Source organism: Podarcis muralis, chromosome Z, assembly GCF_964188315.1.
Source record: "Podarcis muralis chromosome Z, rPodMur119.hap1.1, whole genome shotgun sequence".
NCBI lineage: Eukaryota > Metazoa > Chordata > Lepidosauria > Squamata > Lacertidae > Podarcis > Podarcis muralis.
The window spans coordinates 39,315,373-39,387,461 of NC_135673.1; positions in this window are offsets into that span (position 1 = coordinate 39,315,373).

Consider the following 72,089-nt stretch of genomic DNA (forward strand, 5'->3'; position numbering starts at 1 on the left):
ATGCCTAAGGGAAGCCCCCAAGCTCACAGGGTGATTAAAGCAGGAATGAAAGAGGTCTATAGAATACTGAACAATGCTAGAACCATGAAAACACCAAAAATATTTTTGTACTCGGATCCATCCAATAAAACTAATTGGCAACAGGTTTAGAACAAACAAAAGGATATAACATGAAATTATCAACATGTTGAATTTGTTGCTAAACAAGCTGTAGCGATTCTCACAATGTCTTTAAAAAAGGATTAGAGAAATTCATGGAGGGTAAGTCTAGTGATAGCTCTTAGCCATGACAGCTGAAAATGGAGACTTAATGTCCAGAGGCAGCAGGGGCAATAGACTTTCTCCCATTATGTTCCTTTATAGTCGCTCTGCATCATTCTGCCATTGTCCCAGTTGACCTGAATTCTGGTTTAATGCAAATAAATGTTAACATTAATTCCAGAATCAAAGCATGCACAGTTGGGCTTAGCTTTCATTACTCTAGTTTATTTGTGACTCCCCCACCCCATTCTTAAAATACGGATATGGCAGAAATGAAACACTGGCCATATTCAATATTCATGTGAATGTTCATATGATTGCATCAAGGCTCTTTCTGTGCATTGTTTTACAAATGTGCAGATGTGGTCTTGCACATTGGTGAAACACCAGTGTGTGAGAGAGGTGGCTGCTCCTCTTGCAGCCTGACCCGATGCAAACACAGGCTGGGAGAGGGATGCCACAGCACTGGCTAATCAGAGGACAGTTCATGTACACACCAAGGCTGCAAAAGAGGCAGCTACCAGGAACAGAGGAGCAGAGTGGATTAGAGCACTGCAGCGCAATGCGCTGCTTAGAATGCTACAAGGAAATGAGGGTGGGAGAGGAATACAAGTACAGACCCCAGGAAGGATTACATGTCAGGCAGTAGCCTTAGGGGGCAATAGGGTCATTGGAGTAAGGAGCTGAAAAGGAAGACTGGGTGGATATAACAGTTGCAAAAATCCAAAGGTGAGCAGGGCACTGGAGGATGAGAAATTTAAGAGCCAGTTATAGATCCTATGATGAGAAGGGTCTCAATTCCTAGACCCACAAGAACGACTATGGTGTATGAGAAGGCTCTGAAGGTTCACATAGAGAAAATTCTGTCAGCCACATAAAAGCACTCTTGAAGCACCCATCCATACAATCATCTTCAGTGGCCTTTGGAAAGGGGAGGTGTTTTATCAAGGCACACAGGGAATCAGGCTGATCAGTAAAAACATCACACACAAAAGAATCTTGAGGCAACAGTGTCTATAATAACAGCAAGATTGGAGTCTCCTTTTAGTGACAGTATTTTATCAAATGCACACATGCATACGGGTATTACAGAGGGTACACGTGAGCTAATGGAACTGACAAGTAGGGCACCAAGCCAAACGTGTAGTGCAATATGTACAAAATTTGGAAATGAAAACAACAGCAATGAATAATGGAGAATTCCCATAGCATCAGTCCTGCTTTAGAAACAAGGCTTGTTAATTCAAAACTCCAAAAGCCAAAGAGAAAGTACAGGTGGTAATTTTTGAAGCATCCCCATGAGAGAGTATACTTCCTGTGACAAGATCCTGGAAAACAGATCCTGGTCTGATTCAGCAAGACTCTTCTTTTGTTCTTCTGTTTAATTCTCAGAGCAGATCCCCAACCCTTTCTTTCCTGACATTGGGTTGTTTTTACCTCCCAGTCAAAAATATAGCCCCCAGCTAGCATGGAATTAAAAGAAGATGTTTAGACATTGATTCTTATTATAGAATTTTGCATTTGTCTTCGGGTTGTAGTGAGAAGTTTTGGTTTCAGTTTCAGAAATCTATGTAAGCTTATATACCCTGTGGACACTGGAGCCATAGCAATAAGCAGACGTGGCATTGATTTAATTCAGCACCGAGTTCTCACTGATGCTGAAGCAACATCGAAGAAGGCCTGAGAATATAGAATTAAAACCATCCATCATGTGTTTATTGCACTGCACTGGCTACAGAGTTCTCTGGGAACCGGTGAAAATTTTAACTATCAGAAGAGGAAAGGAATCCTGGGTTGAAAAATTGCAGTTTAATTTTGATCAGTTGAATGAGCAAATGAATGGGGAAGTGGTGGGGAGGAGGCTAGCTATAGAAACAACTTTCGTGGTCTTTGATTCCTTTGCAACATACAAAACAACCTCATTTATTTAGGGATGGAGAAATCTGTCCATTTTGTTGTTGTTTAGTCGTTTAGTCATGTCCGACTCTTCGTGACCCCATGGACCAGAGCACGCCAGGCACTCCTGTCCATTTCAGATTTTCTCAATTCTTCTGTCTTAAGCTTGGTCCCACCCTGCCCCCACTTTTCTTCATATATTTGCATCTTTTTCTTTTTAAGAAAAGTCTAAATGAATATTTGAATGTATTTTCCTGGAGGCTATAAATGACTACTCATTATTATGTTTATGCTCTGCCTCCAGTATTGGAGACAGTGATGCTTCCTAACACCACTTTCTGGAAACCACAGGAGAGGAGAGGGCTCTTGTGCTCAGGTCTTGCTTGCAGGCTTCCATTAGACATCTGGTTGGCCACTATGAGAAGAGGATGACAACAGGATGCATATTTCTCTAAGTATATACATTTTTTTTGTATTCAGCTTCGCCTGGCTACATGCATTTTTGCCCCCAAAATGCAATTTGATACATCATTTTCACTAATGAATGCATTATTCAGTTGGATAACTGCATTACAAAATTTGGAAAGTGCAGATTTTGAAGGAGAGCCATGTTTTGTTTATATATTGGTTTGGAAAGTTCAAATTTGATCACCAGTCAGGAGGATTATTAATATCCCACCAGAGATGGTTGGGCATTTTCTTTTTAAAAAAAAACACCAAATAAATGGTGGAATTTATTAAAATGAATGTGCTAAGTGAATCAGAGTTAACTATAGTTGGAGACCAATGACCTAATTTACCATATGATTGCTGTGTCACTTATTCCTCAAAGTCCTCTGTCCTGGAATGTTTAGTTGGTAGGGTCGGGTGGTTGATCTTGAACAGTAATTCATACACACTATAACCAATTAATCCATTGGCTGAATCAGACCAATGTGGTCAGATTAGCAGGAATGGATGAATCCTGTAATTTTTAGTTTCTCTCAATTTTCCAATCTTAAAATCAGTTCCCTGTATTGCTGGTTGAATGTTGCTGGATCTTCCTTAAATCTTCTGAATGGGATAAAGGCAGGCCTTCCGCATCCCATTTTTAGAATGAATTTAGATTACTAAGGAGGATTATTTGTCCCATTACTTTCATTCAAGGGCCACCATGTCCCCCCCCCCCCTCGGAATTGCCTGGATCTTCATAGCTGTCAAGTGTCCCTTATTTGAAGGGACAGTCCCTTATTCCAGCGTCATGTCCCACTTCTGTCCCTTATTGATAGATGTCCCTTAAATGTCCCTTAAATGATGTCCCTTAAATTTCAACAACTGGGGGGTGGAGCTTGCATGCCTTGTGTGTGGCTAGTTAATGCAAACTGAGGGGTTTTTTGAATGCTGGACGCCATTTTGTTGCACGTGCTGCTGCAAACTTTGCAGTGCAAAGCCAGGCCGGGGAGCCATCTTAAGTTGAGGCTGCATAGGCCTTGTGGTGCATGTGATTCAGATTCTATTTAGTTGAACCTCATGAGTTTGACCAGACTGCAGGAGGACAGGAAGACTGGAGTGCCTGGAACAGGTGAGGCTACAGGTCCCTTATTTTCAAGGCTGCTGGTCCCTTATTTTCAAGGCTGCTGGTCCCTTATTTTCAAATCTGTAAGTTGACAGCTATGGATCTTGGGGATTAAAGACAAAGTCATGGCTAAAACAAGGAGTCCTGGAGGGTGCTTCTTGATTAAATAAAAAGACCACAAACCTTTCCCTCCATCATCTGAGCACTGTACATAAAAAATACCCATGCATATACTAAACCATGGATCAGGATAGAAAGCTGTAGCCTCTCTCTCTCTCTCTCTCTCACACACACACACACACACACACACACACGTGTGTGTGCATGGTCAGGAGGCAAGATATTGTAACGAAAATACATTTGAAGCATTTTGGAAAGCTGTTAGTGGTCTCTATGGAAATCTGACACAGTGCAGTGAATCTGGCGGGCTGACAGGCTGGGGTGCTTGAAGCAGTTCCTCGCCCATGTTCAACCTGCATGCTTGTAAATGAGAGCAACTATGACAAATGCTTTGAATCTCCAGTCACCTCCTTCCAGGAGAAACAAAGCCTCCATAAGTTCCACACCCCTGAAAGTTCATTTCACTGCTCAAAAAAAGCAAGGTGAGCATGAGAATGTTTTTGACTTTTAGAAGAAGGAAAAGAAGAAATATGTCACTGTGATCCCAATATCTGAATATATATTTATTTATTACTAATCACAATTTATTTGTACCCACCTCTTTAACTGAAACTACCCGGAGCAGCAACAATATATGTCACTATCTGCCTGCCTGTATTTATTAATTATTTCATGGCATGGAAAATGGATATGTATGGTGGGGGGTGGGGGGGTGGGGGGAGAAAAGCATTTAACTAACTCTGAAATCACAGCACTAACACTTGGAGTCGCATTATAGATACAGATTTCCCTCCATAAATATGACATACAAGGCAATCTGCAACTGTGAAAGTCATTCAAATACATATTTATAGCAATCAGGAACAGAGAGACTGGAATGCATTTTTTATTCTCCTTCAAAATCAACTGAAGGTTTTATTGCTAATGCTTCCCATTACGAGCAATCTGGAGATTGTGATGGGCCTTTTGTAACATGACCTCCCGAGGTTGCCGTAGAGCTTAGCTATCAGAAAACGCTGCTCCTGGTGAACCTATAGAGTAGCCTAGTTCAGCATTCTAACAGTGCAAACTTGTTCACAGGTGCAGTCCAAGTTGACTGCAGGAGCAGCTCTATGCACAAATGGCAGGAATGGTGTAAATGAAGCTGGCATAAAGTTATACCAGAGCTTCCATCAGCAAGGTTGCTGCTGATCTGCCTCAGCCTTGCTTTTAAATAAGCATTTAAAGGAGTGTTATACACTGGGTTGGCAGATCACATGACCAAGCAGATAGGCTTAGTATCCACCCTACATTCCACACTATTGGTCCCACCTTCTCCACACCCCTTTTGGGGGACTTACACTGGCCTCAGCTCAGCCAGCTGAGCTGGGATGAACAAGCTGCACTGGTGCATCTTTGGCTGAGCTAGGATTGGGGACTTACGTCCAGCTGAGCCCAGCTGTGGCAGGAATCAGCTGTCTGAGCCACTGCATCCAAAGCTGTTCATCCCAGTGGATCTTGCTCTAGGATTGCCTCCTACATAGCCATTTTGCAAGAAGCCCTTCAAAGGTTTGTGGAATTAAAAGGGTAAGGTTGCACACCTTATTGCACTCTGTACTTTACAATCTGTGCAGGCCAGTGCAGATGCCATTCTGCACACTGAGGCAATCGTCTCAGATAGTAGATAAGGGAATGGCAAACCATGCTCACCCCACAGGCTCAGCACTTCCCCCCTCCAGCCTGGCAAGGTTGGACCTGCCTCTCCACCTCTTATCTCCCTGTGTGTTTCCTTTTATGTTTATACAATGTGTGGGAGACATTTCTCTAATTCTGTCTTTTGCATTGCCTGCCACTTGGATACAGCGCAACGTTTTTAAAGCAGAGTTCCCCTTTCCCTACTGTAGACCACACTCTCCACTTTCGAGGGCATAGAACAGCATACCCACCAACATTTCTCCGATGAAAATAGGGACGTCCCATTCCATAATGATAATTTCACTATTTATACCCCACACGTCTTACTGGCTTGCCTCAGCCACTCTAGGCAGCTTCCAACATATATAAAAACAGAATAAAACATGAAACATTAAAAAAAACCCTTCCCTATACAGGATTGCTTGGGGGGGGTTGGATAACTCCATACCCTCCAACATTTCTCCAATGAAAATACGGACATCCTAAGGAAATGTGGAATATTGTGGGATCAAAGCAGAAACTGAGATGGCATCTCTAAATCAGGGATGTCCCTGGAAAATAGGGTCACTTGGAGAATCTGGAAAAGTTGTAACACTGCAGTGTTTTCTTCTCTTCTTTCAGTAGGAAGTCAGTAGGAGTCAGAATCCTGAAAATTGTACAGCCAGCTTTGCTATGGGAAATAGCCACATTTTACAGCCGCTGTAATAATGCAAATCATATCGGGAAACGAGCAGTCATATCCATGGACATGACAAATCACACCTTGCTTCCCCTGTGTGTCTGTGTCCCTGGGGGCAGGTATGGGCCCTCTTGTTTCAAGCAGAATATTTGAAAATAATTATGAATTTTGGAAGTGGCCCTGCTCTCTCATCCCACATTATAGTGCTACTTTGGGACATTTGTTTGGCCTGTATGGCTTCACTGTCATTTTCGTGTGTGTGTGTGTGTGTGTGTGTGTGTGTGTGTGTGTGTGTGTTTCCTTTTAGGCTCATCCATGATTTAGTAGTTAGCTCCCAAAACGTCCTCCTGAGTCACAGGGTACCAGCTTTCCCTGCAGTCTGGAGATATACAGCTATTACTCCAGTCAGCCTTGCTCTTGGGTTTATAGTGGTTCTTTTAAAAGCTTCATATTTTATTCCTTCAGGGACTGCTGAGATTTTTATGGAGAAGGGGCAGGCAGCCCAGCCCACTCTTCTATGCTTGCACAGATGTTTGAAAGCTGTTGCTGATGTTGCCCTTCAAGTAACAAAAGGTATTTGGAGTCTGTTCAGGGACCAGTTCCAAGATTTTGGGGATGGGTCTCTGATATGTGTTATAAATGAGGAAGGTGAAACATGCCCATTGTCTGAGTGCAAATCATTGTCCTCTTACAAATTACCAAAAGAGAGGAAGCACATCATCAACAACAAAGATGGCACAGATTTGCATAAAATCTGCATATCCTAATTTATTCATTTACATTATTTGTAAATATTTCTTACCAGGCCTCCATTATAAGCTCCCTCAACAGGTTACAATGCTAGCGTTACTCTCTGCACTTCTAGTCTTTAACTGAATTTCCCACACAACAACTGCTGCTTAATGGAGCAGAACCAGATACATGGAATGCAATCATGCATTTTACATGTCATCTGTTTTGGAAAAATGAGAAATGGGGGACACTGAAATTGACGTGTTCACCTAGTCCTAGGAGGTGCCAAACAAAACCTGCTCCCAGCCAGGCTAATGGAGGAAGCCTCCCTGTCTCACTTCACCCTTTGATGTAAGCTGGTAGAATGGCTGCTGATAGAGGCTGTTCGGGTCCCCTTTATGTAGCTTGCCATGTCCTCTCTCAACATCAGCCCTCTTTAGTTCTTATTGCACACTCACACACAAGTTCATTTTATTAAAAATACAAGTAACTCCGTGCTCCTAGCATGTTATGTTACTTCTCAGTCTTCTCAAGCAACCTTAACAACTGTTGCCAAAAGAAATGTAACAGTTGTTTGGGGATTTGAGTTTTATTTTTGTGCAATGGTTTTGTGATACATGGTTGTTTTTTCTGGTGTGCGTTTTTTTGGGGTTTTTTTACACATACTTGATGGATTTGTCAAAATAGCTCTGTAATTAAAATTGAATGTAAGTATAAGAATACATTACTGCCATAATTGCATGGTGCTATTTTGGCTTGTAATTGAACTCAGAAAGCTGACAAAATTAAAAGAGAAAAGACCTCCCCTGCCCCAATTTCCATGGAAACAAGGGAAAAAAAGCTATATCCTGATATTGTTGCTTGATTCGAATGAACCCAGCTTTCTGCAAACCCACAGCTAGACCTACATAGAGTTTGTTTCTGGTGACAAAATCAGAGGCCCTGGACCCAATCTATGCCTTCCCAAGGCCACAGAGGCTCATGTGGAGAGGGAAGCTTCATAGGTAGATCTGACACTAACACGAGGCAGGCATTCCTGGATGACTCTTGGAGTTTAAGCACCCTGAACAGAGTCAGCCCTGACTGACTGTTGTAGAAGACGTTATTAGATGTTTCAAAACTGTGCATGAAGATAGGGCTGGCATCTGGGGCCTGTGTCGATGTCTCAGTTATGTGGCCTATTGTTTCGGGTGAGTAGCTGTTTTAGGTTGGGAAGGAGATGTCTGCGAACAAGTACAGGCCAGTACCCAAGGCTTGTGAGAGAGAAGTCCACTAAGGGCTGTTAGTAACTTGTGACAAATTTGAGTGGTTTCAGCTGGGAGCTGTTAAGTGACGAGAAGTAGAGTTCTGTCATTTTCACATATTGAGTTGTCCTGTAGTGGATTATTCTTTGACACCAGCCTGACCTTGATTATCTGCTTCCCCAACCTCTCACATCATTGGGTAGGTGTCAAAGTCTGAGGAATGCCTGGTGCAAATTCCTGAGTTGTGAGTCTCTGTATGATGAACCTGAACAGATGTGATGGTATTGTAGGGCTTGTATGAAGACAATGCTTTTTGTGTCCCCCTAGGTGAAAGCTGAAAGTGGAGTGAAGCATGTAAGTGGGTTTGCAGTATCAGGTGGTGCTTAGATCAGGATGGCTGGAGAGGAAGGTTGGTAAGGCTTGTGGACTCTTGTCAGTAGTATCAGCGCATTTGCCAAGAGGGGAAAGTGGTCGGAAAGTAAGCATGTACTAACCTCTCCTCTCCTTCCAGTATTAGCACAGCAATGCCACTTATAGGAGGCCAGGCACGCACTGCTGCACCTCTCCATTGGCTACCCCTGGCTTACATATCCATTAGGGAGTAGCAGAGCAGCATGCAGAAATGGAACCTCTTGTGTGGATTGGTCTAGGCTGAGGTCAAAGGTGATGTTAAGGTTATTAGAGCCCTGATGGAACTGTACTAGCCCAATGGGAGATGCATTGCTTAAAAGATTGGCCAGTAATACTTCTTTCAAAAAACCAAGTTTGCACTGGTGCTGGTGCCTGTCAAAGCTCAACTGGGAAGTCATTCAATGGGGCGAGCACCACTGCAGAATGAGCCCTATTCCCACCTGCCATAATTCATAGGGGAAGGGGATCTGGAGGTCATGAGGTTCTCTCGTCAGAATGGTGAAGCTGCTTCATCAATTCTCCTAGCTTCAACCACCCTAGGATCATTTGAAACTTAAAATGATCTCTCCCCTCCACTACTTCAACACTGTAAACTGTTGCCTACAATTACAGAACAACTCCATTTGATGCCTTCCTGACACACTGCTGAGGCGCTCTATATTATTATTTTCAAATCAATGCTTAAATGGATAATTTGTATGCGCCAGTGAGCTAGTCAAAAAATTCACAATGTGCCTAAAAATATCTATTGTGCCAATGGGTAAATCCTGGCAAGTCACTGAATCAAAAGGAGCATGACAGAGGTGATTGGAGGATGTAATGGGAATAATTAAGCTGTTTTCTGTTTTCATTGTAGGGGTAAAGTATGTGTTTTTTGCCGAAATCTAAAAACTTGATGAAAAACCCGAATCTTGTTCTGATGGTGGCAGCTCTCATTTCCTCAATAACTAATTAATTCCGACACCCCAAGCAACAAATCAGAAAGCTCTGAATATTCAGTGTGTGATTTGTACCTGATTTGCAACAGCCTCCAGTTTTGCTGTTATTTAAAATTCAGCATTCAGGAAAGCCTGGAATATAAAGGCAGATTGCAATGCCTCAAAGCCACCCTGATGAATTGGCACAATAGGTGGGAGGTACAGTACTGATCGTCAGAGCCCTGATGACAGCAGACAGCATTGTCCACTGCAGTTTGGAACAGGGGAATCAAGAGCCACACAACCAGAGCCGTGATTCCACTGGGATCTACCATTCCAGAATGCAGGAGGGTCACCCTTTGGAATGCTGCATTATTTGAATGCTACAAAGGCTCATACATTTTGGCACATGAGGCAAATCAGAAATTGGTGGCCCTCTGTGAATTGTAGTTTGTTAAGGGTGCTTATGAGAGCAATGGATCACCTCACTGGCCAGTTTTCTTTCTTTCTTTCTTTCTTTCTTTCTTTCTTTCTTTCTTTTTATAAATATTTTATTAAATTTCCTCTTTTATAACAAATTACAAATAACAATTGTCCAATTTTACATTTTTCATTGTCTCCCCCCCCTCCCCGCCCCCGGTGACTTCCCTCATTTCTCCCTTTCTGGTTTCTTACAAAAATTGTTATCTTCTGCATGTTAATATACATAAAATGTCATTACATTATCTTCCACCGTGTTTTAATAACCGTATTTTTCGCTCTATAACACGCACCAGACCATAACACGCACATAGTTTTTAGAGGAGGAAAACAAGGGAAAAAATATTCTAAACGAAATAGTGGATATATGATTTTTGTGGTTCATGCTGTGGCCACAGACATGTGATCTGACAGTGAGTTTGGAGTAGCCCAATGCAAAAATCCTGAGGATCCATGTGGATCCATGCTTTGTAACCATGGAGGAGGAAAGGAAGGGGAACCATGGATCCTCTGGTCACGACTGCAGCAGATCTCCCCTGCCACCCGCAGGCATTCGTTCCATAACACGCACAGACATTTCCCCTTATTTTCTAGGAGGAAAAAAGTGAATGTTATGGTGCAAAAAATACGGTAAATAAAATTGTGGGTGTTTATTCAAAACCTGCCAGTGAGTCCAATTCTTTAAGTCGTTTTTGTAAATAAATTGTAAAGATTCCCATTGCATGTCCTTTTCATGCAATTTATCTGTTACTGGCCAATTTTCTTTAAAAAAAATTAAGCTACTGGAATGAAATGGTTGGAGATAAGATCCCCTCTACAACTTATTTTCAACTATATGACTCTGCACTATACACAGACAGACAGAGAGTGTGTGTGTGTTTCCCCCCCCCCCTCTCTTTTCTCCTTTCCTTCATTCTCTTTCCCTCTCATTTTTCTTTCGTTCTGTGGTGTCCTCTATTTTATGCACCCTAGCTTGGTTATTACTGTTGCTACTATTATTGGTTTTGTTTCATTGCACTTCTCTCTACTAGTTTCTCTTTCTCTGTGTGTGTGTCTTTTGTATTTAATTATGCTAGTTTAGTTTCTAATGGATAGGATACGGTGGCTGAGTATGGGGACACATCTGATGAAATGTGTTGTTGTTTTTCTTCCCATTTGCTTTCAACCTTCTACTGTTTGGGCACCTCCCAGAAAAGAGAGAGAGAGAGAGAGAGAAAGAGAGAGAGAGAGCTATGATGAGACAGCACTAAGAAGTCCGAAGTACATGGCAATGCAAAAGTGTTCATCTGAGCTTTATTTAAAAAAGAAAACGGGGGAGAATGGGGGGATAGAAGAGCAAGAAGCAGACAAATGCCCTTCTACATAAAAGGCCCAACTCCACTCTAGGTGGAGAAAAGGAGGGATGGGGTGAAAGGAGAGAGGAAGGGAGGGAAGAGAGAAAAGGGTAGGCATGACTATTCAACATTATTTATTATTGTTAAATTTGTATACCACCCTTCATCTGAAGATCTCAGGGAGGTTCACAAAGGAACATCAGAAGAGCATCTTCGCAGGGTCCATATCCCAGGCATGACGTCAGCGCTCCATCAGGAGGCTGAAAATTGAAATATACCCAGTGTCTGAGCAAAAGCCTACCTACATCGTAATCAATAAAGCTGTGGCCAGTTTTAAATCCTGTAACATTATATTATCAAGTTTGTTTACATCTGGGGCTGCTCTTGGGAGTTTGCCCCCTGGGGTTGGGGTGCTGCAAGTGGGTCTGCAATTCCCTACCCTTGATTTCAGCCTTCTTTAAAACAGCAAAAAGCCATCTGTGCCCGTCACCACATCTCCTGCTAATGAAGCCTGTGATTTAATTTTGCGTTGTGTAGAGCAGCACTTCCTCATGTCTAGCCTGAACCTACTGCCAGTTAATTTCTCTGGGTAGCCCGTTTCATAGAATTATGAGAAAATGAATAGGTTTCCTCTGCCACAGCCTTTTCCATTTTCTAGTAGTTGTTTTTCTGCCGAAAGCGATGATCTACTCCCTCTTTATGTTTTCAGAATTCTCAGTATGCATTGCCTTTTCCTCATTTTTGGAAGTCAGGGAGGGGGAGTGTGCAATCTTGTATCTTTTCACATGGCAGAGGGGATTTGTAAGTCAACCCTGTGTGATGTGCATTCATCAGTGCTATGGAAACCCCACACTTATTTTCTCCGAATATCGAATTAAGATGCAGCGGTGACCTTTCTCTCTTTCGTGTGCAATTGCATGTAAACTATACGATTATTTCAGACTGCCTTATCATTCCTTCTGGGCTCTGTTGGTACACATAGAGATGAGCCAAATCCATTTTTTAAAAGAAATAAAACCAAACAAAATTTTTTTTCCAGAATGCAAAGGTCAGACCTAAAAAAACAGTTAAGGTATAAGAATAATGAGGCTGCCAGGGTTGCCTACAAGGCAGCTTGTGTTCTACGTTGACACGGTGCATAAAGTAAGTGGATGCTTTTCCAGTTAATTTATCTTAATTAAATGTGGTTGTCGGTGCCCATTGGGACTGTTAGGGCAGAAGACAGGGAGCCCTACAGTAGGTGGCAACAGAGTCGTCCTCCTCCCTGCAGAGGGCAACATAGAGACTAAACTGAAAAAGCCAACTGACAGTGCCAGTCTCTGAACTGATTTGCCCCAATGAACCTGCCTTTACTGTTAATAAATTTTAGCCAGTATGCCAGCAGCAGGTAGGAATGCTGATATGCTGCACACAAGAGCAGATAGGTTGCTGCCCAGTCAAGTAATTGTGGCTGACCTTATAACCCAGCCAGTTCAGGAGAAAGCAAGAGGCTGACTTTGCAGAGTGGTGGAACCACGTTGCAGCCAGAATGAACTATGCTGTCTATGTTTCCTCCTCTCCTCATGCAGACTTAAGCGGCTTCTTATTAGGGGTGCCTGCACAATGACCTCAAAGATCTCAGGCTGAATCATGGTACATCACAAACCTGAACTTCCTTGCCTATGAAGCAGGTTCATAATCTCTTTCCAGCATTCCTAAAGCACAAAGAACAACATAATTTATAATCTGAACTTGCTGCAAAAACATTTCAGCATGCAAAAATACTCCTGCCATGCCCCCTTCTCTGTACCACCCACTCCCAGAACAGGAACTACTGCCCTGCGTCTAGTACCTCCCAAAGCCCAGTGCTCCAAGAGATGGGTTAATCTCAGAGGCCAGCATTTCCCCTGTTATGCCTGAAGAGATCTCTGGGGCCTTGGTGCACACAGTCCAGGGCTGATCACCAGGCTAGGTTCCAAGCACTAAGCTTCAGGCTCCCCACTGAACCTTTAGAGATGGGCTCCCTAATATTAGTTTGCTGCCTGCCAGTGCAATACAGGATTGAGCTCCGAGCTGAACTGCAATCCCTTGAACTCTGTTGAATTGTGAGCATGGGTTATTTGAGGGGGGATGCATATTGGTCAATCAGACATTTGAAGCAACTCTAACTAATTTTTTTTAAACACAGATTCTCAGAGCTAATTAGCTTCTGAACTAAATGCAAAGTGTTTGAAGATGGCACTTGCATCTCTTCACATATAATACACATGCATAATAAATACATCAAAGTGCAAATCAGCCCTGGGGGGTGGCATGGCACATGCAGCTTCCCCTGTTGTACATGTGTGCTGGGAACAGAAAGGAACTGGCTGAGCTTGTTTTTTGTCTTCATAAACTGAAATTAGTTTCTGTGACCTCAGATATTTATTAGTGATCGACCTTTCCCTATTTCTTTTACATGAGAAAACACCCCATCACACACACACACACACACACACACACACACACACACACACACAGCATTATGCAAGGATTTGAAGCATATGGGTTGAATCATTATACTCAGTAAGGTCAGCATGATTGCAGCAGAAGGGTATAGCCAGCTTTAATGCAATCTCCTTGACACCAGTTCAAGTCCATCACGCGTCGTACCCCTGCAAATAATTCCCTTGTAAAGTATTTGTCAGAAGTGAAATGAGTTGGGAGTCAAAGCCCCACAGCTCCGCTGAATATATGACTAGCATACTCTGAGCTGGTGACTGGCAATTGCCATCCAAGAATGTCACTTTTAAAGTTGTCCTTGGAAAGGGATGTCACCCTCAATCAAAGCTTCAGCTCAGTGACAGGAAAATTAGGATGGCGCCTGCAAGAGACTCAACTCGACCCAACAGGGACGCTGAATGTTTTCAAATAAGATCATATGGGGAGTTAAATTCACTCTGTCCCAGAAGCGATATTGGTTGCAATCACCCTGCGCAAAGACTCCACACGTATTTAAAAAAAACCAAACAACATTTATTTCCAATTGACTAGTTTGCAAATAGGCAATCCTTGACTATACAGTAAGACTGTCCATCAATCAAAGAATTTAGCTGGTCAATTGCATTTAAATACATCTGTATAGTAATGAAAGATCCCTACAGGTGCCTCTTCCAGATGATGAAAGAAGGGAAAGAGCATAAAAGTTGATAAACAAAAGCTACCTCTCATCATATGATGGAAAGCTCTCTCTTTAAAAAAAAAAATCCCAGTTGAGATAACATATCAGAACCCAAACTAAGTAAACAAACATGCCCTTAATTCTCAGACACACTGATTAAAAAATATTCCCTACTGACTAACTCAACAGAGGGGGGGAAATTAATTGGCTTAATCTAGCTATTAAACTTCACAATCATCAAGCTGAACATTTTGATTGAGGGTGACATCCCTTGCATGGTCATATTTAAAAGTGGCATTCTTGGTTGGTGAGTATGCTCTGAGTGTACTAGTCATATATTTCTTGTTTTGACTTCCAACTCATGTCAGTTCTGACAAGGGTCTCTTCACAGGACTGGGAACCTAGGAAACTGCCAGCTGCCTACACTCACTGGTAGCAACTCATCATGTTTTCCCGTTTCAGGCAGGGTTCTTTCCCTGCCTTATTTCAAGATGCTGTGGATCAAACTTGGGACCTTCTGCAGGCAAACCACCTGTCCTACCACTAAATCAAGGTTCTCCTCATGACTATCTGGATGCAAACTAGGTGCAGGGGAGAAGGGCCAGACCCAGTAGCCTTCTGCATTCACTGGATCCAGCTTCCAGTGCACACTGAGGAAACTTGTGACCAGAGAGATGCTATCCTGTGCTCTACTGTCCAGCTCTGGCCCAAGAAGAGGGCTAAAAATAAGTACCGTATTTTTTGCACCACAACACTCACTTTTTTCCTCCTAGAAAGTAAGGGGAAATGTCTGTGTGTGTTATGGAGGGAATGCCTACGGGTGGCATGCCTACGGATTTTCCTCCTCTAAAAACTACGTGCGTGTTATGGTCGGGTGCGTGTTATAGAGCGAAAAATACGGTAAGTTAGGGTGTTTTGTTCCACCAATAGACCAGTTCATAGGAGCACAGGAAGCTGCCTTATACTGGTCCATTTAGTTCAGAATTGTCTACAGGGACTGGTTGTAGTTCTGCAGATGCAGGCACCAACTGCAGATGCCAGGGATTGAACCTGGGACCTTCTGCAGGCAAGAAAGACGCTCTGTCACTGAGCTGCAGCCCTTCAGCCCCAAAGAAAAGGTCACATAACATTCCATGACATTTATAGAAGCTTCTGATCAAGTGTGCTTCTTGCCTTGGGCAACAGGGAGACCTGCTTTTGCCCCAGACACTCTGGGCAGCTTCTAGCATATACAAAAACAGAATAATGTATTAAAAATTAAAAAAAATTCCTATACATAAACTGCAATTGCCTAGCCTGCATTTCCATAAGAGTCATAAGACACAAAGCTTGATTTCAACCTTAGCTTAATTTCCAGAAGTTAAGGTTCATCAGACCTTGGCAGAGGTCAGGGTCCAGGAAAGACAAGTGGGTCAGAAGCAGGTGTTTGATGTAAAGCAGTCCAAGGTCTAGGCATCAATCCTTGATACCAAGGAAGCAATCAGAGGGACTAGAAGCAACAGCTGTACTTGAATGATCACATCTCTGCTTAGTAAGTCAAGATATGAATGAGCTTCATGCATCTGCATACAGCCACTTCTTCCTTTGTGTGTGCTGCAAACCACCCAGGAAGCCACCGCTGATAGCTTCTTGTCACATCTGAACCAGGAAATGACGAATAAGCTAGGATATAAAGCATAGCTGTCAACTTTTCCCTTTTCTTGCGAGGAATCCTATTCAGAATAAGGGAATTTCCCTTTTAAAAAAGGGAAACGTTTACAGCTATGATATAAAGTTGACCTAACATCTTTGCCTTTCTGTCTTATTTTGCCATAGTTTCCAGGTGTAATGGGGAGGCATAGTTTACTGGAGCTACTTGGCTTGTTTCCCCATTTGCACCAGGTAAGGAAGGGACGCGGGTGGCGCTGTAGGTAAAACCTCAGCGCCTAGGACTTGCTGATCGCATGGTCGGCGGTATGAATCCCCGCGGCGGGGTGAGCTCCCGTCGTTCGGTCCCAGCTCCTGCCCACCTAGCAGTTCGAAAGCACCCCCAAGTGCAAGTAGATAAATAGGGACCGCTTACTAGCGGGAAGGTAAACGGCGTTTCCGTGTGCTGCTCTGGTGCCGGTTCGCCAGAGCAGCTTCGTCACGCTGTCCACGTGACCCGGAAGTGTCTCCGGACAGCGCTGGCCCCCGGCCTCTAGAGTGAGATGGGCATACAACCCTAGAGTCTCTCAAGACTGGCCCGTAAGGGCAGGGGTACCTTTACCTTTACCTTTACCAACCAGGTGAGGAGCAAAGTAGCTGGGTGCAGATGCAGGAGGCTCATTCATATCTTGGCTGAAAAAGCTGAGATGTGATGGTTCTAAAGCAATCGTTCAATGTACTCACACCAGAATCAACTTACCCAGAGAAGCAAGCTCCAAAAGCTGAGCTTTATAGGGCCTGAAGTCAGCAAAAAATGGTCCTCAATAGCTGGCTGACAATTACACAGGTAGGCTAGTACTCCAGTGCAGGGAGTTGCCCTCAAAGGCCAAAACTCTGCGAGTGAATCAGGGCGCTAATTGTGCAGGATGTCAGAGTCTGACTGCAAGGGCCCTCACTGCAGTGAAGGGAACTGCTGGCCAGTGGCACCAGTGGGTCCATCTTGCAAGCTTCCCTGCTCACATCAGGGAAGAGCATGAGGCTCTTAATCTCAGGGCCATGGGTTCGAGCCCCATGTTGGGTAAAAAGATCCCTACATTACAGAGGGTTGGACTAGAGGACCTTCGGGACCCTCTTCCAACTCTACAATTCTATGATGGTTCTATGATTGCTGCATTGCTGTGTGGGGGTTATCTAGCAGGGAAATGGGGAAAGAGAAATAAGGGGAGAAGTCACATGAAAGAGAAAAGTAGGGAAGAGAGGGAGGAAGGGGGGGATGATACAAGAGGAAAGTGGGAGAGAAGGGGATAAAGAATGCTCTCTCCAAGGAAGTTCCTTTTTAACCAGGCCTTTGGTTGACCTGATCAACATCCCATACTCTTTTAAAATGTGGCTCTTTGAGGGGGGGGCGGTATTATTGGGTTATTACTTTTATTTTTATTTTATATACTGTGATCCTTTTATGTGAACTGCACTGAGACCTCCGGGTATAGGGTGGTATATAAATTCAATGAAGGAGAAGAAGAGAAGGGGGGGGGGGGAGAGAGAAACTGGTAAGCAAAGTTTGTGAGAAAAAGAGAATAGCTTAAAGAAAATGGGTGGTGCACTGTCAGCTCGGGTCTCATCTACAGCCCCAACCCACCCTCCTATGCATCCCTGAGAGATTCCCCCTGAAGGAATGCAGCTTAGTCATGCTGGCCACATGTACGCCAGCTCCCTCGGCCAGTAAAGCGAGATGAGTGCGGCCACCCCAGAGTCAGTCAGGACTGGACCTAATGGTCAGGGGTCCCTTTACCTTTACCTTTATACCTCATATTTTGATCAAAATTGCTGTACTGGATTATCTCACATGTCAAAGTCACTGGTGTGAATAAATATTTCCTATGCCCTATATTTTCCAAGTTATGAAGGGGAGTGAAAATTAAGGAAATGCTATACAGTGGTACGTCTGGTTATGAACTTAATCCGTTCTGGAGGTCTGTTCTTAAGCCGAAACTGTTCATAACCCGACGCATGCTTTTGCTAATGGCGCCTTCCGCCGGGGCGCGAATTCCGCTCGCATCCCAGAGCAAAGTTCACAACAAGGGGCATCTACTTCCGGGTTAGCGGAGCTTGTAACCCACAGTGTTCACAAGGAGGAGGGTACGTAACACCAGTTTCCACTGTATACGTGCATGAATAAATTCACTTCTGGGCCCCTCTGGGATTAAGAGTCCTGAAGCTTTTTTAGTTTCCTAGTAGATCTGCCTCTGAGCCCTTATAATAAAAAAGTATCCCACCCACTCCCTTACAAAGTCAGACAAGTCAAGGTTAGCTTACAAGATTGGCAAAAGGAAAAAAGAAAAGAAAAAGAAAAAAGGTCCCACTTTCGCACCTACAATGATCAAGCTTAATATGAGAATGTAACAGGCAATAAACATGGAATTAACACTAAGAGACTAGAATTGAATCCTACTTAACACAATTAATTTGAATCTAAATGTGCACCAGAAATAAAAAAGCACAAATCTACATATAAAAAGGGACAAACTCCAATATAATCTAATCAAGTAATAAAAGGAGCTATTTTCCACTTTCTCTTTAATTTGCAGATATTTCCAGTTCACTCACTCCTGTAATTTATTTTCTTGTGCATTAGGGAACTAACTAATTTTTTAAAAAAATGAAATATAGAAACACATTTTCCATAAAATTGCATATAACCTTCTGCTAGGTGTAAAACTAACTTGACAAAGCAATAAACAAAACAGAAAAAGTAGCTATTAAATCCCAATGGTGAAATATTTCCCTTATCACATTTTTTCTTCTTCTTTTTTTCTTTTGCAAATTGCTCAGCTAGCTTGCTGGTTTCAGGTTCCTGCTTAATTAAAAATGTGGCCTTGTTTAAGTAACACTCTCATAATTTGTGTATCAAACTTTTGACACAAAACCATTAAAATTCATAAATATTGCTGTCCAGTGGAAATGAAATTAGGTCTGTCTTCCCACTTAGGTGTACCTTGTCAACATTAAGAGAAGCCCATCTATTGCCATTAGCTTCAATTTACATAAATAAATATGCCTGCTTTGTTGTAAATTAAAAAACAATGGATTACCAGCTGTATTGTGAAGAGTTTTGGCACAGATTCCCAAGTCTCTAAGCTGCCCATTTGCTACCAAGCCTAATTTGGGGTGTTGCTACTGACATCTAAAGCCCTATACAACTTGGGGCCCTCTTAATTCATCAGCTGTCTTCTCCCCTATAGTCCAGTCCATCCACTGAGATCTGCAAATAAGGTTGTTCCAGCACCTGTGCAGGTACATCTTCTAATGACCAGGGGGCAGTCCTGTTCTGTCCGGCCTCCAGAGCCACCTCCCGCTAAGGTACAATGGGCTCCATCTGTGACAATGTTCTGGTGCATGCGAAAAACCTAGCTGTTCACCTGAACATTTTTCACAGCCAAGATTTAAGTGATGACTTAGAAACACAGGGAGCTGCCCTATACTGAGACTATTGACCCATCTAGCTCAGTATGTACACACTGATTGGCAGTGGCTGTGCAGGATTTCAGGCAGGAGTCTTTCCCAAGACATGCGTGAAGATGCTGGAGATTGAACCTAACCTGAGATGCTACAGAAGGATAGGTACTTGGATGAATGAGTTTCCTACTGGTATATCAGACGAACGGTTTACCAGCTCTGTAATAATTGTGGAGTTAGGATTGCAGAAGCACCTTGCTAGGCTGAAATCATTCCTGTTCTCCTCTCCAGTTAAACAAACCAAACCAAAAATCATCCAGGTAATTGCAGCTGAGACAGCTTCTTCGCTTCATTCATTCCAGCGTACTCCCCAGGAAACAAAAGTTAGCAGATGTCTTATCCATAAGCACCAGCCATTTCTTCATCTATAGCACTCTTCGAGAGCCTAAAGACATGGAGAATTAATCTCTTGCATTTGCCAGATGTCATAGGAGCAGGAGCTGCTTCTTGATCCACTTGTCTTCTTCCCTGCCTTGGGTTATATTCAGCACACTTAGTATTAGCTCAATGGCTTTTTATGTTGATTATCATCCTGTTGTCATAAATAAGAGGCTGGCGTGCATAAGAGATGCAATTAAGGGCAAACAACATCAGATGCTGTGGGAGGAAAGGTCTCGTTGAATACCACTTCAGCTTTGAAAATGCCCTTTGCATTGATAAAATCTGTAGCACTTCACAACCGTTACTCACCAACAGGCGAATGTTCACATGGCTTTAGAATCTTATTGCGCCTGGATCTTCAGAGTGCAGTGGTGGTCGGGGATGTTTTTCACCAGTTCTAGATGGGGAAATAGCTGTTTAAAAAAAAGTTCTATGAACTAATTACATTATGTATAAAATGCAAGTACCATAGAAGCATGTGAAAGGGTAATGGGGTCATAACAAAAGAGGTCTCTCATGGGAAACTACCGGCTGAGCAGACACCAACAGGACACTTTTGAAGGAAGAGTTAGGGGAAGCCCTGTGGCTCAGTGGTAGAACATCTGCCTTGCACGCAGAAGGTCACAGTTTCAATCCCCAGCACCTCCAGGTAGGCTAGAAATGAAATCACTGCCAGTCAGTGTAGACAATACTGAGTTAAATAGACCACTTGTCTGACTCAGCATAAGGCAACTAGGAGAGAGCCCTACCCAAAAGCTTGGAGAGCCATTGCCTTTCACTGTAGACAGTACTGAGCAAGATGGACCAATGGTCTGATTCAACATGAAACAGCTTCCTGTGAATCTGGTGAACCTAATGGAAATGGACACAACTTACTTGGGCTGAAGAAGACAGGTGCTTTGGTGCCAGAGGATATTCAAGGTGATCCCTCTCATTGCTAAGTCCAATTGCATCTTTGCTCTGAGTCACTGTGAAACCTGGCATTTTCACAGGTTTCAAATACTTATGACAAACATATTAATAGCTGGCAACCAGTGGCAGGCAGAGCCAACTGTGAATGCAGCCACCCTTCCTCTGAGTCAAAAAGCGGATGAAATGACACAGTAAAGTAAGGTATATATCAGGTTTGTGGGCTGTGCAGACATGAACTGAGGTAGCAGCAGGGCTGGCCCAAGACATTTTTGCACCTGAGGTGAAACACAAAATTGCATCGCCTTTCCCTGCCAGGAAAGAAGGGGTGAGTGAATATCTACATTATGAACAATGGGGGAATAAAGATCAGGAACAAGAGTAGGAGTAGACCGTGGGAGGAAAAATATGAATCCCTGTGACCCACGTGTGTGGGGTGAATAACAAAATAATTGGCTGCGTGCCTGGATTCAAAATGCAGGGCTAAGCAGACTCTCCCAGAGGAGAGAGTCCTCAGTAGCAGAGTTTAACCTCACAAAGTCAAGCAGCACAGTGAAGCCTTAAGAATGTAGGCTGTTAAAGATTTTGTCCCATTTAGTCTCTTTGCAAAGTGCTCCCCTCTTTCTACCCTTCTTGCAATGAAAAGACCACACACTTTTAAAATATTTTACTTACAAAATGTTCCAAAGGTCAGGTTCATGCATTTATCCAAGCAGTATCAAGGAGAACACCGACAGAATGCTCTTGGGCAGAAAATACAGGAAGACAGCTTCAAACACATGTTCTAAGCTCGGAACTTGCTTTAGGCATGTATTCCTTGGTCAGTTAAATGGTGTAGAGGGAGTGAGAACAGGAAGAGAAGGCTTCACTTCCTCTCAATGGAAAAGACAGGGCATGACCTAGCTGAGTCTAGGACTCCAGCTCTATTGTCTTAACCCCTTCATGCACTAACTGGCAATCATACATAGTTATGTTTGACTGCAATTTCCCACAGAGACCAGGAGCACCTCCTATTTCTTTTGACAGCAGCAAAATTGACTATAGTTGAATTTTGGAGATCCTTAGAAGCAGATGTGACAAAGGACTGGCATGAACAAACCTGGCAACTTGCTCTCATGGATAAATTGGCTTAGCGATTAAGAGACAGGAGGACTCAGCACACATCCGAATTTTGTCCCTAATTTTTTTGTACAATATGCTGCTCCTCTTGTACATGAATTCTTCATTGGTACATAATTATCCTGGAAAAACTCTTCCATTTGACTGACTGTAACTTGGAACACACTACAGTATTGCTTTCCCCTGTCTCCTTTGTTGCTGCTGTGTTTCCTGTCCTATTGCTGTATGAAATATAAAAGCAATATGAAATTATCTTTTTTTAAAATAAAAAAAGACAGATTCACCCATCTCTGCCTTGGAGAAACTGTTGCAGAATTTCTCCTCTCTCTCCCGCCCCTACCTCATTTCCATGCCCAAAAATACTGTGGGATATTTAAAGAGGCCATTTGAGAACAACCCTAAAGAAAAAAGGATAGCAGCTGCTTGATGAAAAGCACAAGCCTGTCCTTACAGATGACCTCCACAAGTTTTTAAAATATGAGGATCTTATTAAGGACAGAAAACAAAACACTACATACAAAAGAAACCCTGGGTTTTTCTAATTTGTTATTGATCTTCTGAAACAGTGCAAAGAGAGTTTTAAAAGACTCATAAATACTGAGATCAAAAACTGCCTTAAACACAAATATTTCATAAAGTTTTCCCAAAAGGAAGACACAATTGCTTTTTTAAAAAAAAGTCTTCCCTAGCCCACAAACCTTAAAAAGTTGGATCATGTTGTGACTTCTTCCCAAAATTGTTATGATCAGTCACTTTAGACCTCCAGGCAGAGCCACATAATTTTTTTAGTCATTTTTGTGCAGTGATGCACTCTTCTTTCCAGCTTTTAGCATATGCCATTCTTACAGTTGGGCTGCAATCCAGACCCAGTTGGTGCAATTCAATGCACTCATGTTGCTGCCTCCATCCACCTTGGGTATTAAGATAGGCAGAGGTGGCCCTCTTGGTAGCTCCGCCACACTTAGATGTTTGGGGGTGGCAGCCTGGGAGAGGGTATTCGCTGTGACATGCAGCAAATTATGGAATTCCCTCCCCATAGATGTGTATCTGGCACTTTCTTTCTTTTTTCTCAGATGCTAAACATACATTTTCACACTGGCTTTTGACAGCTTAGATATGTGTCTAGTAGATTTGAGCAAAGCCCAGATCCCTCACCAAATTGGGAAGATTCAGACAGATTTGAGCTTTGGCCAAATTGGGCTGAGACAACTCCAGGTTTGGCCCCTGCAGGGCCAAAATGCAGGGCTGCTTTTGAGGCGGGACACAGGGGAGAGAAGGAGAGGCAGGCAAGCAGGCAGACTCTGCAAAGAGCAAAACAGGGCTGTTGGAAGAGGGCTTTCAAACTGCTCCTCACTACATTGTGGCTATGCATGCCTGTTCCCAAAAGGGGAGCAATCCATAGTTAAAAGTAAGGTAAGGTAAAGGTAAAGGGACCCCTGACCATTAGGTCCAGTCGTGACCAACTCTGGGGTTGCGGCGCTCATCTCACTTCATTGGCTGAGGGAGCCGGCCTACAGCTTCCAGGTCATGTGGCATGACTAAGCCGCTTCTGGCAAACCAGAGCAGCGCACGGAAACGCCGTTTACCTTCCCACCGGAGTGGTACCTATTTATCTACTTGCACTTTGACATGCTTTTGAACTGCTAGGTTGGCAGGAGCAGGGACTGAGCAATGGGAGCTCACGCCATCACGGGGATTTGAACCGCCAACCTTCCGATCAGCAGGTCCTAGGCTCTGTGGTTTAACCCACAGCGCCACCCGCGTCCCATAGATAAAAGTAGAAGTCGGCAGATGTGTCCTCCTTTTTGCTCTTCAAAATATGGCAACCCTAGCTTGTGTGATAGCTGTGCTTCTGGGGCTAGTCCTTTGAGCCCTTCTCCTTGATGTTCCTTGTCCTTGTCTCCATTGCTCAACAAAGAGGGACAACCACTGTTGGGACAGACAACTACTGTTGTCTGTCACCATCATCTGGCATCCTCTTCTGTTGCATGGAAGTTCCATTAATCTGCCACACCAAGAAGCCATTGATAAACCTATTAAAGCTAACCGCTATTTATTTACAGTTGGAAATTCCACAATTTAACCATGCATTGTATGAAGTATTGTCTACACCCTCATATCATGAGTGGGAAGAGGTAGGTGCCCACTGTTCACAAGATTTCTCTGTTTTTCTCCTCCTTCCCCCCCCCCCCCACGTTGAATGTTTTATTACAGTCAAGGAGGATCCAGAAAGAACTGGATTTTCCTTGTGCAATTTAAGTTATTTCTCCCATGTTGCCTTGACATTCCAGCATGCGATGATGCATCTCGTTAGGACGTAGGTGGGATTTTCTCACAAAGAAGCTACATGGGATTTGGAGTGGGTGGGCAAAAAGAGTGCTGAATCTAAGAAAAGGTTAATAAGACTATATAATATCATCTCACTTTAGGGGGCTGGAGGCAGATTGGAAGGGTGGGAAGTGGGGGCAATCTGAAGCAAATGCTGAAGAAATAAGAGTCAAGCTGCTATGGAAACGAAGGAGATGGAGGGGGGAGTTGAATCTTTCTAGAGTAACGGCCACTGCAAGACTTTTAGGAGCAGGAGATGATCTGAAAACATTTTTGTTTTTTAACCCCTGGGCAACTTTTTTCAAACTTTAATGATCTTGATGAAAGATGGGGATGAAAATAGCTGTGCAAGTGTGGGTAGGTGGCATGGCACTGTCTCTCGCTGGAGAACAAGGGAGGAAACCTGGCTACCTGAAACAGGATAGCTAGCATAGATAGAATGGAGGTTTCTAGAAAGGTCTTTTTTCCCTTAAAGGTAAAGGTACCCCTGCCGATACGGGCCAGTCTTGACAGACTCTAGGGTTGTGCGCCCATCTTACTCAAGAGGCCGGAGGCCAGCGCTGTCCGGAGACACTTCCGGGTCACGTGGCCAGTGTGACATCACTGCTCTGGCAAGCCAGCACAGCACACGGAAACGCCGTTTACCTTCCCGCTAGTAAGCGGTCCCTATTTATCTACTTGCACCCGGGGGTGCTTTCGAACTGCTAGGTTGGCAGGCGCTGGGACCGAGCAGCGGGAGCGCACCCCGCCACGGGGATTCGAACCGCCGACCTTTCGATCAGCAAGCCCTAGGCACTGAGGCTTTTACCCACAGCGCCACCCGCATCCCCTTTTTTCCCTTGGGCACTCTTTAATTAGCTGCAGTCACACAAGCAGAGCAATCCAAACCCTTGTTGCATCAGATGGAGGGGTGGAGTTGAGGGAAGATGTTCCTCTGCTGGTGTAGCATTCCCACTGCCAAAAGTGTGTCAAAGCTCCTGCTTCAGAGCAGAGCAGAGGAAGGGGCAGGACTGAGCTGAGCTCCCCATCCTTGACCTGAAAGACTTTAATTCTGCAGAAAAAACCACAATTATAATATTAACTCCCATGTTCCTGCAATGTGGGGTTGAGTCACACTGATGCAGCTGTCTCAGAACTTAAATCATCAGCAACTCCAAGAAGACCCCAAGGCCTGAGTGAAGAGGTACATCTTCAGGACCTGATGGAACCAGAGGATAGAAAGTTATTGACGGATCTCTAGAGGCAGCACGACAACTGAGGAACCCTCAAAAACATCACCTCTCATGCCGTTAGTGCCAGTGTTGCCCCTGTAGAACTCAGCAGGGAGAAGGATGGGGGCAAACCTAGAATGAGTTAGCTCCACCTATCATTGGCTCTGGCTCCACCTACTGCTAGTCTCCCCGCTGTCCAATGGATACCAGCCACCACTGCGTCCCTCATCCGGCTTCCAAAAGTTCTAAAGGCATTGAACATACGATTTCAAGCTTAAACAAAAATAGATTTTATCAGGATCTTCAGTTGGGGGCCTGACAGCAAATTCCACACAAGTACAGTTTTTGAAAGGATGCATGGAATATGACGGGTTTGGGAGACTGACTCCCAGCTTAAAGCCTGCATTTCCTTATTGACAACCTTCTAGTGGCCAGTTAGCAGGACCAGGGAAAATGTTGGTGGGCCCAGAAGAAACTGGGCATGGCACAATGGCTGGGACACCTTCATATAGTAGGTTATGTTCCAACTACACAAAACCCAGAGGTTTCCACACACAAACACACACATACATACCACATACCTCTCCATCTGAACAAGGAAGAAGCATTATCACAATTCAAGGACAACTTCCAGGCAAGTAAAAGCACTTGAGGAAGACCAGTGAAGGGTGTGGCTCTGAGGCAAGTGTATGTGCAAGGAGAGTCTCAAGGGTGGGGTAGAGAGGCCTGGGGGAGGGGGCACATGTGGCCAACAGGATATCCACCCTGTGATCTTTGGATGAAGGACAGGATAGCTCATTCAGTAGAGTATTGGACTCTTAATCTCAAGGTCATTGATTTGAGCCCCACATTTGGCAAAAGATTCCTGCATTGCAGGGGGTAGGGATAGATGATCCCTAGGATCCCTTACATTTTAATGAGTCTAATTAATAAATAAAATAATGATAAAATGGTCCCCACCTAGAATACACCTAGACCCCACTATCTATATGGGCCAGACTTTGCCCTCTGGTAGTTTTCACCCATGAGTTTTTTGTGCCCTATATTCAACAATGCATAAAATCAGATCTGCTTAGTAAAATGTGCATTCATTCTGTGTCTTCTTAGTTGTTAACTAACCTAATCTTTAAAACCAAAGGTGGTCTGGTGGCAAAAAGAAAGGCAGGAAAAAAACCTGGCATGTGATGAGTTGATCCTTTCAAAAATGTTTTCCGTACAAGACATTTCTCACCATATGCTTTACAAGTTGTTTGCTAGCAATGTGGTGGATGCTAATAATATATCCAGTACAAATTCTGCTGGTTTATTTTTATGATTCAAGCAACATTTGGTTTATCCATTTGAAGACAGAGAATTTACACACACACACACACACACACACACACACACACACAGCCTATTTCTGAACTGTAGAATCTACAGGATCTGAACTGTAATAGGATGGGGTCTTTAGGAGTCATCTCATTCACTTTCAACAGACAATATCTCCAGGACTCATATTCTGCCCTTTTTTGATTCAGCCAAAGGGCCAATGTACATTGGTTTTAAGCTAACATTAATTTTCTTTAAGGTTGAAATGAGTGGATTTCCTCTATGCAGCTACAGGTGAACTTTCCAGAAAGAAAGGATAAGCCTGTTGCACCAGGTTATGCTTGTTCCAACAGCATTCAGGAAATTGGAAGATGGGCATCATCAGTGATCCGAATGTTCAAAACAAACACTCATAGCCTCTCCTGCATCTGGCAGTTCATTTCCTAATATCTTAGTCAAAACTAAATAAATAAATATTAGGACATATTTGCACTAAGATGCTGGTGGATTTTTGTGACTTAAGAAGAAGAAGAAGAAGAAGAAGAAGAAGAAGAAGAAGTGTGGAGAACTGAATTTAAAACTGGAGAAGCAAGAAGCTAAAATTTGCTCATTCCTAGCATCTTCATCCTGCAGGAGCATCTTCACGCCCATCATTTCCAGCTCCAAGGGCCTTCTGGCGGTTCTCCCACTGTGAGAAGTGAAGTTACAGGGAACCACTCTGTGGAAGGCCCTCTCAGCAGAGGTCAAGGAGATAAATGACTATATGACTTTTAGAAGACATCTGAAGGCAGCCCTGTACAGGGAAGTTTTTAATGGTTGCTTTTTAATTGTGTTTTTAATATTTTGTTGAGAGCCGCCCAGAGTAGCTGGGGCAACACAGATGGGTGGCATATAAATAATCACAACAACATCATCATCATCATTGGAAATAAATTCCAAAAGGTTTTGTTTGTGGTTTCCTGGTTGTTTGGTTTTGGGGGGAAGATCTCTTACAACTTCAAGAGGCACAAATCCTGCAACTGCACTGAAAAAAATGGAGGAGGCACTTAACTGTCGCGTATTCCACGCGGCGCTTTCAGCGAAACACTAAGAGTTCCAGGTTTTTCCAGTGCAGTCTTTTTTAATGTGAGCTATATACAGGCATTTACAAAAGAAACAGCCCATACAGAGTACTTACAAACGAATACTCTCCACCACAGCACCACCACACTACAGCACAACCACCACACCCACTGTTAAACAGCCTTTCCTTTTAAAACAGGTGATAGCCAATCACACTAATCACACTCCTGCTGAGTCACTCTGACCCAGCAGAGTATTGCATCATCCTGTTGAAGCCTGCAGACTTATCCAGTATCCTGCGAATCCCAACATTAACAACATCCCCATACTTACCCATGTCATTTCCTCTTCCTTGCTTCCTATAATTGTCTGAATAGCCTTGTAGGATGTCACACTTACAGGTTGCCATGAGCCCCGCAGTCCTGTCAGGATCAAGCTTGAGTTAGCAGGTTCTAGCAGAGGAGGAGGAAGAAGCTGGTGGCTGAACTGTGGAAGAGAGGGAGGCTTTAATTGTTTTGGAGGGGGGAGAATGGCTGACGGTTCTCTCCAATGACCTGCCTTTGGACCTTCCCAGCAGAGGATGGCAAAGGCCTTCCTCCAGGAAGCAGGGGGCAGCATCCACTGAACAAGAGGGTTCATCCAGTTCTGAACTTCTTGCCCTACTCCTGAATCACAGCTCCTGGGTCATCAGTCTGTCGCTGAACCTTTACCAATTACTTGAATGAATATGGATCTCTTCCAAGTAAGAGCCCCTGCCTGCATGCGTTGGGTGGAAGCCTGGATATTTAGCAGAATGTAGAATGCGCACTCACTTCTTTTGCCTTTCTGGCTTCTTGTATTCTGATTATTAGTATTATTTCCCCCTGTCTGTCCCTTTCAACTTTTCCAGCCACTAAGCTTTTCCAATCACTGCCTTCCCACTTTGTTCCACTCAAGTCCAGATTGATATTTCCTTCCCAGCCATGAAATAGTCTGTTCCTGTCACCCGGTGTTCAGCACGTACGGTCAACATTTCTCGGCAGAAGAGAGCAGTCAGCAGGAGAGCTTGTTTCTCGCTACATAATAAATGCTTTGGCACCAGTTCTGGGCATCCATCTGTTTTGCCAAAGACTCTGCTAAAGACAAGCTTTAGGCTGGGGGAGAAAAGCAAAGACTCCCATAAAATATTGTTTTCATTATGTTGCAGACTCCTCTCCCACCTTCATGCACACACACACACACACACCTGTCAAAAACCAAATATAGAGTGTCATTATTCAATAAGGCATCATGACTGGAGCACCCACTTATAGGCACAGCAATTGTCAAGGTTGTGCACAGCCAAGAAACTCCAAACACTTCCTTGCAGCCCAATCTATCTTTTCCTTCTCTAAAGGGATGGTCATTACAATTGCACTGTAAAAGCTAAAGGTAAAGGGACCCCTGACTGTTAGGTCCAGTCGCAGACGACTCTGGGGTTGCGCGCTCATCTCACTCTATAGGTCAAAGGAGCCGGCGTTTGTCCGCAGACAGTTTTTCCGGGTCATGTGGCCAGCATGACTAAGCTGCTTCTGGCAAAACACTGTTTACCTTCCCACTGGAGCAGTACCTCTTTATCTGCTTGCACTTTGACTTGTACTGCAGTATCATTCAAATGTGTATATATCTTTAGCTTGGATCCAAACTTTGACGTAGTTTATTGAAAGGGCACTTTCTAAAAAATATGTGGAGGAGGAGACAGCAATAGCATATTTAAACCAGGCAGACTGTGGAGGAGGGGCTTATGGTAAGGTAAAGGTAAAGGTACCCCTGCCCGTACGGGCCAATCTTGACAGACTCTAGGGTTGTGCGCCCATCTCACTTAAGAGGCCGAGGGCCAGCGCTGTCCGGAGACACTTCCGGGTCACGTGGCCAGCGTGACAAAGTTGCATCTGGCGAGCCAGCACAGCACACGGAAACGCTGTTTACCTTCCCGCTAGTAAGCGGTCCCTATTTATCTACTTGCACCCGGGGGTGCTTTCGAACTGCTAGGTTGGCAGGCGCTGGGACCGAGCAGCGGGAGCGCACCCCGCCGCGGGGATTCGAACCGCCAACCTTTCGATCGGCAAGCCCTAGGCGCTGAGGCTTTTACCCACAGCGCCACCCGCGTCCCTGGGGCTTATGGTAGGGATGGGTTAATCTATCCATTTCACTTTTGCTCAGCTTCTCATTTTTTCCAGTTTCCAATTCTCCACATTTCTTCATCAGTCTGCATTTTTTTAATTAAAAAAAAGCCGTCGTGAGAATTTGCCAGCATTTTAGTGTACATTTTTGATACTCGTGACATTTTTTATGCTGTTTCCCTTATCTCACATGGGTTTTCCCCAGAATATAACGAATTTTTGGCATGTTAATTTCATTAGTGCATGTGTTTTTTATGCACACTTACTTCTAATATACACAATTTTGTTCCCATTATTTGGAAGAATGACATTTGGAGAAGTGTGAATTTTGAAGTGTAGCTGTGTTTCAGTTTGGCATTTGGAGAACTGTAGGTTCCCTATCCCTGTTATAGAGTGGGCTTACAGCTGCTAATGCACACACACACACCAGCTACTTTTAAGTACAAAAAACACAGGGGCTCAAGGATATGCACAGATTTGCCACTTAAATTTGAGATCTGAAAACTACCAGATGTCAACAAACCTTCAGCATTTGGGACTAAATCGAGAAGTATATTTTATTTATACATAGGGGAATCTATAATAATAGGCCCTGCTGCACTAATGTAGCCTGCAGCAGTGAACTGTGCAATTTTGATTCAAATTAAGTCAGTGCCTCTCAAATCAATATCACTCACTCATATTTCTATCAACAGCTGACACATTCATTGAGAAAATGGTTTTTTATGCATCCAAGGAAATTGTACTTCAGGCTTCTTTAGATGGCGCACACTTGATGAATGGAGTCTGCACTTCCATTATGTGGGAGAACATTTGATTTCTTCAGTGTTGGCATTGTGGCATCTTGTTATCTTACATCCCCCATTATCAGTCCATTCATTTCAAGCTTATTCTTTCTACATCACCTTTCTCACCCTTTGTAACAGATGTACTGTACTATGTACTCTGACTGAAACAGATAATAACAACTCAACTGTCTCCCTTGAGTCGAAGTCTCTCTGTGTGTGTGTGTTTCAAAGAAAAGATGGCTTGGCTGATGATAAGTATAAGCAAAAATAACTACTAGACAATATAATAATATAAGGATCTGAAATGGGAAGACTGACAAGGGAAAAGGTCACATATATCTTTTGGTTATAGCTTGAAGAAAGTTGAGAGAAACTTTCGTAATGGTTTTCAGCTCCCTCTTTTCTTCCTTCATTACCAACTCTGGTTTCTTCACTTGTTCTTAGAGAAGCCAGGTGAGCCTGGTAACATGTAATATGCGTCATAATAAAGTACAGACATAAGAATTCTAATGCTAAGGCAGAGGGAAATGTTTTCCTGTACACTTTCTTCATGCCAGGCATAATAGTATATGCCGCTTGCCTTTTCTTTAAACTAAAGAAAGCCCCAAATGTTGTAACCTTTGCCCATAAGGGAATTGCTTCAAGCACTTGATGAGTTTGTTTTTCATTTTCTGAGATAGTGGAGTTTGAGACCATTGAGAAAAGCAAGCAAGTGGACATCAGCAGCACTGAAGAAGAGAAGAAGAAGAAGAAGAGTTTGGATTTGATATCCCGCCTTTCACTCCCCTTCAGGAGTCTCAAAGCGGCTAACATTCTCCTTTCCCTTCCTCCCCCACAACAAACACTGGCAAGGAAGGGGTGGTAGTGAGCACACTCATGGAGGGGGGTTTACCAAGAAGAGCCTCAAATGCATCCACATCTACCAAGGATCACAGGTTTACAGAATCATAGAACTCAAACAGATGTTGGAGGTCAGCTTCCAATTATCAGGAAACTTGCACCTAGAGCATCCCTGACAGGTGGTCCTCTGGCCTCTGTTTAAATGCCTCCAGTGAATGAGGGTCCCATCAGCTTCCTCCAGGACAGTCTGTTCCACTATGGAACAAATGCTACCATTAGGAAGTTCTCTGACGTTTAGCTGCAATTTGCTTCCCTGTGATTTCCGCCCACAGGTTCGAGAGAGCAAGTTAACTCCATCTTCTGCCTTCGTATGGTATTTTATATAAAGACAGCTATCGTATCTCCCTCCCATTAATACCTCAAAAAGGCTAGTGTTTCTCAGGGAAATCTGTTTACACACTCTTCTGCAAGTGTCCAATAGTAATGCAGTTTGGAGAAATCAAGGTCTGGTTATGAACATGCAAATTAGCCCAATAAAAGATCCCTACAACTCTCATGAGGGCTTCAAAATTACACATTTCTGCAAGAAATGTTAATTACATTTTTAAAAAAATAAAATAAAAAAACAGCTTTTAAGTCCCGGCTTTTCAAAAGCCCAAAAAGGCTATGTTTCCCAAACAATTAATTAATGGGGGCTATTAAACCACATTCTATTACTTTGAATGGACTGCACTAGGACAGTCACCCAACTCGGATGAAGCAGTGAACACACAGATCACTTTCAGAAAATAGATGGTCTGCAAAATGAACTGCAAAGTGCATAAAAGCAAAATAGCAGGAACGTTTGGGTTACCTGCACTTATTTCCTTTGCTGCAACCATAAACACAATACAGCAAAGTAAAACTGTGGTAGAAGCAATGGACACAAGAACCTCTTTAGACTACCAAGCCATTTGCTTAACTTTGAATATAGATCAGTCGGGAGCACCCAGATACAGTACATATAAATTAACAACCAACACAAATGTTTATTGTTTTTCTCTTGTCATTAGACATGGGAATGTCTTATTAGACGGCTTTAGGCCCAGGTATTTAAAGGACTGCCTCCCCCATGCTCCTGAAATTGGCAAGGGAGGCGCTGTTTGGTGTTTCTGTGGCCAGTGAATGAGTGACATGAGGTAGGTCATTCTCTGTGGTAGCACCCCTTTTGCAGGGAAATTCACCTGCCCCTTCCACTGGCATCAGTTGAAGTCACATTTATTTACTCACGTCTATGGTACATAAATGTAAGTGCTTCTTTTGTCAATAAAGACTTAACTATCAGATATGTTCCTTCCTTAGCTGGGGTGGGTCAGGATAAACTTTACAATATTTAGCTTGTAGCACTGGTATATATCAAACTGGTTAGGTCGCTGATGCCTCTTTCCTTTCCCTCTCTTTATTTACTTATCTTTTCACATGCAAGTTAGAGAATGACTGAAGGGATGACTTCATTTAGAATGCCAATAATTACATAGGTTTTAAAATACTGGGCTACAACAGGGAAGGCCCCTTGGTTGGTGTGTTATTTCTCATCACCTTGCAAGAACCAATATAAAGAAATGGCAGAGTTTGCTCCTTTCTCTACTGCAAAGTCCAGTGGTTGCTAGTCATGAAAATAGGTATGAGAGGAGAGTACGAATTGATGTTGTCTCCTGAAGTGGGGAAAAGCAATGCCACTCCTCAAATGCAGATCCTAAAGGACAAGGGAGGTCTAAACCCAGTTGAAAGCTTGTAGGCTCCCCAAATACAGTCTATCATCTCACCTCTTTAGGTTTCAGATGATACCATCCCCCACCTGCACCAGGTAAATGCTCCGAGAGGAGAAGGCAGGCAGCCAAACAGATGGTGAGACTAACAAGAGGTGTGGAGCATTGTTATATAAGATGCACACAGACTGAAATTGATGTCATCCTGGAACGTAACATTGCCTTTTGAGCCTCCAACATTTTCCTCCTCCTGTCCCCGCCACCCCCACCTTCCTTTGGTATTTAAAACAGACTATATGGCCAGCAATTCATTTATATTTCCTATATAATTAGTCACTGGCAAGTAAAACAAATTAGGTGCTTGATAAACACACACAATTATATTTTCAAAGCATTTGTATTTATGCATGGAAGATGGGACGGTTTTATGAATGTGTAATCAGGGATGTAAAATTGGAAAGAAAACAAAATTGAGCACAGCTAATTTGGTAGGGGAGGCAAATTAACGCTATGCCATGGGCTTTGCGTGTGCATTGCCCTGATAAACTTCTTCCTGGCAAAGGTTCCTTCTATGCCAAGGATGGTAATCCTTCTTCTGTGCCTGTCCTCTTTTATTACTCCTTTGAGGAAATGTTGTTTATAAAATAAAGATCTGCACAAGCTCAGATAAGAGAGTGCCCGTTTCCCACCCCCACCCCACCCCATCTAACCCATTAATAGCGAACAAGCTGGGACAGGCCAACACACTTATTTTCTCTTTGGTGTACACACACACACACACATACGGCAAGGTACCAGCAGGCTCTGTACTTGAGCAATTGCGGCAGATGTGCCCCATGAATAGGTTGAAAGGGAAAGTTCACAGATCCTGAAATAGCAGGACAGAAAAGGTGGAGCTGGGAGGTCTCCTGCCCTAGCAGTAGCAATAATGGGAAGAGTTGCGAGTGTGCCAGTAATGAAGAAGGCAGATGCAAGATGCACAAGAGAATGAATGAGAAGCAATGGGAAGCTTAAAGAAAAGGAGGTGGGCAAAGAAAGCTGGTAGATGCTGGCATCAGGGAAACCAGGAACAGACAGGAGTATAGAAAAGGAGAAGCCAGCAATGGGACAAAAGGAAGTGCAGTAGCCAAGACAAAGGAAAGGCAATCTGGCTCAAAAAGCAAAAAGAATAAATAGAAATCATTTAAAACAGTTCCAAAGAGTCACTCGATCAAGAGATGCACAAATCTCAGAAGTTCATCTGTTTATCATTTGTGGGGGCATTAAAACCTGGTGTTGTTTTGCAATTTAATCTATTTATCTAGCAGCTCAAAATGGAGACGAGTGGAGGGATTATGGAAGGTTGAGAGAACAGAGTTTATTTGAAAAGTAGTGCAATCTTGCACTGATCTTTAGGGATCAAATGAGTTTTAAATTTACACTGAAGCAGAGAGACACAATGGAAAGGGTCATTAGTTAGTTCTCAGTGGCAAAAGGGTGTTTGGACTGTACCACTCTAGACCATTTGGTGCTGGTTCACATTTTGCAATGCAGTTCTTCAGCTACACGGTGTATACAACAATACATATACTGGGGCAAAGTGTGCATACAATCCACATATAATGTCCTGTGTGAATGTCTGGAAGCAGTCGGAGGATGGATGGGGTTAACAGATTGAGGCTGAATCCTGACAAAATTACTACTTCCGGGGGACAGAGGGTGGAGGACTCCCTGGTCCTGAATAGAGTAACGGGCACCTGAAGGACCAGGTGCACAGCCTGGGAATCATTTTGGACTCAAAGCTGTCCATGGAGGCACAGGTTAAATGTGTGTCCAGGGCGGCTGTCTACCATCTCTATTTGGTACACCGGCTGAGACCCTACCTGCCTGTGCACTGTCCTGCTAGAATGGTACATGCTCTGATTATCTCCTGCTTGGACTACTGCAATGCACTCTACGTGGGGCTATCTTCGAAGGTGACTCAGAAACTACAAATAACCCAGAATGTGGCAGCTAGCCTGGTGACTGGGAGTCACTGATGGGACCATATAACACAGGTCTTAAAAGCTCTAAATTGGCTCCCAGTATGTTTCCAAGCACAATTCAAAGTGTTGGTGCTGACCTTTAAAGCCCTAAATGGCCTCAGCCCTGTATACTCTCCACCCCCATCATTCAGCCCAAACACTGAGGTCCAACTCTAAACACAAATTTAAGGCCATAAAAAGCCCTGCTAGGTCATGCCAAATGCCTCTCTAGCCCACCATTCTGTTCTCACTGTGGCCTACCAGATGTCCATGAGATGCCTATAACCAGGACCTCAGCCAAACATAATTTTACCCCATTGTGAATCCCAGTAACTGGTATTCAGAGTCACACTGCCTCCAACAGTGAAGACGGAACACAGCCATCGTGGCTTGTAGCCACTGATAGTATTGTCCCTCATGAAATGTTCCATTTCCAGGGCATTTGGGTTTATTTAATCTGCAAGGCTGAGCCCATTTTCCTTATTTTTCTCACCAACGATATTTCACGCTGAGAGAATTTTAAGCAGATTTATCTGCTAAAGCCTCTAACTAGAAAACTGTGGGGGGAAATGAGATGCTTATCCTAATAGCATAGGTGTGCTGTGAACAGATCTGGTGTCTAAAAAATCTGGCATCGCTAGGCAATGAACGTCTGTTAGCTGCTAAGGACAATCAGAAATACCCTTGACTTTTAATGAAGGCCTTAATAGCATCCAGCCTCATGCTGTTGCTGCTCAACTTTCAACTCCCAATTTTCACATTTCTTGATTAATTAAATCATCGCTTTGAAGCGTCAGGCATCCTACACAGTGACAACTACAGTAAGGGTTCCTCTTCACTTTTAGGACTCCACATCTCAAAGCCTCTGCCTGTGGGTTTATTACATCCTTTGACTCTAAGGGTCTTTGATATCTTCCATTTCAAAAAACAAAGGGCAGGCCAACTAAATTGTCTTTTTATATTCTCTTCCTGGAAAATGCAGCTGGGGCAGTGGCAAAACTCATTGCCTGGGGTGCCTTCGGTGAAATGCTTTTGAGTCTTGCAGAAATCTGTTTCAGGGGAACTCAAAGGGTCAATGACTCAAAAAAAAAAAAAAAGCAGCAAGGAATTGGTGTGCCCTGTGAAATAAATGTTGGACTCAGTGTATCAGAGCTGAGCCCTTGGACCAAAGAACCATCTAGTCCAGCATCATGCTCCTACAGTGGCCAATATGAAGCCTCTGAGAAGACTGCCAGCAGGATCTGCCTTCAACAGCACTTTTACCAATTTATCAGCAAATGGGGAAATAGGCTCATTGTCAGAGGGATCAACAACGTATTTTCTATCGATTAGTGCTTTGTGTACTATTGTCAGTGGAATGGTATTCTAAGGGTTGTTTTCACATATTACCCACCAAGAGACTCTGTCTACCAGAAAGAGGATACCCAATAGTAAGCTTCAGTCAAAAATTGCACTCTGGTAATTGCATATATCTGGACAAGAAAGCTCTGAAAGCCTGAATAGGATGGTTCTCACCCACCCCCAGAAGTGTCCTGAGCACACCCAACCCAAGGAGGACAAATGGTCAGTAGTTTAATTCTTTATTGACAAAACATGGATCTACAGTAGTTCCTAAGGTGCACTGAAAACACACACACACAAAACTTGCTCCGACCATAACGCCTTGAAAATAGACTTGAGACTCACACCAGCTGGATCCTTCAGATGGAGAATGAATGACTCTTTGTTTAGAGACCAGGAGATTGTAAAGAAGGCCCAAAAAACGATGAAAGACTATTTTGAAATAAATTTGAACACTTCGGTGGAAAAGAAAACAATCTGGGACGCAAGTAAAGCTGTTATGAGAGGGTTCCTGATACAACAGAATACTATTTGGAAAAAACTCTGGAATGGTAAAAAGGACAAGATCTTGGAAAAGATAAAAGACGGAGAGAAAAGATTGAGACTTAATCCAAAATCAAAAGAAGTTTTAAGAGAAATAAAATTCCATCAAGCACAATATGTGAAATTGATAAATCAAGAAGTTGAATGGAAAATTAAACAGATGAAACAGAGATCATTCGAATCGGCAAATAAATGTGGGAAGCTGCTCTCATGGCAGCTGAAAAGGAGACAAAAATTGAACTTTGTAACCAATCTAGAGGTTGAAGGAGAATGTATTCAGAAACCAGAAGAAATTAGAAAGTGTTTCCAGAGATACTTCAAAAAACTGTTCACTCAAGGACCCCAAGTGGAGACTGAGATAAATAAATTCTTAAAAAGTTATGGCCTGGGGAAACTAACACAAGATAAACAAACAGTCCTGAATTATAAAATAACACAACAGGAAATTGAAAGTTCCATTCAGAACATGCAATTAGGCAAATCCCCGGGCCCAGATGGACTTACCTCCAAGTATTATAAGACATTGAAGGAATATTTGACCCAACCACTGATGGAGGTATGCAACCAAATTATGGAAGGGAAGGGGGCACCAGATTCGTGGAAAGAGGCATTCATCACTTTGATACCAAAATTGGAATCTGAAAAGACTCAACTTAAGAACTACCGTCCTATCTCACTCCTAAACGTGGATTATAAGATTTTTGCCGATATTTTGGCAAATAGATTGAAAAAAGTTTTAAACGAAGTAATCCATAAAGACCAAGCAGGCTTTCTCCCTGGTAGACATCTGTCTGACAACACTAGGAACATTGTGGATGTTTTGGAACTATTACAGGCAAACTTGAATACGAAAGCAGTTTTGATATTTATAGACGCGGAGAAGGCCTTTGATAACATATCTTGGAAATTTATGAAGAAAAATTTGGAAGGGATGGGAGTGGGAAGGGCGTTTCAAAATGGTATTGAAGCAATCTATTCAGAACAAAAGGCTAAATTGATAGTAAACAACGTGGTGACAGAGGAGTTCAAAATTGAAAAAGGAACACGACAGGGGTGCCCCTTATCACCCTTACTATTTATTTCTGTCCTGGAGGTTTTGCTGAACTTGATTAGGAAGGACCAGAGGGTGGAAGGAATACAGGTCGGAGGAAAACAATATAAACTGAAGGCCTTTGCAGATGACTTGGTTTTGACATTACAGGAGCCAGAACACAGCACAAAAAGAGCTTTAGAACTAATCTCTGAGTTTGGTCGGGTGGCGGGATTCAAGTTAAACAAACAAAAAACTAAGGTCCTGGTAAAAAACTTGACACCTTTAGAAATAGAGGGGTTCCAGAAGGAAACAGAACTAAATGTGGTTAAAAAAGTGAAATACCTGGGGGTTAATTTGACTGGGAAAAATTTGAATTTGTTTAAAGATAATTATGAAAAATGTTGGTCTGAAATTAAAAAAGACTTAGAAATCTGGTCAAGACTGAAACTTTCCTTGTTGGGAAGAATTGCAGCAGTTAAGATGAATGTATTGCCAAGAATGCTGTTTTTGTTTCAGACCCTGCAGATCGTGGACAGGGTGGAGTGCTTTGGAAAGTGGCAGAGGGATATTATGAAGTTTGTCTGGCAGGGCAAAAAGCCCCGAATAAAACTTAAAATATTAACAGATGCAAAGGAAAGAGGGGGATTTGCCCTGCCGGACTTAAGGTTGTATTATGAAGCTGCATCCTTCTGCTGGATGAAAGATTGGTTCTTGTTAGAAAACACTGATGTCCTAGATCTGGAAGGGTTTAACAATGCTTTTGGGTGGCATGCATATTTGTGGTACGACAAGGTAAAGTCTCATAAGTTATTCAAAAACCATATTGTCAGGAAATCTTTGTTTACTGTCTGGACTAAATACAAGGACTTATTCGAAAACAAGACTCCGAGGTGGCTGTCACCGATGGAGGCTAAGGCCACAAAAATACTTAATATGGGGGGTGGCTGGGCAAAATACTGTGAAATAATAGAAAAAGTGGGTGACACTTGGAGGTTGCAGAGTTTTGAAAAATTGAAAGGAAAGGTGCGAGATTGGTTTCATTATGCCCAAATTTTAGAGATCTTTAAAAAGGACAAAAAAAATGGTTTCCAGGTGGAAAAATCAAAATTAGAGTCAGAATTACTTGAACCTAAGACGAAAGTGCTTTCAAGAATGTATAACTTGTTGCTTAAATGGAATACTCAAGACGAGACAGTTAAATCAGCCATGATAAAATGGGCACAAGATATTGGGTACAACATTATGTTTGAAGACTGGGAAAGGTTATGGACCACCGGTATGAAATTTACGGCATGCAGTGCCTTAAAAGAAAACATTATGAAAATGATGTACAGGTGGTACATGACCCCAGTCAAACTTGCAAAGATATATCATTTGTCTGACAATAAATGTTGGAAATGTAAGGAGGCTGAAGGAACATTCTTTCACCTTTGGTGGACATGCCCGAGGGTGAAGGCTTTTTGGGAAATGATTTATAACGAGTTGAAAAAGGTATTTAAGTATACCTTTCATAAGAAACCAGAGGCCTTCCTCCTGGGCATCGTAGGCCAGAGAGTGCTAAAGAAAGACAGAACTTTCTTTCTATATGCAACTACAGCAGCAAGAATCCTTATAGCTAAATACTGGAAGGCACAGGAGTTACCCTCACTGGAAGAGTGGCACACGCAACTGATGGACTACATGGAACTGGCTGAAATGACAGGCAGAATTCGAGACCTGGGAGAAGAGACAGTCGAAGAGGACTGGAAAAAATTTAAGGACTATTTACAAAAACATTATAAGCTATATGAATGTTGAGAATTTGCTAAGTTTTGAGAAAATCATGCTTCAGTATTGAATTCGAAAATGATTGAAACTAAGTTATGACCGAGAAAAGTTCAATTTTAGAGTAAATAACTAGATGAAAATACAAAAACACATGAAACAAGGTATTAATTTGCTGTTTATTTTTATTGTAAGGAATGCAGGGATGGAGGATGTGGGGAAGTCCAATTGACGATGAAAAAAGATTTGGAAAAATGAATTTTCTGTTGTTTAATTTCTTCTTTCTTTTTGTAAAACAGCATTTGTTGTGTTATTGATGATGTACTGTTGATTTATTTGGACCTTGGAAAACAAAGCAATAAAAAATATTATAAAAAAAAGAAAGAAAACACACACACACACACACACACACACACACACACTAAGCATATTGCATCCTCTCCCCAGGCTTCTGTTCCAAGTTGGACTGTTGGAAAAATGGTGTGACCACTCCCCACCCACCCAACTTAAGTACCCTTGTCTGAAGGGGCATGTGCAAGCAACCAGCAACTTCTACACAAAACCTGTCACTTCCTCTTCAAGTCCCTCCTGCTCCTGGGGGACAGGTGGAAGGGGATGGAGGGGATTCTACTGCCCCTCCACTCCTAGCACATCCTGCCCTTCCTCCAGCCCTGGATCCTGCCTCACTACTCCCTTCACTTGGATCACCCTCTGGCTCCACTGCCTTCACCAAACACTCCTTGGAGACCTGCCACTCCTTGAAAAGAAAAGGAAAGATAGTTCCCACAGCCTAGAACTAGGGATGGGGGCAAGAGTGTCATAATCCCCTCTCCATACTCTGATACAGACCAGAAGTGGGAGGCACTTGAAGAAGATTCTGAAGGGGAGTAAAGAGGGAATGAGACAATGAAGCAGAGCTCCTCTCTACCTCCAGATGCACCCAGATCTACTGGCAAGATGGCAATTCTCAAGGCTGCCTCTTTTCCACCCATAAAGCAGCAGGGGCTTTTAGAGATCATGGAAGTTGTTTCCCCACCAGAGAGTGAAGAGCGCTCAGGGGAAACACCTGTTGGGACAGAGGGTTCAGAGCAGGAGGAACCCTCATAGATGTCTCCCAGGGAAACGCACCACATCAAGTGAAAATAGGAAACTTATTCTGCAGGAAGGTACCCACCTTCAGATCAATAACTTCTAGAGTGCCAGGGAGTCTCTGCCTCTGCTTAAAAGCTTGGCAGTTTGGTGGGGTAACTCACTGGAATATCTTCATTACCTTCATGCAATCCTGGGACCCTTGTTACTGATCTTGGACACCTGAGCCTTGGGCAGGACTCATTGTTGCTACCACTTTGACTTCTAAGACCACCTGAATGAACTCTTTCTGTGTCACTGAGTGAGCACCTCTAGTCTGCTCTAATAGGCCTTCACTTCCTTTTGTACTAGAAAGAGTGCCTGCTGACATTTTTCAGCAGGAAGCGGGACAAAGCACCATGGCCATGCTCCTTGCACATGCCCTCTCCTCCTCAGTAAATGCCTGTGACCACCTGCATCCACTCGCTGGCCATTACTGACAAAGGGTGGATATTCCAGGTTAGCCATTGTAAAGGACACAGACAGCATTTTCCTGGCAACATGAGGCTTTCTTTACCAAGCTTTGCTCCTGAGAGCAATGCCTGACTTGCTTCCAGGTAAGAACAAAAGAAGGGCTCTGCATGATCAAATGAAAGTACAGCAGTGTGTCTTCCACATTGGCTTAAAGAGATGTATCTGGAAAAGCCCAAAAGCAGGGCATGGTCATAACATTCTACTACTGTGGCTCCCCAACAGCTGGTCTTCAGTGGCATATTCCCTACAAACCTGGAGGTTGTAATGAGCCAGGAACCAGGTGCCATGGGATAAAGCTCATAGTCAGAAGAACCAAAGAAGAAGCCTGGGGACAGGACAAAGCCAGGACTGAAAGAAAACCAAAGGAGACAGGAATGTGCCTGAACTCCAGAAGAGCTTGTTGCTCAGGTAAGCTTTAACTAGAACAGGAAGCCCTCTTATAGAACTTTCTGTTCCTCCTGTCCAGGGAGATCCAATGAACAGCCTGGATGGCAGGGGCAGTTCAAAGTCTGAGGACATGCCTCAACACACAGTTCAGTGGCTCACCACACTGTTCCTTGCAGCACTATGTCATGATTGTGGCATCCTTCAGAGGAACCTTTAGAGAGCAATGGCATGAAAGAACCCTGCTACCACCACCCATCATCAGAAATGTGGGTGGCGGCAAAGAAAGTGAAGAAAGAAAATGGGGATACAGAGTTTTGTCAGTTCCCACCCCACCCCAGGTTTGGCTGAAATGCTCCTCTGAGAACTTCCAGCCCATCATTGGTTTGCACAATCACAGTTTCCCAGACAAAACAGCAAACTGCAAGCTTCTGCCACCTTCATCCTGGGCAAAAGGGGAAGGGGTGGGACCCATGAACCTGTGGCTGTTTGTGCTCATGGCAACTCATTAGTTTGCCATTCCATCTGAATACCATCACTGTGTGTAAAAGAAAAACGAAGAAGCCCTGATCCAAGGCACTGATGTGCAATAAAAAATTAAGTGTTTATGTGTTCTTTCAACCTCCTCCTATCCTCCCGAAACTCTCTGTATCAAAGAAACTCAGACTATTTACCAGGAAAAGCATCACTCTTCAGTCGTAAGAGCTATAAACTTGCCTTTAAAATTAGGGCTGAAATTCTCAGGTAACTGATTTGTTTGCCTAATGCCATACCTGGAATCTTACACACACACACACACACACATCCCCCAAGCCCTGCTTTTCAGAGCCGCTACCATGCAGGATGATGAAGGTTTATTTGCAATGCAATTAGGAAGTCTTTAAATACTGTTTGGTGGAACAGGGAGATCCGCCGTAGCAATATTTGAGCTGGGCTGGTGAGTCATCCCCCATTTTAACTTCATAAAAAAAAACCTCAGGACTGCAAAGTGGGAGGCACCAGCCTCTTTGGAAATGCAGTCACATAGTGACAGTCCTCATTGAAAGTGCAGTCACATGCCATTATGCTACTTTTATCCAATATGAGAGCCACTTATTCTTAGCCAGCCTCACACTGTAGGGAAAATGGAATCTGGCGTGGAGCTACTGCCTCTGATGCCGACTCAGGCACATGACTCCCCTAACCCCCACTCCTTTCTTCTTCTCAGTCCCTCCCCCCCCCTCAATAAATAAATAAGTAAATAAAGCCACTCTGGGAAAGCAGGTTATTGTATCAGGCTGCAAAGAAGCAGCACAGCATTCCTCTTGCATAACCAACTCGTTTCAACAGGGGCTAAGACAGGCAGCATTCTGGAGCGTTTGTTCTCAGGCTTCCAGGACAATCTTATGCCTTTACTCCAAAGACTTGCTGTGCTCAATGCAGCTTTATCTCAGGCAAGCATGCATTGGGTTGCAGCCCTACCATAACTCCCACACACAAACACACACCAATGCTGATATCTCAAAACCAGGGTCCTTAAAAGCATAGGAACATTGATCTTACACCAAAACACTGGTCTTACACAAAATCGGGTCCATTGCTCCATGTAGCCCAGTATCGTCTACACAGACACGCAGCAGCTCTCCAGGCTCTCAGATAGGTGGCTCTCCCAGCCCAGCCTGGAAATGTTATGGGGTGAACTGGTGGTCTTCTGTTTGCAAAACAGATGCTCTACCACTGAGCCCTTCCCAATTTATTGTAGCTTTTGCAAAAATTCAGTGAATGCTAAAAAATATATATTAAAAAAATATGCCCCTATTATTTATCATGAGCAGCTCCTGTTTTCTGTTTCCCTTCTCTGATAAATTTTGGAGTTTGTGAGTTAACTTTCTAAAATATCCCCTGGGTGTTTCTTCACCACCACCAAGACATCTTGCCCTCACCCTTCCATGTACTAGCTGTCAGTGGACAGGATAGCATCTTCCACTACATCCAAGGGCAGCAGACTAGCTTAAGGGATGCTGGGCAGTCCCTACGGCACACAGTGCTATCTTCCAGCATCCTGGCATCACCTCCTACTTCCCAATAAAAGGTAAAGGACCCCTTAACGGTTGAGTCCAGTCAAAGGCGATTATGGAGTTGCAACGCTCATCTCGATTCAGGCTGAGGGAGCCAGCGTTTGTCCACAGACAACTTTCCAGGTCATATGGCCAGCATGACTAAACCACTTCTGGCACAATGGGGCACCGTGATGGAAACCAGAGCACACAGAAATGCCATTTACCTCCCCACTGCAGTGGTACCTATTTATCTACTTGCACTGGTGTGCTTTCGAACTGCTAGGTTGGCAGGAGCTGGGACAGAGCAACAGGAGCTCCCTCTGTCACTTGGATTCAAACTGCCAACCTTCTGATCAGCAAGCCAAAGAGGCTCAGTGGTTTAGACCACAGTGCCACCCACTCCCCTACTTTACCTTTACTTTCCCCACTTTCCCTACTTCCCAATATCCGCTGGGGTAAACATAAAGCTCTGCTGGCTGCCAAACCAGGCCAGATCCTGATGGAGCCAAGGGTCCCTTGATACCTCCCGACACCGATGCCACTGCTGCATACCTGTATGGGATTGGGACAGAATGACAGTGAGGACTGGACACAGGCTGGGGCACTCCTACCCATGTGACCATACAGGCTTACCAACTCCATACAGGTAAGCAGTGTTGAGAGGGCAGCTCCACCTTCCCAAAGATGCTGCTACTAATTCCCACATACACATTGCAAATTAGAAGTACAGAATCGTAGAGCTGGAACAGACCACGTAGGTCAGGCATCCCCAAACTTGGACCCTCCAGATGTTTTTGGCCTACAACTCCCATCATCCCTAGCTAACAGGACCAGTGGCCAGGGATGATGGGAATTGTAGTCCCAAAACATCTGGAGGGCCGAGTTTGGGGGTGCCTGATGTAGGTCATCTGGTCCAACCCACTGCAATGCAGGAATCTTTTCCCCATTGTGAGGCTTAAACACACAACCCTGAGACTAAGAGTCTCATGCTCCACAAGTTGCAGGAAAAACACTTACAAATGCAGCATTGTTATTGGGAATGGAAAGTTTAAAGTGATAGATGTGATTCCTAAAGAGGAAAGACAGACCATAGAGAAGAAAATGCCTAGAGCAATGTATTTAAGGCAATGCCAGCCAGAATAGTCGTGAAATAGTTTTTCTGTACTTGGAGAATTGCAGTTATCCCACTTAAAAAAAAAGAGTCACATTTGCTGGACTGGGGGCAGGGGGAGGACTAATGAGGAAAAACATGAGGGTGATATTTTGTGTATAGTGCCATGCAGATGCCCTGTAAAAATGAGTGAACAACACATGGCTAGTCCACAGTAAACACCCGATGGTGAAAGCACCCTGAGCTGAAGGAAATGGAAGATGTTTGAAGGCTTGTTTTCAGCAAAAAAAAAAGGGGGGGGCTCAGTTCTCTGTATTCATTTTTTAAAGTGTTGTTACAAAAAGTTTGGTCATGGCTAAATGATCAAAATATTTTCCATCAAGCTACAGCATATCTCTGGAAATGATTTCAGACAAAGAGAAAACTCTCTGCAATGCCTGAACTGCTGCTCTGTGATCAACAACAAAAGGGGGCGGGGGAATCATATCTCTTGCAATCAAGTACCAACTGCTTTGCAAGGGAAGATTATGCCTCATTTGCTCATTTGCAGTTTGCTTAGTACACACGGCAAAAATATGCTTCTGGAACCAGAGCTGGCCTTTTCAAACTAGGCAGAAGGAGGCAGCCGCCTCAGGTGGCAGGTGCTGGTGCCAGCAAGCAGAGTGCTGGCAAACAAAGTGATGTGTAGCATGCAGCCTACCCTGCACACTAGAAGTTAGCTTGCTGTGTTCAGGTATGGTTAAGGATGCTGTCTTATCACAAAACAAGATTCAGTCACCACTGCAGTCAGTTTCTGTGTGCGGGATTGGGTCGACGTGCCATTTTGTCCTTTGCCTCAAGCTGCAAGATATCTTGGCCAGTCCTGATTGTGACTCTAAATTTCAGTGTGGTTTTGGTGAGAGTGCCCAACTTCTGCTGGAGAGATCTGGGTTCAGAAACTTGCTTGGAAGTGCCATTGGACCAACCGCTGTCTAGTCTTCCTACCTCACATTGCTGTTGCAACAAAAGCCCCACAGGTGGAATGTCCTGAACTCCTTGGTGGATGGGTAGAATGACAAAAAAAAGTTAGGGTAGACATTTTGGATGGGTAACATGCACATTCTAATTTTGAAGAAGTCTTTCTGACGGCTATGACAAAACAACGGTGATGGCCACCATGCCCAGAAGCCCTGGCTCTGAAGAAGGATCAATCTTTGGCCCTTTTGTGAGAGCCTGGATATAACTGCAAAGCCAAAAGCACTATTGCAGCAGGGAAGATGTTTAAAAATGTAGTAAGGGGAAGGGGAATGGTGGCACTGCTGCCTCCACAAAGAGAAATATAGAGACACAGCCAAGTTCTGGTGGCAATGACTGTGGGAGTCACTGGCAAAATTAGAGGTTGCTGATGTGGTGCCTGGGGGAACAGTGGTGGCCTTGATATCTTCTCCTGGTGCCTGTGAAACCTCTTAGCCCCTTCCCCAACTCACTGTCTCCTTGGTCGTGAGGTGGGGGGCTGGTTGCTTTTCCCCCTTGAAAAGTACATAGAGCTAAAGAAGGGAGTTGGAAGAGTGTCCCTCTTTCCCTTTTGCTCTTTCAGCCCTGTGCTTTTCAAGACCCAGGTTAAAAATGAGGTATGTGCACATGGAGTTTCCCTCTTTCTGTCTCGTGGGGGGAGGTATGCTGCTATGGGGGTGAATGAGTGACCAGAGGGGCAGTGCCCACAGCATTCACTCAAAACTCCACAGGTGCCTAGAGTCCTAAAAGGCTTGTGACCCCTGAGCCAGACCATGCAGAGGGTCCCCTGAAGACTTGTATTGCCCCTAAGATGATGGCAGAAATCAGTGTTTGAATGGTGCAGCAAACTATTTTAAAGTGATGCCTTTCTCTGGAAGTGAGAACATTTGAGATCCACAGATTCCGCCCCCCCCCTTAGTTTCTTAACAGTAATACCAGGATTTTAAAACAAGTTTTTCTTTTACTACCCTGTGCACCAGCTTAACCTTTCTTTGCTCTCCTCTTCTATTTTACAATGCTTATGAACACACATTTCTGTGGCAGCCGTTCTTGCATTGCTCTCACACCATCCTGGCCTTGGCTCACAGCTGAGTCAGCACCATAGGCAAAAGGGAAAGCACATTTCTGTCACTCTGAAGCAGGCCATAGCTCACCTGGTCAGGCTGATTCACCAGAGCAACTGGCAGGAAGGCTGGGGAGTGGGCAGAGAGTGCTGGCAGCCAATGACAGAGAACATTTGTCTTGGAAACAATGGGAAAGTGCCAGGAGGGAAAAATCTGATGGTCAGCAAATTGCATGTTGCTTTAAGCATAAGCTGAAAGGGGTATTGTGGAAAAGGCTTTATTCTCTTTAAAAGAAAGAGGGAACGTGTTGTTTTCTTTCACAGGTGTGGTAGAACCTGATTTGACAATCAAAGTCAATTGGGTAATTAGCCACAAGAAGATGTCCTTTAAAAACCATCTGGTCCTAGCTACTACCACTATCCTTATTACAGACTGCCCTTCAACAAAAGTTCTCAGAGCAGGGAACTCAACGAAATGCAAAATAAAATCAGCAATAAAATCATAAAGCCACAATATTTTAAGAAGAAGAAGAATCAGCAGCAGAATTGTCCATACAGTGGTGCCCCGCAAGACGAATGCCTCGCAAGACGGAAAACCCGCTAGACGAAAGGATTTTCCGTTTCGGAGGCGCTTCGCAAGACGAATTTCCCTATGGGCTTGCTTCGCAAGACAAAAAAGTCTTGCGAGTCTCGCCATTTTTTTTCCGCTCCCCCCCCCTTTTTCAAAGCCGCTAAGCCACTAATAGCCTTTTAGCAGCTTAGCCGCTAATCCTTTAATAGCCGCTAAGCCGCTAAATCGCTAATAGCGCTAATCCTCTTAGCCGCTAATGGGGTTGCTTCGCAAGACGAAAAAACCGCTAGACGAAGAGAATCGCGGAACGGATTCTTTTCGTCTTGCGAGGCACCACTGTAATTCCTCCAACACAGCACAAACATCTTGTTAACCATGCCATAATATCAAAATACAAGAAAGAAGATTCCGACTAAACATTAGGAAGAACTTTCTGACTTTAAGAGCTGTTTGACAGTGGAGATGAAGATGGTGGGCTCTGTTTTTAAACAGGCTGAATGGCTATTTCTCAGGGATTTTTTAGCTGTGATTGCCACACTGCAGGGAGTTGGACTAGATGACTCTTTGGATCCCTTCGAACTCTACAATTCCATTATTTAATGCCAAATGGAACATGTGTTTTCAAAAGGTTTCAAAAAACCATCAGTAATCCATCATTTGTACCCATAACCAAAGAGGTCCATCTGAAAAAGAAATGCCCCTGTTGTCTTCATACAACCAAGATGAGGACTGAAAGCTTGTGTGCCAATGCAGCAGTACTCTTAAAGATAGACTGTGCATTCCTACACATGTAGGAATAATTGGGTGCACTCTTCCCACCTCGGATCAAATCTATGCTGCCAGGTGCCATAAGAAAGCTGCAGAGATAGTGCAGGATAGTGCGCACCCCAGAAATGATCTCTTTCAGCTTCTGCCTTCTGGAAGAAGGTACAGGGTTATAAAAACTAGGACTAGCCGCCTGAGAAACAGTTTCTATCCAAATGTGATTTTGGTTTTAAACACAGTGTAAAGTAGTCTCTATGGGAGTATATTGTATTTAATTATGGGGTATCAGAGTTTTTAGGGGGCTAACCAGGCTGGGATAACTTGGATAGCAGGCTTGTTGGTTTTTGAATGTCTGGTGTAGATTTTTTCAATTTCATTGTTCTGTATGGGACAATGACAATAAAGATTATCGTATCTGAGTCCACTTTGTTCAACAGAATTTCCTCTGTACAGTGAGGTAAGGGTTGCAGCCTTAATTTTAATTGAGAAAATCAGGATTAAGGCTCATCTCTATGCTGTTTAATATAAAGCAGTGCTGGAAACCAGTGTATGGAATGCTCATACATAATTTCTCCTGCAGCATCTTCTTCAGCCTCACACAGATTTTTTGCAGAGAATCACCATTTCCTCAAAATAGTTTATATAGTATGGTATAGGGAAAGCCAGTGTGGCATTGCGATTAGGCTCGAACTGGGATTCAAATCCCCTACTCAGCCATGAAACTCACCAGATGACCTTGGATCGGTCACAGTTTTTCAGCATAACCTTCCTCACAGGGTTGTTGTGAGGATAAAATGGGCAGGAAGAGAACCCTGAGCTCCTTGAAGGAAAAGTGGAATAGAAATGTGGCAAATAATCAATCAATAAACAAACAAACAAATGGTTGTTGATTTTCCTCCCCAGTCTTCATTTCTCTGTGTGTTCTGGGAGACCAGGGGAAGAAGAGCTGGTAGCAGCAGGAAGGAGAGATTCCCTGCCTGCCTCCACTCTGACACCCTACTGTTTCTGCCTCTGATTCTGGACTGCTCTCTGCCCCAGCCTCTTCCTGCTCACTAAACCCTGTTGCGTCTTCAGCTTCCAACACCTCCTCCCTCTTCTGCCTCTGACCACTCATCGCCATCTCACCACCAATCTCTGGGCTCTGAGCCTTCTTCCTTTGAGGGTTCCCTTGGGGGTTCCCCAGCTGGTGCCCCCACCACTCCTCTGCACCCAGCCAGTCCATGACAGGTAGCCAGTGCAGCTGTTTTAACAATGGTATTCTCAACCAGAAGCTCCCATCAGCAATCTGGCTGCAGCATTCTGCACCAGTTTCTACTTCTGTGGAACTGAAAACCACTGATGGTATGGGGGGAGAAGACAATCCTGCTCCCCTCCCCAACCTGTCTTTAAATCTGTGAATAGAACCATTCTGCATTAGAGACAAGGATTCACATAGGATGCTTTGCTGTCTCTGTGTTAAAATTATATTTTTAAAGATTTCTTACCCACCCCTCATCACAAGGTCCCAGGGAGGGTTGCAGTAACATAATATACAATTATAAAAGCAGATAAAATCACTGCAAGTATAAAACACATAAAGCTGTTCCAAATGGAACAGAACAATATAAATAATTCATTCTATCAAAAAATGTGTGGTTCCTGTGGCCTTTAAAAAACATCCACAAAACTGAGAATCTCAAGTCAAATCAGTAGTACGGAGCGTTCCAATAAATTAAATTTCTTTTCATAAGGTGGAAATGTCAGAAGCAACTGCTAAATGGGAATAATACTTTGCACCTGTAGCACATGGGAACCTATTAAGGGGCAGCGAGAACACTGCAACGCTTTGAGACAGCTTAATTTATGAAGCTTGCAGAAATAATTAAAAGTAGTCCTACTTGCTCTGCAACCATCAGGGGATCTTTTCATTTAATGAATCAAGAGCATGGCACTGTTCTCGCAGACAGTGAATGGAGGATTTATTTATTGTGAGACACAGATCCTGGCTGAGAAACTGATATGTTGAAGTACCGCCCTGCAGTTTAAATCTCTCATCAGGCATCCTTAGAATCTGTACATTGTAGGGGCAGTGCACAGCTACCATCCAGTGATGTCAGAGAATTCCAGTGGAAACGGGCCTGGGTCTCAAAAGCAGACCCTCCAAGTGTCCCTATTTTCCAGGGACAGTCCTGGATTTACAGAAGCCGTTACAGTTTCTGATTTGATCTAAGAATGTCCCACCTCTTTTCATCAGAGAAATGTTGGAGGGTATGGAGTTATGTGACCCCTGAGCCAAGGAGATAAGAAACTATACAACCTTTAGAAGACATCTGAAGGCAGCCCTGTACAGTGGTACCTCGGGTTACATACGCTTCAGGTTACATACGCTTCAGGTTACACACTCTGCTAACCCAGAAATAGTGCTTCAGGTTAAGAACTTTGCTTCAGGATAAGAACAGAAATTGGGCTATGGCGGCACGGCGGCAGCAGGAGGCCCCATTAGCTAAAGTGGTGCTGCAGGTTAAGAACAGTTTCAGGTTAAGAACGAACCTCCGGAACGAATTAAGTACTTAACCCGAGGTACCACTGTATAGGGAAGTTTTTTAATGTTTAATGTTTTATCATCTTTTTATATATGCTGGAAGCTGCCCAGGGTGGCTGGGACAACCCAGTCAGATGGGTGGGGTATAAATAATAAAATTATTATTAGAATCAAAAAACTGTGGAGTTGGAAGAGACCATGAGAGTCATCTAGTCCAACCTCTGCAATGCAAGAATCTTTTGCCCAATGTGGGGCTCAAACTCATGACTTCCTAACTCATGACTCTAATATTAAGAGTCTTATGCATTGTTGTTGTTGTTGAATAGGACATCTCTATTTTCACCGGAAAAAATATTGGAGGGTATGCAAAAGGTGGTCTAGCTAACCCTAACTCCAGCCCACCCAGAATTATGCTCTTCAGAAATCTCCAAATATCCAGTTGCTGTTTTTCCAAAGCATCTAAAACAGGGATGTGAAATGTGTGGGCCTCCAGAAATTGCTGTACAGCAAATTAACTCCCTTCTCTCATTGGTCATGCTGGCTGAGGCTCGTGGGAGTTGGAGTCCAGCAGCATCTGGAGTCCCACAGCTTCTCCACCCCTGAATCTTCATACTCAGCAAACCACTCAAGATTAGCCAGTCTTCTCCTTTACGCAGAGATGCACTGTTAGCTGGGCCGAAGATAAATTAAGCTTCCTTAATTGCTCAGATTCAACTTACAGCCCCACTTTTACAAAAGTTACATTGGTTCCAGTGGGGAGCAATTCCATTTCTCTGGCAGCATGTTATAATAAAAGACTTGACTAAAAGGGAAGGATTTTTTCCCCCTGCCGATTTAAACAACGCCTTTGAGACAGAAACAGGCCTTTCAACTGTAAGTCACTTCAGTGCGTTTAGCTGATTAGTCCAATAGCACACCATGAGTTAGGCTGGATTTCGGAGATGATAGCAACGACACGACATCAGCTAAAGATGTATTTCCAGATACCAACTAAATTATTAAAATGGGGGTATTATCCTCTTAGCAACAATCTTCTTAGCAAGAGAAAAGGCACAGTATACGGACGAAAGTTTTCGACAAAAGTTTGTTTGTAATGTGCAGCTGCCTTGGTTGTATCACACCTTGACTACTGGTCTCTCATGGTATCGCCTTGGTCTGCTCTCTTCAGCACACTACTGTCAGAACGATTCATCTCTGTTGCTGCTCTGATGATCGCCAAACACCACACCTTAAGCCCCTGCACTAACTGTCCACTTCCAAATCTTGCAAAAGCTCCTTCTCAGTACCTTCAAAGCCCTCCAAGACCATATCTTATCTCTCTTATGGAAAAGCTCCCAGAGAGTTTTACAAATCGATAAAAGTAACAGTGAGTCCATGCCATCAGGCTTGCAATGCAGAAATATTTTACAATAAAGGGAAATAGGGTGGGGAGGGAAGAATAAAATAAGCAAGCTCAGGCACCAAACTCCTTAATTGTTTTATTTTTATTGAATTCATTTATAGACCTCTTTCTACCCTAGGATCCTAAGCAAAATGCAGAACAAAATCCCAATGCTTAGGAATATATAAAATCAAATGTGTATTAAAATATACATTTGCGTGCTCAGACCCAGAGACCTCCCCCCTAAATAAAGACACATTTGACTCAAATTTTAGTTTTGGTTTTTGGTAGAATTTAGGCCACAACTTTATTGATTACAGAAGGTGAGTGGTTGCATAGGCTCTGGTTAGACTAGCTCCCTGCACCCTTGCAGGCAGCGCTGACCCAGGGCACCAGCATAGGTCAGCCAAGGGTGAACACCTGGGTAGGCGAAAAGCCAGGAACAAACTATGTTCACCACCCAGATGCCCCCCTGGACTCAGGCATGGGCATAACCCCCCCTCAGGGGTTGACCAAACCAGTTGAGTCCCTGGATTCCTTTAATGGAATACCCTTCACATAGGGATGGCGAGACCATTCTCCCATCCCTATTACCTGAACCAGTGCCTATCCGCCACACAAGCCCCACGCTCGCCACCAACCACTCACACCTGTAACCAATCCCTTAACCCCACTGACACTGAGGCCAGCCACAAATCATTCCCAGTCACAGACAGATGAACCCCATCAAGCCTGTAAAGGGACGCATCACGGAAGATAATGCCCGGGTGACGGCTCACTGTCCCGCCCAAAGCACAGAACCTTCTTGGCCACAGTGCTCTGGACGTGCTTCCTGGCCCTCTTGGTGGCAGCTGGGCATTGGCTACCATACCACACACGTCACTGCCATCAGTGACCACAAATTTTGAGTCCAGGAAGAGCTGCCTTCAACTCTTCCAAGTCCTCTTGCATGCGAGTCCGCAAGCTCAACCAGAGGCTTCAGGCAATTATTCATGCCCAGCTGCACCACCACCACCTCCGAAGGTGCCTCCGCAGAAACCACCTCCGCAGACACCACTTGGGAGAAGCCCCTCCCAGCGCATTCCTCGTCTGGATACCCAGGAGACACACACGTGGTCGGGCAGTCCGAGCCTGTGTCCGAATCCAGACTCCGCTGCCCTCCTGCCAGCCCAGTTGACAATGCTGTGCCCAACTATCCAGATGTGCAAGGCAGGCAGACCTAGGAATGAACAAAACAACATTAACAACTGCACCTCAGCGCTGCATCCGAACATAACCCTTGTAATCGTCAGATTTCCAGTGGCCCAGATCCTTAATCCTGTCAATGGACAAGCCTCAGTGCACAGCGGTAGTAGCTGCCCCAATATGGAAAGAATGAGGTGCAGAATCACTGGCCAGCAGGCCACACGCTGTAAATGATGTTCTTAATATTATTTTGATTTATATACTGCCTTTTATCCAAGACCCTAGAGTGGTGTACAACATTAAGAACATATTTGTTGTTGTTGTTCTTAATTTTTATGAATAAGCAATTACCCATGTATGAACGTAACCTTCTCTAATGGAAGAAGCTCACTGAGAGACACAATAAAATATATATCAACATGAGGGGAGTGCACAAAAGAAGCTGCAGAACATGAGAAAAGAAGAGCATGGAAATGGGGGCGGTCTGAGTGCAAGGGAGAACTGAAAAAAAGAAGGACGAGGAGGGAGGGAAGAGGGGGTGAAGGTAGTAATCAGTAGTGGACGGCCAGTGGAGTAAGGGGACTAGGCTAGTCCCTTAAAGGTCCAAGAGCCCTTCCACCTGGCTTTGGGGAGGGGGCAGCAGGGCTCCAGCATCATGTCAGAGGCCCTGACACCTCCTTCCCAAAGCCTGAGAAACTTCTGTCTAGCTTAGGGACGTCACACGCGCTACAATGGCCTCCCCCCCCCCAATCACCCTTGCAAGCTGGCGCCTCTGCCCTAACTGTTCCCCTACAAAAAAAATCACTGCACACCACTGGTAATGGTGGTGTGCAAAGTGGCTTTGGAATAGTAGATTAGGCATGAAAATGGAGGTTGTTTATGTGAGCGAGCTGAGAAAAGTAAGGGGGGGGAGGGAACAAAGGGCAGAAAATGAAAAGGGTGATTAGGAGTTGCAATGTGTGAGAGGAAGAAGATGCAGGAAGTCACCATGGGTGTTGTTTGTGTGCAAGTGTGGGGTCGCACAAATGGAAGGTGGAGGCATGGGCATGGAGGTCAAGGTGAGAAGAGCAAAGTGGGGCTGACGAATTGAAGAGATAAGTATTTTCATAAATGGGCTGGGAAAGGGGGAAAGTGAGCTTGGTAGCTGCATGGGGTGGGAAGGAGAAGCTCTGGGGTGTTAATGTGGGGAGTGGGTGATGGCAGGGATTGGTGAGTGGAGTGAGTAGTAGTGCAGCCTCTAATAAATTAATAGGAACCCACCTCCTTCTGCGATGTCAGAATCCCCTTTCAATTTGACAATTTTAATAAATGTAACCACTGCCTTTTGCATGCAGTTTTGCTGATGATATTCAGCACTGTAGCTATTTTTAAAATAAAATAACACACACACACAAAAACCAGAAAGAGCATATTTGGAATCATTTGTACAAATGGAATAGATCCAAACAGCAGACTATGACAAGCAATGTTTAGCTAATTATAGGCACTTAGCAAACAGTAAATATTATTACTATAATAATAATAAAAGGTTATAGAACAAGGATAGAAAATCTCAATCTCTCTCTCTCTCTCTCTCTCTGTCTCTCTCTCACACACACACACACACACACTCCACATTGTTTCATCTCCATGGAGTTTCAGCGCAAGTTTCTCTTATGCATCCCTCCCACAATACAAGAAGAGGTCTGGTTCTCAGTGTCCTATATTACACAAAGTAAATCCTATCTAAGAAATACAAACATGTTACCCTTGAACATACTGTTATAAGTTTGGAGGGGAGGACCCCACTAAACTCAATAACTTAATAAATGGCAGAATCTAGCTGATATTTGGGATACTGAAGGGAAACAATACAGGCTGCAGCAGTTCTCCTAATCTGTGCCAAAGGAGATTCCTGGATTTAGCCTATGCAAACTAGCTTGGCTGGGCTGGTTGAATGCAATTGTTATGAAAGAATGGCCAAGCATTTACATATCAGAGCAGGCTCTCAGGTCTCTGCAAAACAGGGGTTGCCAAGGTGAGGGCTGTGAGGTGACTGGGGAAAGTGTTGTTTTACAAAAGGCTTGAGTTTTTTGTAAGAGGTGTGCTGGGAAGAAGAAGAGATGGGAAGGCTATTCCTCCATGAGTTGCTGACCAGAACACCATGCAGGGACTGGAGGTCAGAACCATATTGGCACTGGCTGGAGGAGGTTGCACCGAGACCAGGATCCATGCATGGCTGCTTCTTTGGACCCAAGCTTTCTGAAGCTATGAGAGGGGCGATGAGAGACACTCTTAGGGTATAATGTTCTGCACACCTCTCCACTGCAGATGTCCAGTTGTAAATATGTGCTAATAAATCATATTAAATACACTAGCTCTGCCATGCCTCAACTTTCCCAAAGGAAACACAACCCTGGGTAAATGCCTGGAACCCCTGGAATCTGATGCAGCCACCTGGTGGAGATTGGGGTTGCGTGTAACTGTATAACACTATCCCACCCAACATGAATACAAGGTGTGCTGCAATGACTCTACCGAACCAAGGCCGTAGTGACTGGTGTCTATTGGGACTGGTAGAGTGGAAGGCCAATTAGTCAGAGCTCAGGATAGATGGAGGCAAAGTCCATGACAGGCAGGGCTAACCATTTCTACTTTTGCCCCCTGCCTCTTACATGATGTGTTACACTAGAGCAGGCTTCCTCAAACTTGGCCCTCCAGATATTTTTCAGACTTCAATTCCCATCATCCCTGACCACTGGTCCTGCTAGCTAGGGATCATGGGAGTTGTAGGCCAAAAACATCTGGAGGGCCAAGTTTGAGGAAGCCTGCACTAGAGCAGTATTTGACACTAAGGAGAAGGAAGCTAACAAGGAGTGTCACGCTCTGGACTACTTGTAAGAAAAAAGGGGAGACAGGTAGAGTCTGGCTAAGGGCAGACTGAGGCTACTGCCCTATCTGCCAAAATGGTCCAGCCTCCATTGATCCTAGAGCCAAGGGTTCTGTTTTTGTGAATATTAAAAAAAAAAAGCCATATAACAAGCTGTTTTAAAAATAATAATCCTACAATGTATTTTTTTTTTTTTAATGTCATGTAACCACACATGAGTTTGCAGTTTGAGACACTTAAGTCAATGGATCCACAGAAATAGTTTCACAGTTATTTGGATCTGGACTACACCATCATGATAGTTTCCGTGACAATTTCATTCTTATTATCCTACCATATCTAGTCTCATTACTCTATAGCAGGAGCAGGAAACTTCCTGGTGTTGCTGGACCACAGCTCCATCATCCCTGACCATTGGCCATGCTGACTGGAGAGGATTTGAGTTGGAGTCCCACAAAATCTAAAGGGTCCCAACTATAGCAGCCTTCTCCAATGTTAGTCTCCAGATGTTGTGGGGCCACAATCCCCATGATCCCTGACTATTGTCCAGGCTGCCTCCACTTTTTATTTGTCCACAGTCTCTCTTGTGACAAACCCTAGGTGAGCACGCAGATCATATCAGATCCTGGTTTGGCAGCTACTCACAAAACCATGGTTTCCCAGGTACTCTTCATTTGGCCTTCATGCCAAACCATGACATAGCTTTGCAAATCATGGTTTGTTTTTAATGTCTGAGCCTCCTCACCACCATTTGTCTTGTTAAAAAGTGGCTATCCTAGCTGTGTTGTGTAGCACACTCCATGTTAAATAAACAGACACTCAAATTAGTTGAGAAACGTTAAGCAAGTTATGCTTTGCTCTCTGATTCATACAAGTACAATAGGAGTCAGGAAAGGCAAAGTGGAGATTATTACCCTTTTTTGAATTCTGTAGTGCATGCCTTTTTTTCTGCCTTGCACCTTTTGCTCCCTCTCTCCACCCTCACACGTCTAGCATTTGCTTTTCTTGTGGGAGGCATGACTCATGGAGAACATGACAAGTGCCACCTCTGAAGGAGCTGCTCTTGGCATTTCTCGGTTCCAATGAGAGAATAAAAATTAAAAAAACTGGTCGAGGCAACAGACAGAGACTGAGACTATTGACAGTTAAAATAAGATTAATGCTTAATCTGTTTTTCTTTGCCTCTTGTCTGTTTTATCCCTCATTTTACTTTATCAGCCAGCAGTGCTTCAGGGCAAAGACTACCATTGGTGTGAAAGCAGGAGGATCTGAAGTGCTTCATGAATTTGAAGTTGCTTCCAGCCTTAGAGCATCACCCACATTCCCTTAATCAGAGGGGGGGAACAGTGGGTTATATTCAGTGAAATCATTGCAGCAGCTTAACAACTTCCCCTCTGACCCAGAATCAGGTCTTCTATTAATGAGATATAGTATCTGGTTCCCCATGAACATGTGGTGCGCTGTAGGTGAGAGGCAGCCCCATTCCAGCTGCACTCCATGCCTGAGACAAACAGCTGTTCTCCAATGAAAGTTCCCATTCCCCTCATTCCCTTGCCCACAAGGCCCCTGAATTCTCCCCACCCTTGCACACCATCATCTGCTCTGGGAGAGGAATGGGCACAAAGCTACCAAATGCACACTTTTCTGAACAGCATGCAAGCCAGTACACAAGCCACCCTTCAAAATCTACACTTCTCTGAATTTTGCAGTGCAACTCTCCAAGCAAGTAACTTGTGCCAAAATGCACATAGTAAAATGTGCATATGAATGCATATATTAGTGAAGATGGCACACACAAAATGCACCACATGCTTTGCCAAAATGTGGGTTAGGAACAGGGGTGCCGACTTGCCCCCCACTTTGGGGGCGCATCACGTGACAAGTCATGTGATGTGTCCAGCCCCTGTCCATTGTGTGAGTGCTCACACGCTGGGCAGGCCACCGTCATGTTGGCACTTGCATGCCAGGTGTGGAATAGGGAGCCCAGAGCTGGGCTCTGGGCTCAGCCTCCTTCTCTCCCTGGCATTGGGCAAGGGCAGGACATGCAGAGGGCAATCTTTGCCCTCACTTGTCCCAGCCCTCTCCCAGCTCTCGGGCACTCCTGTTGTGGGGCACATGGAGGGCACCTCGTGCAGTGGTGGGTTGCCCCCTCAATATTGGGGGGCTGGGCCCCATGCTTCAAAATGCTGAGGGGGGCGAAACTCCTTGCACCCCTTATACCTGGTGACTCTGGTTAAGAAAAGGTTTTGTTTTCTGGCATGTCAAAGAAGACTTTGGCTAGGATATAGACTTGGAGTAGCTTTGGGCATTATGGAGTCAGGTGGAAGAGGATGCTTGGATACCTTGGGCAATGGGTTCGAATCAATTGTGTTCAAATATAAGAGTAGGTGGCACTGAACAGAAGCTCTGACTGGCACAATCAGCATGATCTATTGAGTACTTTTTTTTTAAACCTTTATTTTGCTTTAAACAGGTACATATAAATATAGACAACCAAAATTACAAAGGAAAATTCCTTAATAGTGATGAAAAAAACTTTTTTAAAAATTACAAAAAATATTGAAGTACATGACACAGAACATAAGCAACTATGGGAAAGATAAAAGAAAAGAAAAAATAAAAATAGGGAAAAAAGAAAAAGAAAAAGGAAGATGAGCCAAAGCAGAAAAGCTCATCTATTGTACACTTCCGTCAAACTCACAACAGATAATCATTCTTATCAATTATCTCTATCTGCATTCCAAAGGAATCCCTCATCTTGGTATCAGGGAACATTTCTCTATGCGGTATCATTCTAAATGTATCCAGATCTTTCTTGTTGAGCCCTTGTCCCCTAAATAATTATTTAAACATTCCCATTCTTCTTTCACCAATTTTTTAGGTTTATCTCTTATTGCATCTGTCAGCTTTGCGAGCTCCAAATACTCGCACAATTTGACTACCCATTCCTCTTTAGTGGGTGTATTTTTATCTTTCCAGTGTTTTGCCACTATAACCCTTGCTGCTGATGTTGCATACATAAATAGCCTAGTTTTGTTTTTGGGAATATTATCTGAAACCATTCCTAGTAAAAATTCTTCCGGTTTCTTGCTAAATGTAGTTTTTATCAATCTCTTTATCTCTTCATAAATCATGTTCCAAAATCTTTGTATCTCTAGACAGGACCACCACATATGGTAGTATGTTCCTATCTGTTCCTTACATCGCCAGCACTTGTTATTGTTTGATTTACTTATTTTTGCAAGTTTTACAGGGGTCAGGTACTACCTATAGTCTCGAGCAGCTCAAAGCTCAAACTCTGACTCAACAGCTGAGCGCGCTGTTCTGGAACCTATTGAGTCCTTCTTGAACACATGAAACAGCCATGTAATGAGTCAATCTAGCTCACTGATCCGTCTAGCTTAGTACTTAGTGCTCTGATTGGCTTCAAGGCTGACGTCTTTCCAAGATGAACTCAAAATCTTTGAAGTGAATAGAATTTGAGAGCTTAAGCATGCAAAGTACATTGCCACTTGCTCTATGTTCCCCCTATAGGGATAGTGGGATAATTAAACTGGCGTAACCTTGGACAACCTGGTACCTTCCAGATGTTGTGGACTACAGCTCCCATCAGCCATTATTGTAGTCCATAACATCTGGAGGGCGTCAGATTTCCAATGGTTGTATTACTGACTTCCTGACACCCACAGGAAATATTATTATATGTGCTATTATACATATTATTATACATTATCAACATATTATTATACACCCTGTTCTTCATATAATATGCACATTTTATTAGTATACTTTTGCTTATAATTAGTCAGGCTCGTAAAGATAAGGTTGCCATACGTCTGGAATTTCCCAGACATGTCTAGGATATAAAACTCAACAACTTTTGTTTCCTGAATTTTACTTCTGGATATATGGCAACCCTAGTAAAGAAAGACAGTCAACACAACATGAGTTGTTCAGGCACAAGCCAGTACTTGATGCAAGGAGGTGGTCCAATACAGACCAAGCTCAGAGAGGCCAAAACCTGCTGTATTCCATGTATAAATCAATTTAAAGCAGATTCCTTCTGCATTCCTAATGAAACCACTGTGGAAAAGAAGTCTAGCCATCTCCCATTTTCCATCCAAACTAAAGTTGCAGGCCTGCTAATCAGGGGGCGATAAATGCACAGATATCTATGAGCCAAATCCTCATTTAGCTTCTGTAACAAGAAAGGAAGAAGAACCCCCTGGATAGAGAGGAAAGGTTAACACCCCAACTCTTTCCCCGGACTATTAAAACCTGCCTTGTTTTATTTGGGAGAACCCATTTGTTCTCATTAGATTATGCCCTAATAAATCACTCAAGATATGACTAATCAAATAATTTCCAAGACTGCATAGGCACTGAGTGTGCGGGTCTGTGGATGCTCTAACCCCCACAACCCATGAAGGGGCAGGGCACCCACAATTTTTTATGCCCGGGCCGCACATGCTGTGGGGGTGCGTGCCCAATGTCAGCACGCCCAGTAGTGGAACATATGCTTCTACCAAGTGTGGCCCTGAGGGAGCCCACTGTGCATAGCCTGGCCAGGTGTGTTGCCCAGCTGAGGAGAGGGGCGGCCAACTCCAGGGGGCCCTGGATTGGCTCTGTGTGCCACCACTATTCCCCCTGCCACCACATGCCTCCTTAACTTCTGGAGGCCAGTTGTGGCCTCTTGAAGGCCCAGTGGGGCCCATCACAGCCGTGGGAAGGCCCACTGAGGCTGTGGGAAGGCCCGATGAGAAGAAGAAGTTTGGATTTGATATCCCGCTTTTTCACTACCCAAAGGAGTCTCAAAGCGGCTAACATTCTCCTTTCCCCTCCTGCCCCACAACAAACACTCTGTGAGCTGAGTGGGGCTGAGAGACTTCAGAGAAGTGTGACTAGCCCAAGGTCACCCAGCAGCTGCATGTGGAGGAGAGGGGAAGCGAACCTGGTTCACCAGATTACGAGTCCACCGCTCTTAACCACTACACCACACTGAGGCCGCAGGAAGGCCTGACAGAAGAAGAAGAGTTTGGATTTGATATCCCGCCTTTCACTCCCCTTCAGGAGTCTCAAAGCGGCTAACATTCTCCTTTCCCTTCCTCCCCCACAACAAACACTCTGTGAGGTGAGTGGGGCTGAGAGACTTCAGAGAAGTGTGACTGGCCCAAGGTCACCCAGCAGCTGCATGTGGAGGAGCGGAGACGCGAACCCGGTTACACAGATTACGTGACTACCGCTCTTAACCACTACACCACACTGGCTCTCCTGTCGGGCCTTCCCACAACCACAACGGGCCCCCTCGGGCCTTCCAGAGGCTGTAATGGGCCTCCTTCTCCTGTGGGATGTCACACATGCACTCTGCGCATGACAGCACAGGCCCACACTGGGCACCCAGAAAGTGGGGCAGGACCCGGCGCCTGAGCAAGACTGAATCCTTATAGATTAAAATTTATGCCAAGAGCTGCCACAGAAGGCAAATGCAAGCCCTGAAAATTCTCTCTTTCACTTTTTGTGTCTCTCCACCTTGACCAATTTGTTTGTGGCTGCAAATGAGAGGGGCTGATAAACCCCACAATCCTATTGCACAAAATGAACTAATCTAGCTTTCAATTACATGGTTTTCACTTACATTTCTCTCATTTAGCACCATATAGCTAAAGGACACTTTTGGAGCTCCAGAACTGTGAGAATCATTGTATCCTTTTTTAAAAAGGGGGGGGGGTATTAACAGTGGTGATCCACCTGGCATATGAAACATACTTTAATTGATCTATGTGTGATATTAACTTTTTAGCTAATTGGGAATGTATTTCCCAATGAGATATTGATCACAACCAACCCAAACATTTAAAGCACATTGCTTCCCGCAAAGAATGCTGGGAACTGTAATTTGTTAAGGGTACTGGGAATTGCAGCTTTTAAGGAGGAAACTACAGTTCCCAAGATTATTTAGGAGAGGCTATGTGCTTTAAATGTATGGGGTGGATGAATCGTTCATTCGTTTGTTCGCTCGTTCGTTCATTCAATCGTTCATCACATTCCACACATGCAGTATAAGAGATACAATAAAAAACAGTTAAAAGCAGCACAGAAAACAGGAGATATATATTTTTAAAAGCAATACAAAGGTGACACCCATGCCAGAGACCAATTCATCAAGTTGGGAAACCCCATCAGAACAGAAATGTTGTTTCCAGAAAGTGCAGATAGGGGATATCTGTCATTCTTGACAGGAATGCTGTTCCACAGAACAAGAGAGGCTATACTAAAAGCCCTATGATATGTTACTATGGAGCAAAGTATCATAGAATTGTAGCACTGGAAGGATCCAAGTCCAAACTTACAGTCATACCTCAGGTTGAAGTAGCTTTGCAATAAGTATTTTCGGGTTGCGCGCTGCGGTGACCCGGAAGTAACGGAGCACGTTACTTCCAGGTTTCTCTGCTCGCGCATGCGCAGACGGTCAAAATGACGTCACGCGCATGTGCAGAAGCGGCGAATCATGACCCGCGCATGCGCAGACGCGCGGACACGTGTTGCGTTCACATCTGGATGCAAATGGGGCTCCGGAACAGATCCCATTCGCATCCAGAGGTACCACTGTATTTCAAAGAGGGCCAGATTTGATGAAGTGAAGGGCTATGAGGGCCGACCAAACGGCCAACCAAAGCTGTTGTTGAGCTCTTTTAGGATTTTACCCCAGGAAATAAACTGCCCCAGAAGCCAGATTGAACCAACCATCGGGCCAGATTAGGCCCCCGAAACGGATTTTGTGCCCTGCCGTGGACCTCACGGCCCTTCATCAACTCTGGCCCTTTCAAAAATGTTTGAACACCACTGAAGGGTTAATGTCAAAGAGTTCAAGAGAAGCAGGACTCCATGGCACCCTAAGATACCCTCCTTAGCACCCACCCTTTTCCAACTATAGCTCCCAGATTCTTTGGGGGAAGAAGTCATGAGTGTTTAAAGCGGCTTCATAGCGCGTTAAATGGTGTGGATGTGGCCCTGGCCTCCCTCACCCCACTGCCTCTTATTAATGAAGAATCAAAAGGATTTCCCAATTCAAATCTCTCAGAAACAGGAAACAGGAAGAAGACAGACTTTGTAGCTCAAGCCATTTTGAAATTTCTTAACTTGAAATGCCAATAAAGATATTTGTATTGTATTTTATTGTTTTGTTTTGTATTGTATTCTGATTAACATGGGAAGTGGAATGGTAAAATGTTAATGAGGTATACGTAATACTTCTGTAAACTGGTATGCCCCTTCTTGTGGGTGTGGAAGGAGGGACTTGCGGCCGGACAAGCAACTTTATAAGATGTGTTTTTCCTGAAGAAGATGTGCCTGATCTTGTGTTACCCCACTTGGAAGTGTGTATAATAAAAAGCTTTTCTAATTGACCCATTTTGTCCAGATCACTTTATTTAAAAATGATCCAGAGACCTTAATTCAAAGGAACCAGTTTGTTTATCTCTCACAAAGGGAAAGATAAATAAATAAACAATACCAATCCCTCAACTGCCAAAACAAACGGTTTTGCAGCACTGTAAAAACTAACAGATTTTGGGGAAACTTTTTTAAAATGGGAGGGTCAGGGGGCCTTGGTGGGTGCTAAGAAGGGTATCTTAGGGTGCCATGGAGTCCACATGCCACACGTGTCACAAGGGGGGGGCTCCTCAGTTACCTTTTGTTTATTTATAAATGTGCCCCCCCTTGAGGCCTAGTTTCCCCAGCCCTGTCTATGGATGGTCTCCTGTGATGCCACAAACAGACATAGGAGCTGAGGGGAAAGAGGCAGTTTCTTATTCTAGAATTTCAAACACAGGAGGGCAGGAGGGGGACATTTTTCAGCCCGGAATACTTGAAATGAGGGGGAGCTCGGCTGCACACCGACCTCCCTTCATTTGGGGGGGAGGGTCTCTCCCTCCCCCACCTGCCCAGCAGCTTCCCTGCCTGCTATCTCCCCCTCCATCATCGCACTGGCATTGCATCCTCACCCCAGTCCCCCCCTCCAAAAAGCTTGTTGCACCCCAAGGCATTTGGCACTCACCAAAGGGAAGTTGCAGGGAAAGGGGCAGGGCACAATGGGAGGGGGCGGGGTGACTGGGCTATTTAAACCACGCCCCTTTTCTAACAGAAGCAACATGGGGGGGCCCTCCGAGAGAGAACAACAGAACACAGAACGAAGAAGACGGAAGTGGCGCACAGTTCCTTCTGTTCCCTCTCTTCCAAAGAATGGAATGTCAACACACAGAGCATGTGATCCAGTAGTCCCACACACTCTGCAGCACGGGAGAGAATGAAACTCCCGACATCCAGCACCCCCTTCTCTGCTACTCTTGAACTCTTTGACTGTAACCCTGTACAATCTTTTTTCAAAGAGGGCCAGATTTGATGAAGTGAAGGGCCGTGAGGGCCGCCGAAACAGCCAACCCAAGTTGTTAACCTTTTTTTAGGGTTGAATTTGTTGAGGGTTTGTTTTTTTAGGATTTTACCCCAGGAAATAAATAAACTGCCACAGGGGCCGGATTAAACTGACCGGTGGGCTGGATTAGGCCCCCCAAATGGACTTTGGACATGCCTGATAAGCGCACAAACAAGATGTAGCGTGTGCACCATTTCATGTTTTACTGGAAAACGTTAGGTGACTGTTAACTGGTAGGCAGGGCCTTGGGGGCAAACCCCCCCTTGAATCTGACTTATGACTTCAGCAGTGAGACTACAGAGTGACAGTGTCATCATAATTTCACCATGGCAACCAACTGCTTCATTTCCACTTACTTGAAAGAGAGGTCATTGAGTATTTATTTTATTTATTTATTTTTGTATGAAATATTTATTAAGTTTTCCATAACTGAACACGTGGCCACTTTCTTTCCCTTGGAAATTGACTTGATGATCCACAGTTACCAAGCATCTAAGAATATAGAAAAGAGCATCCTGATCAGAGGTCAAGTGGGAACCTTGGCACCTCTTACTTAAGCTTTCAAGAAATATGTCTTCTTATGTCACAGATGGGTGATAGCAACCTCAATGAGCCTCCCCACGTAAATGTCAACTCTCCAAGCATCCATATAAATGCTGCCTCTCAGAAATAAAGATCTGCTCATGATCAGATCTCAAAACACAATTCCCTTCTTTTCTCTTCTATTTATTCTGGAGTAAGTCACAACTAAGCCCACTAAAGTTAATGACGCTTGACCAAGCGCTTATCAGGCATGTCCAAAGTCCATTTTGGGGGCCTAATCCAGCCCACTGGTCAGTTTAATCCGGCACCTGTGGCAGTTTATTTATTTCCTGGGGTAAAATCCTAAAAAAAAAAAAAACAACCCTCAACAAATTCAACCCTAAGAAAACCTACCCCTACCCCTACCCCCACCCTACCCCTAATCCTAACCTTGCAGTTTTTGCACAGGTCGGTTTAATCCGGCCGCTGTGGCAGTTTATTTACAGTACTGGGACTTCCAAGAGAGATCCTTGCAGCACTGCTGCACCCATGTCTACTTGGAAGTAAGTCCTACTGAATTCAGTGGGGCTTCCTCCCATGTAGGTGGGATTGTAGCCTTTGCCATTTTTTGAGAGAGCTGCCTGTGGTGCCAAGTAATTAAAAATAAGAATAAATGACTAAAACAATATCCTTGTGTCTGAATAGCAAGCTCGTGGCTGCTTAGGCTTCTGCCAATGTAGCGGTCCTCTTCTGATCTCCCTACAGTGAAAGGCACACCAGCCAGTGAGCGCTTGGTAGGCAGGGCAGAGGAGTCAGACCCTTAAGTCAGGGACACTGAGAACTTCAAATGTTTTTGTTCCTTCCTCGGAAAGGGAGAAATGGCTACCAAATAAAAATAAATTGGAAAAAACATACTCAAAGAAACTGCAAGTATATATTTCAGATAAGAGATGCAGAAAAATAGAAAAATGACACAGTGCTGAAATGGTTTCAAAATTTCTGTTTTTGGAGTGCATTATGTGACTTTCTGAAACTTGCAGCATTTCTTGGAGTGCTGCATTAAAAGTATTCTCTTGGAAGTCTTCCTTTGTAACATAAGAAAGCTAACTGGATCAGGCCAGTGGCCCAGGTTCAGCATCCCATTCTCACAGATGCCTGTGCAAAAACTGCAAGCAGAATCTGACCACAACAGCCCTTGTGATTCTCAGGAACTGATATGCAGAAATATGCCGCCTCTGAACCTGGAGGTAGTATGTATCCATCACTTGACACATCGCTGAGTTCACATGGCATCCACCTGGCTCCCCCTCCCCCCAAGAATCTGGGAGCCATAGTTTGGGTCATTGGGTTTGGTGCTTTTGTAACTGGATTTATAATGGGTTTTAGTCAAATACAATAAATGATTGATTGATTGATTGATTGATTGACTGATGAAAAAGTGTTTTTTTCCTGAGATGCTAACTTTCTCTCTGCATGTCATTCCTTCAACAGATTCCTGTGCAAAGGCTTGCTTTCATTGCTCTGTTCATTTGTGTGTTGGACTAGTGTTGTGTGGAGGGGAATGTAACCACTGGGCTGAAAAATGTCCCCCTCCTGCCCCTTTGGGTTTCCGGTGTGGCCTTCACAGATATTGGCACAACTTTTGTGTGTGTGTTTTGGCTGCTGAGCTGTGCTCACCATTGTGAGGGCTGAGGGAGTGATGGTGATGCCTCCCCAGCTGCTGCCATTGTCCGTGGGTTGATTGTGATGTGACAAAAACATTTGGCTGCTGAGCGGGTATAAATGTGGGCCAAGGCCCAAGCCTCGGCAGTTGCCCTCCCCGGTGCTGGGATGCTGTGGCCCTGGTGGTCTCCTGCCCTGTGGTGGCAAGCTGGCAAGCGAAAGGAGGCAATCACCCGGTGCTGGGATGCTGTGGAGCAAGGAGAAGGCAAGTACAATGATCACTTGCTGGCGGGATCGCTACTTGAAGGTGACTGACACTCAGCTCTGAAGCTGGTTGATGTCTGGCAATGGACCTGATGAGGTTGCAGCTGGTGGATAGTTGTCCGAAGAATTTGCATTCAGGCTAGTGGATGTCGCGAGGCTACGCTGGCTGAGATGGGTGCAAACTGGATTGGAAGCCTTGTTTGTTAACAGGCAGCCAAACAGAGGAGGAATCTGGGGGGACGCTGTCGGGTGTTGGCCATCCCACTCACCTATTTGCCTTTGCCTTACAGGGATGTCTGGAGCCGGTGAGGTTTTCCCCAAGTCCAGTCTTAGAAGTCATCAAGAGAACCGCAGGACATCCCTATTGACATCGGAGAAGTTAACGTGAAATACTGGCAGTGAGGAATGGACAAGGCCGTGGCCATACTTGAGAGAAGGAGCTTTGAAGGGAGGCTGCAGGCGGACATCTGCTGTGATTGCAAGTGATGGCGCAGTGGGGAGAGAGAAGAAAATGAGGGAGGGAACATTAGGCCACATTAGGTGCACCACTGAACTGCTATGAAGTCACTTTAAACAGGCATGGCTTCCCCTCAGGGATTCTGGGAACTGTAGGTGGTTAAGGGGACGGAGACTTGTTACGGTGTTAAGTGTTAGGATCAGGATTAGGGGTAGGGGTGGGGGTAGGGTTCCCTTCTTGTAGCTCTAGTTAAGGGTTAAGGGTTAGAGTTAGGGTTAGCGTCAGGGGCAGGGGTAGGGTTGGGGTTCCCTTGTTAGGGAACTCTGGGAATTGTAGCTCTAGTTAGGGGGCAGGGTTAGGGTTAGGGTTCCCTTTTTGCCAGGGAACTCTGGGAATTGTAGCTCTAGTTAGGGGGCAAGGTTAGGGTTAGGGTTCCCTTTTTGCCAGGGAACTCTGGGAATTGTAGCTGTAGTTAGGGGGCAGGGTTAGGGTTCCCTTCTTGCCAGGGAACTCTGGGAATTGTAGCTCTAGTTAGGGGGCAAGGTTAGGGTTAGGGTTCCCTTTTTGCCAGGGAACTCTGGGAATTGTAGCTGTAGTTAGGGGGCAGGGTTAGGGTTAGGGTTCCCTTTTTGCCAGGGAACTCTGGGAATTGTAGCTGTAGTTAGGGGGCAGGGTTAGGGTTCCCTTCTTGTTAGGGAACTCTGGGAATTGTAGCTCTAGTTAAGGCTCAAGGGTTAGCGTTAGGGTTAGCGTCAGGGGTGGGGGTGGGGGTAGAGGTAGGGGTAGAGGTAGGGTTCCCTTCTTGGCAGGGAACGGGGTCCCCTAACAACTCTTGGCACCCTTTTCCAACTATAGCTCCCAGAGTCTTTGGGGGTGTTTAAGCCATGAGTGTTTAAAGCGGCTTCATAGCGCGTTAAATGGTGTGGATGTGGCCCTGGCCTCCCTCACCCCACTGCTTCTTATTAATGAAGAATCGAAAGGATTTCCCAATTCAAATCTCTCGGAAACAGGAAACAGAAAGAAGACTTTGTATCTCAAGCCATTTTGCCTTATAGGGATGTCTGGAGCCGGTGAGGTTTTCCCCAAGTCCAGTCTTAAAAGTCATCAAGAGAACCGCAGGACGTCCCTATTTACATCAGAGAAGTGAATGTGAAAACCTGGCAGTGTGCAATGGACTAGGCCGTGGCCATACTTGAGAGAAGGAGCTTTGAAGGGAGACTGCAGGCAGACATCTGCTGCACTGAAAGTGATGGCGCAGTGGGGAGAGAGAAGAAAATGAGGGAGGGAACATTAGGCCACATTAGGCGCACCACTGAACTGCTATGAAGTCACTTTAAACAGGCATGGCTTCCCCTCAGGGATTCTGGGAACTGTAGGTGGTTAAGGGGACGGAGACTTGTTACGGTGTTAAGTGTTAGGATCAGGATTAGGGGTAGGGGTGGGGGTAGGGTTCCCTTCTTGTAGCTCTAGTTAAGGGTTAAGGGTTAGAGTTAGGGTTAGCGTCAGGGGCAGGGGTAGGGTTGGGGTTCCCTTGTTAGGGAACTCTGGGAATTGTAGCTCTAGTTAGGGGGCAGGGTTAGGGTTAGGGTTCCCTTTTTGCAAGGGAACTCTGGGAATTGTAGCTCTAGTTAGGGGGCAGGGTTAGGGTTGGGGTTCCCTTGTTAGGGAACTCTGGGAATTGTAGTTCTAGTTAGAGGGCAGGGTTAGGGTTAGGGTTCCCTTTTTGCCAGGGAACTCTGGGAATTGTAGCTGTAGTTAGGGGGCAGGGTTAGGGTTCCCTTCTTGCCAGGGAACTCTGGGAATTGTAGCTCTAGTTAAGGCTCAAGGGTTAGCGTTAGGGTTAGCGTCAGGGGTAGGGTGGGGGTAGGGGTAGAGGTAGAGGTAGGGTTCCCTTCTTGGCAGGGAACGGGGTCCCCTAACAACTCTTGGCACCCTTTTCCAACTATAGCTCCCAGAGTCTTTGGGGGTGTTTAAGCCATGAGTGTTTAAAGCGGCTTCATAGCGCGTTAAATGGTGTGGATGTGGCCCTGGCCTCCCTCACCCCACTGCCTCTTATTAATGAAGAATCAAAAGGATTTCCCAATTCAAATCTCTCGGAAACAGGAAAGAGAAAGAAGAAAGACTTTGTATCTCAAGCCATTTTGGAAGGTCTTAACTTGAAATGCCAATAAAGGTATTTTTATTGTATTGTGTTGTATAGTGTTGTGATTAACATGGGAAGTAGGGTGGTATAGTAGGCATTTTGCACTCACCTGAACCCTTGCAGGGAAAGGGGCAAGGCACAATGGGAAAGGGTGGGGCAACCGGGCTGCTTAAACCACACCCCTTTTCCAACGGAAGCACCATGGGGGGTGGGCCGTCTGAGAGAGAACAACAGAACAGAACACAGAACAAAGAAGACGGAAGTGGCGCACAGTTCCTTCTGTTCCCTCGCTTCCAAAGAATGGAATGTCAACACCCAGGAAATAAACTGCCACAGGAAATTAAACTGCCACAGGAAATTAAACTGACCGGTGGGCTGGATTAGGCCCCCAAAACGGACTTTGGACATGCCTGATAAGCGCACAAACAAGATGTGGCGTGTGCACCATTTCATGTTTTACTGGAAAACTTAAGGTCACTGTTAGCTGGTAGGCCTGGCCTTGGGGGGGAAATCCCCCCTTGAATCTGACTTAGGACTTCAGCACTGCCACTACAGAGTAATAGTGTCATCATAATTTCACCATGGCAACCAGCTGCTTCATTTCCACTTACTTGAAAGGCAGGTCATTGAGTATTTATTTTATTTATTTATTTTTGTATGAAATATTTATTAAGTTTTCCATAACTGAACACGTGACTACTTTCCTTCCCTAGGAATTGCATCCCTAGCATTGCATCCTCCTCCCAGCCCCTCCCCAAAGCTTGCTGCACCCCAAGGCGTTTTGCACTCACCTGAACCCTTGCAGGGAAAGGGGCAGGGCACAATGGGAAGGGGCGTGGTGACCAGGCTGTTTAAACCACACCCCTTTTCCAACAGAAGCAGCAGTATCCAGCACCCCCTTCTCTGCTCTTGAATTCTTTGCCTTTATGGGGACAAGCACAATTCCTGGAAAGAGATTGTTGGTAAGACATGGCTCAAAGTAAAGCAATGGGCTGGCACTGAAGCCAGTTAGGCTGCTTTACACTGACATAATGCACACTTTAGAGTGAGTTCCAACAACAGTTTCCCTATTCTCATGAAGAAAAGATGCCCAAAGAGTTCAAATGATGCTTCTCCATAACAGGGTTGCGCATTGTTGGTTACATTTTGACAGCAATAATATGATGATTTACAAAACATAAGAAAAGATCCCTGCCTGATCAGACTAGAGACCGATCTGGTTCAGCATTCTGTTTCAACAACGGCCACCTAGATGCCTATGGGAAGCCCACAAGTTGGGCATGAGCACAATAGTGCTCATTTCAATGCAGCCACTACATATGACTCCTCCACAGTATGTTAAAATTGTTACTAAAATCACCCCCCCCTTACTGTACCTAAAGCAAATTTGTGGAGGTGACCACAACAGCCCTCGTGATTCTCAGGAACTGATATGCAGAAATATGCCGCCTCTGAACCTGGAGGTAGTATGTATCCATCACTTGACACATCACTGAGTTCACATGGCATCCACCTGGCTCCCCCTCCCCCCGAGAATCTGGGAGCCATAGTTTGGGTCATTGGGTTTGGTGCTTTTGTAACTGGATTTAGAATGTGTTTTAGTCAAATACAGTAAATGATTGATTGATTGATTGATTGATTGACTGACTGATGAAAATGTGTTTTTTTCCTGAGATGCTAACTTTCTCTCTGCATGTCATTCCTTCAACAGCTTCCTGTGCAAAGATAGGGCTTGCTTTCATTGCACTGTTCATTTGTGTGTTGGACTAGTGTTGTGTGGAGGGAAATGTAACTACTGGGCTGAAAAATGTCCCCCTCCTGCCCCTTTGGGTTTCCGGTGTGGCCTTCACAGATATTGGCACAACTTGTGTGTGTGTGTGTGTGTGTGTGTGTGTGTGTGTGTGTGTTTTGGCTGCTGAGCTGCGCTCACCATTGTGAGGGCTGAGGGAGTGATGGTGATGCCTCCCCAGCTGCTGCCATTGTCCGTGGGTTGCTTGTGATGTGACAAAAACATTTGGCT